This window comes from Urocitellus parryii, chromosome 12 (genome assembly GCF_045843805.1).
Source record: "Urocitellus parryii isolate mUroPar1 chromosome 12, mUroPar1.hap1, whole genome shotgun sequence".
Lineage (NCBI taxonomy): Eukaryota > Metazoa > Chordata > Mammalia > Rodentia > Sciuridae > Urocitellus > Urocitellus parryii.
Window position 1 is genome coordinate 93,119,793 of NC_135542.1, and position 56,072 is coordinate 93,175,864.

At 39.9% G+C, this 56,072-nt stretch overlaps 3 protein-coding genes across 3 annotated transcripts; 1 reads left to right on the plus strand and 2 right to left on the minus strand.

The window, feature by feature from the left end:
* Window positions 1-1,688: 1,688 nt before the first annotated feature.
* On the minus strand, window positions 1,689-12,229 carry Bola3 (bolA family member 3). Its single transcript, XM_026397402.2, has 4 exons — window positions 12,111-12,229; window positions 9,692-9,812; window positions 7,153-7,241; window positions 1,689-3,850 (listed from the first exon to the last, which is right to left on the minus strand). Exons 1-4 carry the CDS (start codon window positions 12,162-12,164, stop codon window positions 3,785-3,787), a joined length of 330 nt encoding a protein of 109 aa, XP_026253187.1. The 5' UTR covers window positions 12,165-12,229; the 3' UTR covers window positions 1,689-3,784.
* Window positions 12,230-14,806: 2,577 nt separating this feature from the next.
* Mob1a (MOB kinase activator 1A) lies at window positions 14,807-34,209 on the minus strand. The gene is made up of 6 exons (XM_026397400.2): window positions 33,705-34,209; window positions 29,836-30,002; window positions 26,805-26,898; window positions 25,102-25,235; window positions 20,672-20,835; window positions 14,807-18,715 (listed from the first exon to the last, which is right to left on the minus strand). The coding sequence occupies exons 1-6, from the start codon at window positions 33,716-33,718 to the stop codon at window positions 18,638-18,640; spliced, it is 651 nt and encodes a 216-aa protein (XP_026253185.1). The 5' UTR covers window positions 33,719-34,209; the 3' UTR covers window positions 14,807-18,637.
* Window positions 34,210-40,315: 6,106 nt separating this feature from the next.
* Window positions 40,316-52,361, plus strand: Mthfd2 (methylenetetrahydrofolate dehydrogenase (NADP+ dependent) 2, methenyltetrahydrofolate cyclohydrolase). Its single transcript, XM_026397442.2, has 8 exons — window positions 40,316-40,428; window positions 45,733-45,917; window positions 47,107-47,229; window positions 47,588-47,740; window positions 48,584-48,691; window positions 49,719-49,811; window positions 50,186-50,311; window positions 51,165-52,361. Exons 1-8 carry the CDS (start codon window positions 40,328-40,330, stop codon window positions 51,326-51,328), a joined length of 1,053 nt encoding a protein of 350 aa, XP_026253227.1. The 5' UTR covers window positions 40,316-40,327; the 3' UTR covers window positions 51,329-52,361.
* Window positions 52,362-56,072: the final 3,711 nt, after the last annotated feature.

The following is a 56,072-nucleotide window of genomic DNA, read 5'->3' on the forward strand; positions in this document are numbered from 1 at the left end:
ATCATCTCCCTCATCCTACTTGCTACGGCCCTTCATGGATGATTATTTCTCCATCCATTTTTTCAACTTCAGCTTCTCTCCGTATTTCCCAACTTGGATTCCTTGGTTTGTTTGCCCTGAACGTCCCATCAGCCACTAGCCTGTCTATGGATTGGCTGTCTTTGGGTCATTTACTCTTCCTTCCCAGTTTGGGTTCCCTAGAAAGGAAGTTGGGGACTATTGGCTCCTCACCATTGTCTGTGTCTGGCACCAGGTCCTCTCCCAGGTTGCAGACCAGTTGGTCCCATACACTGCTAGTTGGGTGTTAGACACCCAAGGCTGAGGGGGCACAAGAGGAATTATGGTGAGGACTGTGGACTGGGGAGCTTCCCCTAGTTTCAATCATCAAGCCATCCTCCTCAAAACTGCATTTCCCAGTGCTTGCCTGGAAAGCACAAGACCCTAAGTTCAATCTCCAGCAACACACAGACACACAGACACACACACATGCAGAACTGCATTTCCCACTGCCACTGTCCTTTAGAAGGACACTCAGACTGATTTTGTGGCACACTCCTGTAATCTTGGTGACTAGGGAGGCTGAAGCAGGAGGATCATAAGTCTGAAGCCAGACTCAGCAACTCAGCAAGATTCTGTCTAAAAATAAAAAGTTCGAAGGACTAGAGATATAGCTCAGTGGTAGAGCACCTCTGGGTTCAATCACCTGTATCAAAAAAAAAAAAAAATTAAGAGTACTCAGCTCTGAAATGTATTATATAATTTCAGCAGTTTCCACAAGTAGCATCTAATCAAAAAACTAGGAGTCGCTGTATCAGATGCAATGTTCTACTCTAGCTGCTGAGATTAAACAATTTCCTTTTTTTTAATCAATTAACAGAAAACTTGTGATTCCTCTCTGGTCTTCCCTCTTAATTTTGAAGGAAGCACAACGGGGGTAGAGAGGCTACTTTAAAGCATTCTTATTGACAGAATCAAGAGCAGAGGCCTGGAAAGTGGTAGGATGGACAGTTCACTGGCCTCAAGTCCCAGGGGGAGACACTGGGGAAATGTCTGTCTCTGGCGTCTGGACACCCCTAGGAGGGCAGGCCTGCTAACCTTTTCCTCACCCTGAGAACACCTGGTTTTCCATCCCCAACCTCTTCTTTGGGGAACAACCCTGCCCTGACACCTGCAGCTTCTTTTGGGAACTCCTCCCTTCACCCCAAACCAGAGTCCAGTCAGAGGTTGCAGTTTTACAAGACTCCTGGCCCTCAGCTCATCAGTCCAGGTGGCTCTGGATTCAGGAGCACCAATCAGAGAGGCTTTCCCTGGAACTTGAAAGGAGAATATGCCCTTTTCATGTCCTGAACATTAAGATGTTAAAATTAAGAGTTCCTGGTGGTTAAGTGATATAGTGGACACCAATCTAGAATGAGAGACAATAAAGCTGATTTGCAGACTGGGCATGGTGGCACACACCTGTGATCCCGGTAGCTCTAAATAAAATATTAAAAGGGCTGGGGATATGGCTCAGTGGTTAATCACCCCTGGGTTCAATCCCCAGTACCAAAAAAAAAAAAAAAAAAAAAAATCTGCAGATCTTGAAACAAATGATGAAGAGGAGTGTCAGTGGCATTTTTGCTTCTGATATTTAGATGTGCCCTTTAGGCAGTTTGGCCCTTCGACCCTTCCATCAATGAGATGCTTCATTAATGTGCAAATACATTCTTTATTGCTGTAAAACATAGTGCTTTAAAACAAACATTTGTATCTCACAGTTTGGTTAAGAAGTGGGGCATGGCTCAGTTGGGTGGTACTGGCTCCTGCTGCAGTCTTCTGACAGTGGCCAAAGGATCCACTTCCAAGATGGCTCTTTTCTTGGTAAAGGCCTGTTCCTGGCTGGCTGTTTGTAAGTCTATTAGGTTGGCTCTTGGTGAGAGGCCTCAGTTTCTCACCACATGGTCCTCTCCACAGGTTGCTCATGTGTCCTCACAACAGGGTACTTGGAGGAAAGTCATAGTGCCTTCTAGGACTTTGTAAAATTGCACGTCACTTACCCTGTATTCTACTCTTTAGGAGCAGATCGGTATGTGGAGCCCACCCTTAAAAGGAGGACAATTAGGTTCCATACAAGTAATTGACAGGTCTAATTTTGTGGCTTCTCCATCCTCGCTGATCATTACCACCTGGCTAGCCTCTGGGACTATGGTCTTAGATGTTTCCTGCTATCTAACCCTTTCAGAGATGGCTTGGGCCCTCGGACACAGTTTTCTTAGTTTTGCCCCATCTTCTCAGCACTGATAGAATTGAGTGACCATTCTACGTCAAAGGCAGTTTTGCCCTAGCAGGATATCAATTCCTCCCAACCCCACGGTGTAGACAAGAGAATATTTTTAAACCACAATATTGGGAGATGGTATGTGAACAGTGTTTGAAATTTGTGCTGTCCAAAAAACCTGGGGCCTAAGGTTGTTCTACCTACATCCCCTTGTTTCTTAGGGAGGCACCTGCAGAACGGACAATGACCACTGACTTCTCTGGTGGTGGGACCTATAAAATACAAAAGGGAGTTTGAGGAAGGAATAGATGTCAACTTTCCACCAGCATGGTGATCAGGGAGCTGAGGACTGAGAGAGGCAGTAGATGTGGTCACCTCTGAGGAAGTTGAACAGTAGAAAGGTAGGGATGGGAGGGCAGGAGCCACATTGCAAAGGGCCAGTAAACTCACCAGGGCTCTCAGCTACCAGCATCAGCCAATGACTGACTTCTGTGATTAGGGAAGAATCTAGTGCAAGGATATAGGAAAAGTCACAGGATTTCTGAGAATACTGGAAAGCCAGCTTCTGAAAACAGGTAGGAATAAGGCAGTCTGTGCAGCTGAAGCCCAAACTGTGCTACAGACCCAGATACTGAGGCTACTGTTGTGCGCTCAGAGACAGCAGTCTATAACACTGACTATGCAGCCACCACCCAGAACACCAGATGTTGCAGCCACAGCAGCTGGAATTCATGTCCCATATCCCTGCTTCTTAGTGTCTTTTGCTGAGAAATCCAGGGCAGGTCTGTCTGCCGAGAGTTGAGTCAAGATGGCCTGTGGCTAAGTTGCAAAGGAGCCTGATAAGGCCCAGCCCCACCCCTGCTCCTATCAGAGGAGACGGGCTAGTCCTCCCTTGAAAGGCAGACTGTGGGGGATCTTTAAACACAGGAGAGGATGCAGACTCAATCCTTAGGTCTGCTCCAGAGTATAAAAAAGGTCCAAGGTAATTCTTGGAAGAAGTTTGGAGGGAAAGGCAAGAGTAATGAAGGAAGAGCCAAAGCAAAGGACCTTTTCTTCCTTTTGATATGATTAAGGGAACTGAGCAGTTTCATAAAGGGAAAGAAACCAGAACTTTTTGTTTTTTCACAGTGCTGAGGTTGGAACCTAAGGCCTCATGCATGCTAGGGAAACGCTCTATCACTGAGCCCACACCCCTAGCTCTAAGAAAACCTCTTAATAAGACAAAAAGATGGCACTCATTCTGTTTTAGTGGCAGGACAGAACTGTCCAAAGATGACCACTCTGGACAAAGGGAACATACTCCTGAAATAAATGAACTTTAAGCATTAGTCACAACCCTCCCAAAGTGTCAGGTATCTGTGGCCTTTAATTAACATCTAAATAGATAACATCTCTTCTATAATTATAATATAGAAATGTCTATGACCAAAAATCGATAAAGTTTTTGGCAAATGCCTTGGGAAGAATGCCATCAGTGAAATTCACCCAGGGCTTCAGGCAGCAGCATCTGTGCAGTCAGGGTGGTGGTCAGTGCTTGGGGACGGAGGTAAAGATCCGCAGTCCGTGCATGCTTTTGATTTCTTCTTTTAGTGCCTGAATAAGTAAAAGAGCATCATCATTTTATGTACTTGCCATCAATTAAGAATATCTTTATATATTTGAAGTAGACTTTGCACATTTTGTCTAATAAATTTTTTCCTTTATAATTTTTTTAATCAATAATATCTAAGCTGAGCATAGTGTCACGGGCCTAGTGTCCCAGGATTTGGGAGACTGAGGCAGGAGGATCACTTGTGCTCAGGAATCCCAGATCAGCCTAGGCAACATAGTGAGACTCAATCTGAAAACAAAACAAAAACAAACAAACAAAATACCATAGCTGAAAAACCAGAAGGTATATGGTAAGGCCTCCCTTCCACACCTGTCCTTCATCTCCCATCCCAAACAGGAAACTGCTATTGTAAACAGCAGTTTATTTCACAATATTTATATTTGCAGGAGTAAAATGCATAAAAATATGAATGTATATTCCACACCACTGCCTTTCAAAACCACAAATGCTAACATTTCAAACAAACTGTTCTATACTTTGCTTTTCCCTAACCATCTACCTTGGAGACCTTTCCATAGTAAGCATAAAGTGTCATTCTTTGCCTTGGCATCATGTTCCATGATACAGATGTATTATAACTTTTCAACTTGTCCCCTAATGAACTTTAGAGCTGTTTCTGTTTGCTATTTCAAACCATGAGCAGCTATTCTTTAAAACCACACAAATGCCACAAATTCCCCTCTTTTACAGCTTCATATGGCAGCTGGTGAAGAGTGCACAGCACATGGGACCATTTGCCTTCTGCAAGCCAAGGACACTCCTGGGCCTCGCTGGCTGGATGAGGGCCCAATCACGGCTCAGCTGATGTCTTGGATTGAGAAAACTTCTGGGCTTTGCCACCTCGGGTCTCCACACTTCTCTCTCCTAACACCTTCTCCCTGCATTCTGTGTGGCTCCTTGAAGGCTCCCGACACCCCCCACAGTATCACACATATCACATGCCACAGCTCGAGGGCCTTTGAGATCACCTGGGTCACTTTACAGGAGAGGAAGGAAGCTGAGGCCCTAGGGGGAGAGGTAACCTGGCCAAAGTGCATGGTGAGAAGACATAGCTTGGAGAAACATATTCTGTTTTCTTAAGGTAGACACAATATCTTTATTTCATTTTTCTTTTTGTGGTGCTGAGGATTGAACTCAGTGTGTCACACATGCCAGGCAAGTGCTCTACCACTGAGCCCCAGCCCCAGCCCTTGGATAAGCATTTCCGAGCTCTGCTATGTCCACCACATTTTTCTGGGAGCTGGGGACTCAGAGGAGAAGGTGTGGAAGAACGATGAAGGTAAAAGTTCACAAAACAGAAAGCAACAAAATCAGATTCCAGGCCGGCAGCAATGGCCCTGGGAGGCTGCAAGCCTGGCAGCCCCATTACAGGTGTCCTTACGGGGTGCTCCTGCACACTGGTTTTCAAGTGGGTGAGAAGGGGCCCCAGGAGGAGGCAGCCCTAGAGCTGGACAGCCTGGAGTAGAACAGGCAAGAGCAGGGACAGGGGAAAAGACTGAGGCAGATCCCCCGAGGGTGGGAAATCCCAGGTTGGGAAGAACACTGAGCAAAAGGGGAAACTGGAGCAGAGGTGCCCTCAGGGGAGGGCCATCAGGCAGCAGACAGGAAAGAGGCCACAGGAGGGAGGGGGCAACAGCTATTTACCACAGCAAGGGACTTCTGGACCAAGAATTGGATCCTGTGTCACCAAGATGAACATTACTAGGTGTGAGGATGGCCAAAAAAGATCCAGAAGGAAAGCTTTACCCTGACCCAGGCCTGCCAGGGCCCCACTCGGACATCCTGTGTGCTGGATGAGGCTCCTAGCCCACTCTCACTCCACTTTTGAAGACAAAACAATGTGCTTGGGAAGCTTGACCTTGGGCAGAAGAGGCTGGTCATTCCCAGGTTCATCTCCTCCTAGATGGGTGCTAATACCTGCTTGAAGCAGGGCAACTCCAGGCCCCAGCTCAGACCCCTACAGGTCAACTGACCTGCTCTTTGAAGAGGTTTCATTTTGTCCCTCCCATGTGACTCTATCAAAGCTAATATCCTCAAACTTAATCATCTAGGCACTGCCCACCTGGTATAATTAGATACCTTCATCAGGGCCCTAACCATGTGCTGTGGCATTTGTGGCACTTGAGGAGTAGGTTACATCAGGCAACCACATAATTTTGAGAATAAAACCCAAATTCCACCAGATCAGGATAAGCTGAGCCACCCCATCTTCCCTCCCTTGTATTCTATCTGGACTCTGACCCATGGAAGAATGTTGCTGTCAGCAACAGCACAGCCACCAGCACACCTTAGGGCTGTAGGACTATGTGCTGTGAGAAATTAAAAGATGGAACCACCCACAAACGGTTCCCAGGTTCCAAGGGATAAACGGCAGGGGCATAAGTATCCAGGACACAAGGCAGAAAACACTGGTAGCTGACAGAGGGAGTCGAAGGGTGGAGGGGTTTTCATGGCCTGCCAGGGAGGGAGGGGGAGAGCATTTGAGCCAGTGCAAGAGGGGAAGGGCAGTCTAGGCAGGAGGTCTGATCTGGGCAAATATACAGATACAGAAAGAATAGATGAGTAAGCAGCAGGCTGCTGGATGGTGTGTGCAGAGAAGCAGGGTGTCTTCAAATGGCAGTGCAGAACACCTGAACGCAATGCAATGTACGAGGGGCCGCTTCAGACTCTTGGGACCATAGCTGTGCTTTTCTAAAATTAAACTAGTTCACAATGTGCAAAACCTTCCAGAATGATGTCAAAACAAAACAAAACAAAAACCACCTGCTGAAGGGGGTGAGTTACAGACACAGGCCCTAGGGCCAAAGTTGGTATAAGTTCAAATTAAACCAAGCATAAATGGACCCTAGCAAACTAGGGTTGTTTGAACATGAAGTTCCAGGGCCCAAATGTTCTGTCACTGGGTTGGGGCATCTGGAGCCATTCTCAATCATGCTGTACATGAATTCATCCACCTGTAAAGTAGGCCTAAAGGCTAAAGGGAGGCAAAAAAAAAAAAGCCCAAATCTACAAAAACACTTATCCTTTAGCACTGTGCCTGCTTACAAACACTATTCACTAGACAAGGAACTACAAAATAACAATTGGGTGGCTTGTTTCCAATTTTGAATAAAAATCCATATTTGCCCACAATCTCATTTTTCTCAGGTCTCCAGTCCTGTTTGTGCAATTGTGGAATTTGAATTATTCTTTCCTAGGACTGCCAGTGAAAACCACGATGCTCTGCCCACATCCCCCAGGTGCTGAAGGCCAGTGGCAAAGGATCACTGGTACCTCCACTGACCTGATTAACCATCTGGTGCTGCTGGACAGTTCTCTTCTCCTTAAATTCTTCTGATTCGATTTTAATTTCATACATTGCCCCGCAGCCTCCTAAAATAAACACAAGTCAAAAGTGTTTTGATTATTAAGTGTGACAGCCATGGTCCCATGTGTCCTAGAAGTACGATACAACCCAAAGAAGGTCTAAGTATTATTATTTGGCATCTAGGAATGTTGCTAAGACAGGTAGAAAAAAGATCACGGCTTCTGATCTGACCACATACACCTCCTGGCAGGCTTCTTCCAGGTTGCCTCAACCCAAATGTGCTCTTTCTTTTGGAAGGCCACTGTGCTACCCAGGATTATTACTTGTGGGCAGAAAAGATAAGGCACAAAGCACGTTAAACTTAAGGGATATAGAGTATTTTCTTTTAGTAGGACAACAAATGCCACGGCAGAGAGTGGGAAGGACTAAATTTCAGTATTCCTCATTCCAAAGGATCTGCGATCTGTATTTTTAAAAATGAAAAAAATACACTAAATTTGGTTTAAAGGCTATATTTGTGATCCCATCCAAAATAAAAGAAAGGAGCAAAGAAGCAGGAGAGAACCAGGGGCACAGTGAATATGCTGGACCTGGACCTGGAGCTACAGTGAAGCCCTAAGGCAGGTGGGCCCTGCCAGCTCTGGCCAAGCTGCACTAACACAAAGCAACGCACAGGAGAACGTCCCCTGCACTGGCAACACCAGGCCACCATCTGAGAAGTACAATCTACTCAACAGGTTTTGTTTTGCTTCTCATGTCATGTGCTCGAGGAATCCACATTTTGGTTACACTCAGGCTCCTGGACTCAATGACTGAGAATGAAAAACCCACTCAAACTCGGTTTCTCCCATTACACACTCACAACAGACCTGCCCGTGACCTCACAGGTGGGGGGATTTCTCTCCACTGGCAAGCAAGCCATCCTACAGCAGCACACATCAGCTGAATATCTCTAATCCAACTCAGTGTGACCCCACTTACCTGGATGCAAATGCCAATCACAAGCCTTAGGTTGTTTCACTGGTGCTTCAGACTGACCCATTGTAAATCAGGGTTCCCACAACCCCCTTCTAGGGTACAATTTGTGTAAACAGCTTACAGAACCCAGGGGAACATTAGGTTTACTGGTTTTATTGTAAAGGATAATACAAAGAATACAGAGGAAGAGATGCAAAGGTGAGGTATGGGAGAAGGGGCACAGAGCTCCCATAGCCTGTCCAGAGCTCTGACCTCCAGGAACCTCCATGTGTTCGGCTACCCAGAAGCTCTGAATCCTGTCCTTTGATATTTTTCTGGAGACTTCATTGCAAAGGCACAACTGCTAATATACTGGGTGGGGAAACCCAGCAAGCTATCTATTCATACCCCTCCTGGCCTCTCTGTGCAGCATTTCTTCCTTGTAAACACAGGGCAGGACTCCTTCTGAAAAGGGGGTATAATCACCAGAGAATTCCTTATGGCCAGCTCCAAGAAAAAAAGATGGGAGAAAACTAGTTTCTATGAAATGTCTTGGGAAAGAGAAATTCTAATATCTCTGGCCTGCTTTGGGGAAAGGGGCTATAAGCCAGGAATTATGGTCAAAAACCAAAATATGTACACCATAATATCACAACATCCTTTTAGAACTCCATCCAGGGCTGGGCAGCGCCAAACTGAGGGAAAAGTTTCAGCTCTGCCCTGGGCCTGGGACAGGTAAAGGCCTGGTGACATCAAGGTCTCAGCACTGCTTGGCGACCCTGCAGAGCTGTCCCCTGACATATCATTCTGACAGATCTTTAGCTTCCTAGAACTTTTTCAGAATCCATGTAAATGCTGTTGGTGAGCTCTTGTGGCAACGCAGTGGTTAAGTCTGGGTGTGGAGATACAAGCCTATCTGGCTGCCCATGTGTGTGTCTGGATAAAGGGCCTGTCTTCCCCATCTTGTGGGTGCAGAAGCTGTGTCCCCAGCATGCTCCTAACATACAGTCAGCCTGAACTTCTGAGTATCAGAGGCTGCCTGAGAAAGGGTGGGCCTGGCTTGGCTAGTAACTGAGCTTAGCAGAGAGTCCTGGTTTTGCCTTGCTTCTACTGCCTCCTCTCTTCAAAGGCCTGGAAAGATCCTTTGGCTTTTCTGAGCTTGTATCCTGAGGAAAGTAAGGCAGTTGGAGCTTTGACATTCCAGGGTGTCAGGAGAAGGTGAGAGAATCAGAGTAAGGCCTACCTCTAGTGAAATGAGAAACTCTGGACCCAAGCTCTGGAGTGACTGAGAGGGATCTCATTCATGATAGGCCAGCCTTGCAATTTTGAGTCCTCCCAGCAAGGCCCTCCCCTCACAGTTTCCCCTCTTATATTTCTGAAACTTCCACTTCCCCAAAACTCCATCAGGGAGGAGAGGCCAAGTTCCTTCTGTCACAAAGCAACACATACTGAGAGGCCACTGGTATGGCACCAAGTTCTCTCTCTAGCCCCTTGCTGTCTGCCTCTCCACAGGCTAAAATCTCATCAAAGTTCTGTGGGAATGACAAGAAAGCCTTACCTGAAATGTCAGTGACTTTGATAGCTGTAGCTCGAGGAAACTTTTCTTTGAGAATCTGAGTCACTTTGAGCTCCCCTTCAGTCTGGGATGCAAACATCCGGTGGACACAGTGCAAAGGAAACTGCCACAGAAGAGAAAAGGCTCATGGCAGAGCAAGACAGTACTGCCCCCAGGGCTATTGCCATTCCCCTACAAGACAGGCCCCTGATCCTCACTGCACAGCCATGAGTTATGTCAGAGGGAATATGTGCTATCAAGTGGCCATTTAGCTTCTAAGGACACAAAACAGAACTTTTGGGGTGGGAGCAAAGGTAAATCATAAATAATTTACTCTGACAAGGCCTGAGACCCAATCCAAAAGACGTTTACCTTTTGACAGTACTGTAAGAGAGACACTATTATGATGAGTTTTATAGTCAAGGACACTGAGACACTAAGTAATGTGCCCAAGGCTGGCTCTGTTAGTAAGATTCAGAGCCAGGCTGTAATCCCAGTGGCTCAGGAGGCTGAGGCAGGAGGACTGTGAGTTAAAAGCCAGCCTCAGAAACTTAGTGAGGTCCTAAGCAACTCAGTGAGACCTTGTCTCCAATAAAATATAAAAAAATAAGGCTGGGATTGGCCCAGTGGTTTAGTGCCCCTGAGTTCAATCCCCGGTACAAAAAAAAAAAAAAATCAGAATCAGGGGAAATGCCAGGGAACCTGCCTCAGACCTGCCCTGCCAGGTTACTGTGGCATTGCCCATCTACTGCCCTGCAGAATGGGGCCAAATCCCATTCACTTTTGAGGTCTGATTAGCAGGCTGCACCCTCCCCAAGGGAAGGTAACTTCACAACCTACTGCCAGCTCCCCTTTATACCACGTACTAACTCTCACTAGAGAGAAGAGACAGATGTTGTATTAAATGTCCTGAAGAAGGAATAATTTTGGGTTATTCACCATTGACAACAATCCCCCACCCCCACTTCACAGATGGTTACCAGAGGAAGCCAGTGCTTGAGAAGGAACATGTCTCAAACCTTAGGAGGGAAGCAGCAGAAAAACAGGTTGGCAGCCATTGGGGCTGGACCCCACACATGCTGAGCAGAGGCTGAAAATAGACCATGGCAGGCTGAGTGCCAGGCTAGAGATTTTGGTCTTCTTAGGCTATGTAACCCCAGGTGTGACCTAGGCTCTTGGTACCAAAGTAAGCAGCAGAAAACTGTGACTTGTACAGCTAGTCTAGGGAGACACCAGGAAGGAGAATCACTGGGCTGGTCCCTGATTGGCTGTGGAAGGCAGGCAAAACCCCAGGATTATTAGCAAGTGCTGGTGCTGAAGGTGCCACTTCTTCACCGTCCTTTCCTGATGGCCTAGAGTAGGGGGTCCTGTCATAGAATCTCAGCTGTGCAAATGGGACTCTCTCACCAATTGCTCTTAAAGGCCAAGAAAGCAACTGTCCTGAAATAGCAGCCTGCAGTGAAGCCCGGTGCTGGTTCTCAGAAGCCCTGATGGATATTTTGAGCAGATTAGGGGCAATGCCCACTGGGCACAGGCAAAGAAAGTCTGGCAGGCAGTTGAAATGCAGGTCGGGAGAAGAATCTGGAATTAGGTCTGTGTGCTATGTGGAGAAAGCAAAAAGTGGATGTTTGAGGTTGGGTGAGATTGCAGGGGCAGGGGTGGAGGTGCTTTGGGAGACAGAATATTGGTGGAGGGAAAGGCAGAGGGTAACCAGATGGCAAGCAGAATGGGCAACCAGTAAGTGGAAGAGGGTGGTTAGCGCTGCAGAATCCTTGGGAAGAAGCCATCTATCACCTTAGCACACCTGTGGGCAACGCCTTAAAAGGACTGACGAAGTCCCCAGTGGACCACTACCCAAGCTGACAGTAGCCGGCTGGTAGAACACCTCTGCATGCACCAGGGAGGCAGGATCAATCCCAAAGGGAAGAGAAGTAGATAGTCAAGAAGGGGCAGAAAGGATTGGAAGGGCACGAGTGGAGTGCCCTCTACAGGGCTTTCTGCCCGGGGCTGCGGAGTTTGGAGGGTCAAGGTCAGAGGCTCGGCCGAAGTTCCCAGGGCCCAGACCACCCTTCTTCGCAGCGCCTGGCACCCACGCCTGGGTCCCGGACGAGGCAACTGCCCTCCGCTTCGCGAATCAACATTTCTCTTCCGGGTGTACACAACTGTTTATGTGTCCGTCCCCCTGAACTCCGACCTCCACCCAGTGCCGAAGCTGCAGCAGATCGCGCCAGGCAGGGCCTCACACTCCTCCGCGCGCCCATGGCCGTGGAGTGAACGGATGAACGAACAAAATGAGAGAAAGAGAGCTCAGCCTCCGGCACTGCCCGCGCCCCCGGGAGCCCTTCTTAGAGCCCCGACGGCGGCCGGCCATGTCCCCCCGAAGCTCCGCCCGGGGAGAACAGCCCCGACCCGGCCCGCTCACCCCGCGGCTCCCGCGGAGCAGAGGCGCTGCCGCGGCGGGGCTCCACGCGGCCATGCCCGGCTGCCGCGGCCCGCAGCCCGAGATCGCCGTTCCTCCCGAGAGATGCAGAGCCAGGGCCGAAACCTGTCGCTGTGGGCGAGGCTGCCCCCTGCCGCCCGGAGGCCGCGAGTCTGCCCGACCCCGCCCCGGCCGCGGGGAGTCGGTGCCCAGAACTTCGGCGCCCGCCCAGCTCGGGCCCCGATTCTGTCTCGCCAGCACCGCGCTCCTCTGGCCTCTGCTGTCCTGGTCCAAGACAGAGGCTTGGCCAGGTCAAAATCCCCTTCCTCCGCAGCCAGCAACACCAGCTCTGGGAGCGCGGTACGTCCTTTCCTCACCGTGGTGCCCTGGTGGAACTTATCCTATCCCGCTCCCCATCGCTGCAGCCGGGCAGGCTTCTGACCTGAGGAGCTCGGGTTTCTCTCCAGGATCTCTCTCATGGAAGGATGTAAACAAGGGACGCATTTTCTGATTTGCATTTTAGAAAGATCACCTTGGCTTCTGTGAGGAAGGGTGGAATGTAAGGGGCTGAAATTGGAGACAAGGACAGAAGGTCCCAGGCTACTGCAGTGTCCAGGTGAGAAATGAGGGGCCTGCCACTAATAATGTGGCAAGAGGGATGGGTGGAGTGAACTGAGACATTTGGGAGGTGAGTGGAATAAATAGTCTGACTTGATATTGCGGATGAGGTAGGAAAGGTCTGGGTTTAAGATGCTGCTAGACACTGCCCAGCAGAGGCACAGGTTGGACCCACACACCATAGGAGTCCTGTAAGCTGAGGCAATGGGTCAGCAAGCCTGCCTGGATATGGAGCACTGTCAGACAAGTCAAAGCCAAAATACAACCAAGTCCTTTCCGGAGCTGTAATTGCAGCATGTGATCAGTGCTGCCCTGAAGGATTCATCAGCTTTTCTACCACTGCACTCTGGCCTATATAATCAATATCTCTAGTGTTGTACCTGTATGGATTGGACCAATATTTGCTCTTTATAAATATACTCATTCATTCTGATATTGAGTGACTCCTATGTACCAGCCCTCATCATTTCTCCTTTGGGCTACTGTTAGTGGACACACTTTCTGCTTGGTTCCTAAAAAGTTATGGTTAGTATGATTGGGGATAATTTGTTAATTTTTCAATTTTCTTCATTGATGTCAATGATACTTTAAAACTGTCAAAACAACTTTTTCAAGCAATGTAGTGGTGAACCACTGTTATTCAAACCACATGTTCAGATGAGGCCCATCCAATTCCAGCTCTAGGAGTGAACACAAGATCCAACTCAGGATAACTAGATGGGGATTGGCTTAGGGTTGATCACATGATCTGAACCAGACCAATGTGAGGTGACCTTACTTAGAACTAAAGAAATGCTCTTTTCAAATGGGTTAGCTAAGCTGATAGAAAGCCTGGAGCTGCTTGCGGGCAACCATCTGGGCAGAACTATTTTACAAATAAAGCAGACACAGAAGAAAGCAGAGCTAAGAGGAGACAGATGTTTGTGCTTGTGCAACTGGGAGCCAGCATTGCTGGAAATAAGTACTGAATCTGTCACTTGTAACCAAGCGACTCCGATTAAATCAAACTCACAAATTTGTATTTGCAGAATTCCTCCTTTATTGAAAGTGTGACTCCAACTTTCAACAATTACCCATATTATTCTATGACCTTTGAATAATTGGCTCTGCCCTACCCTGCTTCCTCCCCATACCCTCACTTTAGAGGATTATCAGACATCTGTGGCAGGGGACACTGACATCTAGTGGCCAGTGATAATGGCACAGGCTGTAGTGTCCCTAGGTAGAGGGGACATTATCAGAGTATTTACTGAGAAGATCCAAGGCATGGTTTGGACATGGTTTCTGTATGTGAAGTTTTGAATTCTGACTCTGGCATGCCCCAAGATTATTTGGATTTCACTCTTTTTATAAAGTATGAAATAGTTTTGAAACACTTAGCCATTAGAAACCCTTATGAACATCATTTTGTGTTTGCTTATAAGCCTACCGAAATGTTAGAAAAAAAAATCCCAAACTGATTACCCATATCTTATAAAAAATTATTATTAACCCCCATGTAGCCACATCAGTCACTTTTTAACTCTACTCAAAAAAAAGGTTAAAAACAATTCTAGCACTGCTGTAGACCTCACATACCATATTTCTCCAACAATAATAAAAAATAGCTGCTTGGAGTAGAGAGTGTTTTAAAGATATACACTGAATACTCAATTTCAAGGTAAGAAAATCAGTGATTCCAGTCACACTTTCCAATCTTATACCCAGGAATATACAAAAGAGGTGCAGAGCTTGATTAGGTTGGTAGGGAGGAGACTACTTTTTGTCTGGTGTGGATTTCAGTCACTATATGCACTAGCAATCTGTTTCTTGGGGTTAGGATTGGTCCTGGTAAATAAGATACTTAGTTTTACTTAGCAACTCTTCTGTAAGTGCTAAGGAAATAGTTTAGCTATTAAATGATATGCAATGGTAGTCACTTTCAAAATTTAAGATATACTCAATATCCACAGAACCTTCAAAAATCAAGTTTTCATATTTAAGTAGAAAGCCAGTGTGTTGAGACATACTTTATATCAGTCATTTCTTGCTTTCAATATATTTTATTCTGATGAAGTTACAAAAGTAGATACAAAATACTTTTTTAAAAAAGTACAGTTAACCGACTTAGAAAAATAGATAAAGCCCCTAAAGGTTTAAAAATACAACATAAATTTTTATGTAAAGAACATTTTAAAATATTTTAGATGGTAACCAAGACTAACTTATGCAAACTACTTTCAATGTAGAACAAACACAGAATATTGCTCTATAATAAGTCTATAGCACACTGGTAATCCATCTGGATTTACAGAACACTTGTTTGGAACAGAGTCTAATAATGAAAAGAAAACCCAAGTGAATTTCAGTGCAGATACTTCAATAAAATAACTGCTACCACATGTAATATCATCCCCCTCTTACAGCCTGACATGTTAAAATTGAATGCAAAAACAGGAAGACCAAAAGACTATTTTCCCTCTTTGCCAGAATTCTATAATAGTAGAAACCAAGTCCACTTAGTGAACTAATCTTGGAGGGAAATACTGTGTCTGTTGAAGGTGCTCAGTCTGGTGTCCAGATCAACATTTTTCTGGCCAGAGTTCCATACTGACAAAGATAGCTTCCTGTCATGAGGCAGAAGAAGCTCCAGCATCATAACTGGGTCTGCTTAGAAACACATTTCTAGGACTTACACTCTTTGGGCCTGATCTGTTTGTACTTCTGAGGTAAGGACATCACATTTCAGAAGCTCTACTTATGGTGTGTCTTGCTGCTCAGACAGAAGCTAACAGTATAATCATGGAACCTCCACAAGGTTTTCAAGAGTTACTGTCACTTTGCAAGTTATTATCACCATGAGGATTGTTCCCCTTGCTTCTGCACTACTAGAAAAACTCTGTCTTTGTTATTAAAGTCACGGTGAATACATATCTGCATTTTCAAGTAAGCAGCCACATAAGCTAGAGCTCTGAAAGTCTAAGATGAAAGAAATACCTGTTAGCTGGCAGCCCATAAAGACACTTTATTCATGCAAATCTGAAGAATAAAGGATACAACTGGCTTTCAATATAAAAACTATAGTACAAGGCAGTTTGAATATTTAAACAAAAATCTATACATCATTGTCCAAGTTTTTTTTTTAAAGGCCTGAAAATTAAAGCACCACAGGATTAGCTGCATAATTTAGCAAGCACTCTCCACCCCATGACTGTAATCATGTTATGAGAAGCAGAGATGTGACTCTGAGGAGACGACTTCCTCTTAGGAAGGGAAGAAAAGAGAGTACTGAAGAACAGGGAAACCCTGAATATGAATAGGTAAATCAAAAGTGAGACCAAGACACAATGATTTCTTCAAACACTTTTCAAAGAGTTGCTCTTTAGCCATGTCAGGAAGGCACCATTCACTTCCCATCCTTTCCCCTTCCTCTAATTCTCCTGCTGTAAGAAGTTGACAAAGAATGTAATGTTTAGGTGGCACTGTTGGTTGAGCCAAACTGGTTTGGGAATCTAGTAACGTTTTCATTAAAAAGTAAAAGAAAATAAAATAAAAAACTACATTCTAAATCTCAAATTACCAACAATTTTAAAATTTACAACCCATTAATAAGCTGCCTTTGCTACTGTCCTACCATGTGACCATCTTTGGTTTGTTTTGGGGCTTACTCATGAAAACAGAATTTCTGTCACTAAAAATAGTGGAGAGAAGTGAAAAACCTTTTGAGAATATTTGAAATATTAGAAATTATGATGAAAGTATAATCTAATTGAGAAACAATTTCATTCCTTGTAGACTTAAAAAATTAAAGCCACTGGACACCATTGTGCTTGCCTGTAATCCCATTACTTGAGAGGCTGAGGTTGAAGAATTGGAAGTCCCAGGCCAGAGTTGCCAACTTGTGAGACCCTGTCTTGAAATAAACTTTAAAAAAGGGCTTGGGATGTAGCTCAGTTGTATAGCGCTTGCCTAGCATGTGCAAGGCCCTGGATTCAATCCTTGGTAACACAAGAAATAAAATTAAAAGTCCACAGGGTTGGAGGTTGAGAGGTAATTACATTCTAGGTGTCATTCAGGAACCCACTCTTTTTTTGGGGGAGGAGTGAGGTAAGGGGGTTCCAGGGATTGAACTCAGGGGCACTCAATCACTGAGCCACATTCCTATCCCTATTTTGTATTTTATTAGAGGCAGGGTTTCACTGAGTTGCTTAGTGCCTCACTAAATTGCTGAGGCTGGCTCTGAACTTGTGATCCTCCTGCCTCAGCCTCCTGAGCCGCTGGGATTAGAGGTGTGCGCCACAGCACCCAGCCAAGGAACCCACTCTCATTTCCAATAATTAGAGAAAATGTGCAGAATGACTGACATTTGGACCTCTCAATTCATTTAAAATATGAACTATAGAATGTTTTATAGAGGGCTTTTCTCTTTTTTTTTTTGTGATTACACTACTCTTGAATTCCTTAAACAATGATGGTTTCAGCCTAAATTAAATGAAATAATGTCCTTTAAAATTCTGTGTATTGTTTAAGAATTTATTGAAATTGAGCTATTAAAAAACCTCATCAAATCAAAGACATCAAGGAGTCTGGTTAGTACTCTGCAAAATCCAAAGCTCTGCAACACAAAATGATGATGAATGAAAGCTTTGACAGTCTTCAAAGAATCAAATAAAAAACAGGCATTTTCTTCACTAAATGTGAAGATTCTTTTATCCCAGTAGAAAGAGAAGAATTTCAAGTTTTGATACAAACAGGATAAAACCCCTATGGGTACTCAATCCACTTTTGAGTAATTAACTGAATGATATAAAGTTATTTTCTTTTTTTTTTTAACCTATTTTCCCATTATGTTGACTTTATACATACACTCTGTGTCAAGTATAGGTAGCAGACCAAACCTTTAGCTGTGTTATAAAATGTATGCACCTTCATGGTTTTTTTTATTGTGGTTTTAAATTTTGTCCTTATTGGGATAAAGTTTGTGCATTTCTATACTACTCTTAAAAGTACAGAAGTAACATTTTTAAGAAATAAAATAATAAAATACTCTGAGTACTTTCTACCACTCTCTGACCCAGAACTGCAAGGCCTCTGAAAAACAACATAAATGAACAGTGGCTTTGAGACCTAAGTTTGCCAAATTTTTTTGGAAACTTTTTCTTTATCCAAAGCTATATATTAATTGATTTGAAAGAAGCATTTCAAAATAAAAACCTAAAAGACCATCATTAGAATGTAAAAAAAATTATCTCTGATACACACACATTCCTAATAATTTAGATAGATTTGAATACAATCCCAAATAAAGATTACAAAATAAAGTCACTTTAAAAATAACTTTGGTTACTCCCCATTCCACATATGCCATAAGAGATTTAAACTGTGAATGTGGATTTTGAAAAAAATATATATTCTTATCTATAAAAACACTAGCATTCAAACTTGAAACTAAAGATTATCCAAAGTGACACAAAAGTTCTAAATGTTAAGGAAACTTAAAAATAACTTTCCTTTTTGTAAAATAAAAGCAGAATAAAACTGATCTGATTGTGTTATTAGGAAATTTCTTCTGGAAACTAATTAATAAATCATTGGTAAAAACTGTGTGTTATGTTGTCAACAGAAACTGATTCAATCATTTTGCTGAGCAAAAAAGAAAACTACAGGCTAGTAATTACATGTTACAACCAAGTATGACTCTGACAATAATGGGAATGGTCCCACAGTCCCTCTGATTTTGCTGTGTCCTTAAGGTCTCATTCTGAAACTATCAGGCCCACCTACCTTTGGGACAATTTTACCTGTAGACACAGAAAGCAGGTATCTTTTTATCTTGTTTTCTTTAAGTTTGTATCACTAGTCTATAACAGATAACAATGAAATATCTCTAGCAGTAGATGAAGCAAGAGGGTAACTTTGTTTTGAAGAAACATTTATCTGTCTTTCGAGCCAAGCTTCTCAATTAATTCCTGAAGAGGTGCCAACTCACGCCTATCAATCAGATTAAACTCCTAAAAAGAGAAGAAAAATAAAATTTAAAAATGGTCCTAAATAAAAACTCTTTTAATTTCTTATTTTTAGAGAAAGGATTCACAACCCTAGTTTTCTGAAATTCAAAAGAATTATCTAATGAGCTCTGTAAACATTTTAAAGCAATTATTTTTATTCTTTTTAAAAATACTAGTGTTTCTTGAAAAAAACCCTAAAAGCCCCACAAATGTGATATTGTGATATATACTGGTCTTCCTCATGGCTGTTTTCCTGACATACAGCTCCTAACATCCTTGAAGTCTTCAGAGTGGCAAGAGTGTCTGTTCTGGGCACTAATGAGATGACTGGTAGCTGGGAGCCCTTGAAGAGTACCATGATGAGGCTGCTCACCAGAAAGATCAAGGCATGATTACTGTGTTTTGGGACTTTCATCCCACCCAACCATGGAGAGAAAAGAGCTGCTGAAGGATGAGTTAATCACTAACGGATGATGATGTAACTAATCACAGCCAAGTAATGCACTCCCCATGAAAACCCAAAAAGACAAAATTCAGAGAGCTTCTAGATAATAGATGAACACATGGAGGTTTCTGGAGGATGTTATGCCTGGAAAGGGTATGGTATTGAAGCTCATATCCCTTCTCCCAGGCCTCACACTTTGCATCTCTTCTCTCTGGCTATTCATCTGTATCCCTCAAAATATCCTTCATAATAAAATGGTAAAGGTGTTTCCCTGAGTTCTGTGAACAACTCCTACAAATTAATCAAACTTAAGGAGAGTGTCCTGGGAACCCTGATTTATAGCTGCTCTATCAGAAATGATACCCATTACTTTTTTTTTGGGGGGGGTGGGACAACCCACTACTTTTGACTGATGTCTGAAGTTGGGGGCAGGACTTGTGGGACTAAGCTCTGAAGTTGTGGGATCTCACACTATCTCCAGATAGTTAGTGTCAGAATTTAGTTGAGTTAGATTAGAGGACACTCAGCTGGTGTCTGCTGTAAAATGGACTGCCTGCTTAGTGTATATGGGGGAAAACCCATACATTAGATCTGTTGTGAGAGTAAAGTAGGAGTTATTCCCCGCCCCCTTATTCTTTGCTAGAGGACTTATTATTAAATAACTGATTATAGCGATCATAGGCATGATCCTCCCTATGTTACATGTGTTTGTGTATAAACGATATTTATATACATATGTGTTTGTATGTATATATGTGTGTGTGTGTGTATATATATATGTATATATGTATATATATATATAAAATACATATTTGAATTTACATAGAAATTACCTGAAAACTACAAACTGAACCTTTGATAGTGGCCACCTCTGGGGTAGAAGACTTTTTACTTTTACACCCAAACATTCACATGTAACAATCTTGGAAGAAAAGAAAGACTATAGTATGTTTTCCTTTGTGTTACACAGAGAACCAGAGTACACAATATCAACTGAAATGCTATTAGGCTTTCCTTCCATAAAATGATATCTAGACAGACATATTTATATTTTACATACAAAATTATACAGCTCTAAGTTAGGCTAGAAGGAGTCCAATTCTTTGATCTTTTTTCAAACAATGTGAATTATTTTTGTTTTTTAAAATTTTTATTAATTTATTTTTTATGTGGTGCTAAGGCTAGAACCCAGTGCCTCACTGAGCTACAACCTGAGCCCCTTTTTTGATTTTTAAAAGTAATCATTCTAATTAAGTGCTCTACATGTCCCTCAATGATACACCCTAACCACAGACCTGGGGAAGCCAGAGGCAGAAGGCCCAATGGAAGTAATACCTTTTGATGCTGCTATGTAGACTAATAAAAACAATATGGGGAAAAAAATAAAACAGAAGAGAAAATCTGCTTGTGCTTAGCTGCTCTACAATCTATAAATAAGATACACTGGTCTATTAAGGTTACCAATCCAAACAAGTCCAAGTTGTATGACCCAGAAATCAATATGGTTCACTTACCTGAACAAAGAAAATAAAGTGCTTAAAGGAGGTGTTGAGGTGGGCCTCCTCTTGCAGCTGCATCACAGAATCAAAGTGCTGATGATAAATATGGGCATAAACCCTGAACAGACGCTTTAGAATGGTCTTTGCCACAGACATAAAGTTTTTGGGAAATGGGACACCTATAATCCAAAATACACATATATCAGTTTTTTATCTAATTGAATAGCAACAAGTTTTGACAGTGCCATAAGCACCTGCAACATACATATACACTTACAAGCACACACAAGCTTATTTCTATATATTGAAAAGACAAAGTGAAAAACTCCCAAATCTAAGTATATTCCTCACAAACACTCTTTTCTGATTGCCTCAGAACAGCAGGCACAGGCATCAAATTATACAAGACGTTGCTGAATCAAAATTCAAATAAATATTTTTTTTTGGGAGGGGGGTTGGGGTACCAGGGATTGAACTCAGGGGCACTTGACCACTGAGCCCATATCCCCAGCCCTATTTTTTATATTTTATTTAGAGACAGGGTCTCACTGAGTTGCTTAGTGCCTCAGTATTTGCTGAGAAGCTGGCTTTGAACTCATGATCCTCCTGTCTCAACCTCCCAAGCTACTGGGATTATAGGTGTGCATCACCATGCCCAGCTCAAATAAGCAATTTTACTGTTAGAGTTTAATATCAAAGTTTCTTCCTAAGATTAAATCCAACAGTATTTTAATTATAAATAGAGTATTGTTTTGTGATTTATAACTCTTAAGAAAAAGAACATGTATACTTTTTCTCTCTCAACTGGGACTGGAACTTTCCTACCCAAAGAGAAGTACAGGTACATTTTGAGTCATTAACATCCACATGTAAAAAGTATTTTATATTCAGCCAGGTACGGTGGCACACACCTGTAGTCCCAGCAGCTTTCGAGACTGAGACAGGAGAATCGAAATTTCAAAACCAGCCTCAGCAAAAAGGCGGCGCTAAACAATTCAGTGAGACCCTGAGTTCAATCCGCTATACCCCCACCCCCCAAAAAGGTATTTTATCTTCTGAATTACTTTGGAAAAGCCAGTTTTCATTTTCCTGTAGCCTAAAAGGTGGGTATGAACCCTGAAAAAAGGAAAGAGAACCTCCCTATTTTTCAAAGAAAATAAACACCAATTTAAAGAGGTGGTTGTGTGTGTGTGGGGGGTCTCTCTCTCTCTCTCAACAGTGGAGATAGAAATGTAACCAGTTGCAACCCTAACAATTCTTTTTTTTTTTTTTTTTTTGGTACTGGCATTGAGCCCAGGGGTGCTTAACCACGGAGCCACATTCCCACTCCTTTTTATATTTAACTGCAGACAGGGTCTTACTAAGTTGCTTAGGGTCTTGCTACATTACTTAGACTGACTTTGAACTTGTGATCCTCTTGTCCCAGCCTCCTGGGCCACTGGGATTACAGGTGTGCATCACAGTGTCTAGCTCATTCCTACAAATTTTGGTTGACAAAATATTAAAATCTCTTAGAAAAACAGAGGCAGGAGAAAGAATACAATTAACATTGGCTACAGAGAATAAACACTAAGAAGGCATCTGCTTCCAAAACAACCAAGATGAGTTAGCCTTAAATGTCTGTTCCACAATACTATTCTTAAAATACCTCCTTTTTCCAACCCTTTAGAAAGCAAAGGCTTATTTAAACACTCTTTCCCTGCATTCTTTCTTTTCTTCTTACTCCTTAACTGCTTGAAATCAAGTATATTTTGCAGATTTTTGTGGTTATTCCGCTCCCTCCCAAGTCTTGTCAAACTTGACTTTTCAAATATTACACCAGAGCTTATGTAAATGTTTCTGTGGGCAGGATCTTGTATTCAGGTATTAAAAAGGCAGATTTTAAAAATCAAATACCAGGGCTGGGATTGTGGCTCAGTGGTAGAATGCTTGCCTAGCATGTGCGAGGTCTGGGTTCAATTCTTGGCACCACATAAAATAAATAAAATAAAGGTATTGTGTCCAACTACAACTAAAAAATAAAATATAAAAAATAAAAAATAAAAAAAAATCAAATACCCATTCATTCAAAATGCACAAATGGGAATTTTAATATTAATAACTTTAATATATTACTAAATATTATTAATAAACAGTTCTAATAAGAATAAATAATGAATAAAAGTAAGTCATAACATAAGGGGAGATTCTAGACCATCAGAATGAATTAATTATCAAAGAATGGGAATCTCAGAAAAAAGAATAAAGTAAAAAATGTTTTCTGTCTATAAGAGGGAAACCTTAGTGATTAAAAAAGTAATTTGTTTTGATCTAAGTACTTTCCAAGTGGAATTTAACATATTTGAGCAAAGGCAGTATACAATAAAGAATCTGTGAGAAAGGAAGTAACAGAATGGAAAAAGTGACCACAGCAAACAGACCAAGTATAACAACTTGATATAAATTTTTCTCCTGAAAAAGCCTCTACTTAGATTGCAAAAAGGAATTCAACAATATGTTGCTCACAGATACTCAAATTGAAAATGACAAGGACTAATCTCCTCCTTGAATAATGATGCGAAAATCTTCATCAAAATACTAACAAATAAGAAAAACTCTTCTAGCAGAAAAAAAAAAGAAGGGGTTGCAGGTATAGCTCACTGGCAGTGTGTGCTTTAGCATGCAAAAGGTTAGCATAAATAAATAAATAAATAAATAAGGAGAAAGTCTTATAGTCATCAATAGTAGATACAAGAGAAATTTCTGATTAAAAAAAAAAAACTTACACCATTCCAGATTTTAAAACATTTTTATAATAGAAGTGAATCGATATTTCATTTATATGATTTAAAAAAAATCCATACCCCTTTAACAAGAAATTCCTGTTTACTGAGGAAATTCTACAGGTATTTCAATAAGTATAAGGAAACAAAATAAGGATGCTTTGCCATTGTCACTATAATTCAGCATTTTTCTGGAAGTCAGTGCAATTAGATAAGCATAAAACAAGAAGAATACATAGCAGAAAAGAAGAGGCCAAATTAACATCATCTTCATATGAGGTTATATACTTAAAAAACTCAAGAGAACTGACCAAAAACTAATGGATACAAAGTTTGATGTTATAAAATTTATAGAAAAATCAACAGCTTTCTTACATATCAAATAATAATCAGAAACCAGATATCAATAAAAAGTATAAAATGCCTAGGAATAAATTTAAGAAACTTGAAGGATTAAATAAACTATAGAACTTTATAAGCAGATAAAAGACAAAAGTGAATAAAGAATGTTATCTTGTTGTTCTTGGCTAAGAAGACTCAGTATTATAAAGAGAACAAGAATCCTTGTATTTATCTGTAAAAATTGGATGTAATCATAAGTAAAATCTAAGACAGTTTTTTACCTTAAGAAAATGATTCTAAGTTCTTTGGAAGAACAAATATCGCAGAATAGCTGGGAATATTCTGAAAAAAAAAAAAAAAAGAGAAGGGAAGGGACACTAGTCCTAGAAGACGCTAAAAGATACATGACAAGGTGAATTAAAACAGTGGAATTTCCATAGCAAGAGATAAAAAGACCCTAAAAAATATGGCAGTTTGTTGTGCACATGAGATAATCAAGAGAAAAAAGACATGCTGTATATTCAAAAGTGATATTGGGACAAAGTGGCTAGCTATTGTGTTTGGAAAAAAATGAAGGCAGCATTCAGAAGAAAAAAATCCTGACCTAAGACTTACATGGAAAAACAAAAAAACTAGATGAAAACATAAGCATTTTTTTTCTTTTTTTAAAGAATTTGTTAAGGAATATCAATGGCAATTTTTTTAAATATTTATTTTTTAGAGCTGGGATTGTGGCTCAGTAGTACAGCACCCGGGTTCGATCCTTAGCACCACAGAAAAATAAAGGCATTATGTTGTGCCCATCTACACCTAAAAATATAATAAATAGTTTTTTAAAAAATATTTATTTTTTAGCTTTAGGTGCACACAATATCCTTATTTTATTTTTATGTGGTGCTGAGGATTGAACCCAGTGCCTCACTCATGCCAGGCGAGTGCATACTACTTGAGCCATATCCCCAGCCCCAACATAAGTGTTTTTTATAACCTGGAAGTAAGGAAAGCTTTTTCATCACTACTGAAATCCAAATCATAAAGGAAATGATTAATAGGTCAAAATAAATATAGGTGATCAATAAACAAAACAATGTTCAATCTCATCAATAGTTTTAAAATGCACATTAAAACAAATTCAAAAAAATTTGGTAAAGATTTTAAAATGGGTAAATAAACGTGATGAAGAAACAGACACAAACATAATGGAGGTACAATGATACAGTGAGAAAAACTTTTTGGAGAAAAAGATAGTAGTCTCTATTAAATTATTTTAAGGTAAAAAAGTGTTAAAAAGATTACATTTATCATTCAGAAAGAAAAATAAGTTTTACAATATTAACTCACCAATCTTAGAAGGAAAAAGAGTTTCATCATCAAGCTGATCCTGAACCCAAGTCATCAGATAGTCAATGTATTTTGGTGCAGAACATTTGATTGGCTTTTTAATATTAGTACCATCTGCCCAATGATATTCATATCTGGAAAGAAAAGTGTTTTACCCATAGTTTTCAAAACCATTAACAAATGTGTAACTTACAATCAAAGCAGGTCCACATTTTATCAATACACTATATGTAACTTTTAACAAATTACCTAAAGTTCTATTGAAGATTATTTTAAGTTCCCTATAGAATATTCTAAAATGTGACAACTGTAACTGGAAGAAAAAAGGGAGACAATGTGGCAGCTAATGGATGTTTTATAGGACAGCTTTGGGAACTGCATTCCTGTCTAAGGAGAACAGTGCTAAGGACTGAGCAAGGAGATGGTGGATCCACTACATTCTAAGATCCTTGGCCATAAATTATTATCACCAATGGAACCAAGATTATAAAATCCTGTTTCTTGGAGAATGTTAGAGAAATACCTTTTGGGCATGTATATTTTCTCCCTTCACCTTTGCTAAGCTAGAACAATTAACAAGATTTATGCAAAACTGTATAAAGTATTTAAGCTACAGAGAAGTTTAAAATTATTATTTTGTATTTGGTACCAGGGACTGAACTCAGGAACACTTAACCATTGAGTCACTTCTCCAGACCTTTTTATTTTTTGAGACAGGGTCTTGCTAAGTTGCTTAGGGCTTCCCTAAGTTGCTGAATCTGGCTTTAAACTCACAATCCTCCTGCCTCAACCTCCAGAGTTGCTGGGATTACAGATGTGTGCCACCATGTTGGCTCTATTTTAACTTCTTTTAAAGTTTAAGGAATAAAACTTATAACATAAAATAACAATATCCCTTCCAAAATACAGCAATAAAAATAGGACTGGAAAACACTAAGGAAATACAACAAAAATATTAATCTCATCACACCCTCACTTACAATGTAAGTAAGAAAGAGTACTACTCTAAAATATTTCTTGAAAATTATTACAGTCAAAATAGTTTTCAACCTAGCATCTTTTTTATTAAATTGTATTCATTTTGTTAATACTAAATAAGCAAAGTAAAAAAAATCAAATATTAAAAAGTCAACCAAAGGGCTGGGGTTATGGCTCGGTGATAGAGCGCTTGCCTAGCATGCGTGAGGCACTGGGTTCAAATCTCAGCACTACATATAAATAAATGAATAAAATAAAGGCCCATATAAAGGTCCTAAAAAATATTTTTTAAAAAGTCAACTAAAAACTCTTTAAGAAATTTATTTAAAAACTAGCAAGAGGAATGGTAAATGTTAATCTGTTAATCAAATTGAAAAAACAAAACAGAACCTTTGTATTTTTGTGATGCAAAGATAAACTTATGTCAAATTTCTATACTTTTATTCAGACTCACTATGATATATATAAATCAAACACTGAGAAATCACATATCAAAATATTTAATAATAACAGTTACACACTGGTAAAGTACCAGTGCAATCCCCAGCATCACAAAAACAAAGCAACCGTAGCTATAGTAAGTGAGTATTCAAGAACTAATAAAATTGAATTACCTTTACATAAGCAAACAAGGATAAACAAAAAGTCTTTATTATTTAACTTATATATCAATTTGTGAGAAAGCAAGATAATGCAAACACCTATATAATAGGCTGTATATGCACCTGGGACCTGCAGACATGACTGGACAGCTTGCTTCAGTGCAGAATTCTGTAATAGTTCCATACAACATGTTAATCTGATTGAAGAAATCCACAGCTGCGGAGAGAATGGCAGAACTGTGTTAAATATCTGTATAAACACAACAAAAATGTCAGACCTATCAGTTGAGGGCCAAGTGGATGATTTTTTTGAGATGGTGGTCTCTGTATTGCTCAGATTGGTGCCAAACTCCCTGGCTCAAATGATCCTCCTGCCTCAGCCTCCTGAATAACTAGGACTATAAGCACCTGCCACCATATCTGACTCTAAGTTAACTTTTAATATACTAAACTTCTAACCAGAATTTAGAAAAGCAAAATACTAGAGATAAAACTTTAACTTAATTGTTAATATTACACATCATTAGAATAGATAATTTGGTTATATCCAAGGGAATGAAAAATCCATAGCTTATTAATAGGACCAAGACAGTATGATTTGTTAGGAAAGAGGAAAAAAAAAAGGTGCTATGAAATATATTGTGAGTAGATATATTAGCTATATCAACAAACACTTAAAATATCTAATTCAGCATAAATATTTGAAGCCTCCAGCATATTGAGAACATAAAAATCCCTAACCCTGGGGTCTCCATCTAACAGAAGGGACAAAATTAAAAGAAATGAACAATATAAAAATACAAAAAGGTAAGGCCCGAAGGTCAAGAGTAAGTCCAAGTATTACTGGGAAAAAAAGTCTATCTAAAAGGAACTAATTAAAAAATAAATAAATAAATAAAAAGAAAACTTTTATCTACAGAGAAACTTGCACAGTATTTTTTACAGCAGAATTATTCATAACTGCCTAAACGTGGAAGTAACTGGTATATTCTTCAGTAGGTGACTGATAAATCTAGAAAATGGAAGATTCAGGGCTAAAAATATTAGTGCTAAAAACCAAAAGACATGAAGAAACTTAAATAAATATTACTAAGTAGAAGAAGCCATTCTGAAGAGGCTTCACACTGTAGAATTCTAACTATATGACATTCTGGAAAAGGTTAAACTGTGAAGAGAGTAAAAAATGATAAGGAGACAGAAAAAAAAAAAAAAAAGATCAGTGACTGCCAGAAGATTTGTGGAAGGAGAGATTAATAGGCAAAGCATAGAAAATTTTCAAGGCAGTGAAACCACTTTTTGATGATACTATAATGTTATATATCATTATAAATTTATCCAAACCTGTAAAACTGTACTCTAAACTAGGAAGTTGGAGCCAGGCATGGCGGTACTCGCCTGTAATCCCAGCAGCTCTAGAAGGTGAGACAGGAGAAGAGAATCCCAAGTTCAAAGTCAGCCTCAGCAATGGCAAGGTTCTAAGCAACTCAGTGAGACCCTGACTCTAAATAAAATACAAAATAGGGCTGGGGATGTGGCTCAGTGGTCAAGTAACCATGAGTTCAATCCCCAGTACCACCACCAACAACAACAAAATAAACTAGGAAGTTGGATGATTAAAAAAAGGACTAGATTCTATGGATATACCACTACCTATCAAGTAGTCTACCATACAACAAATAATAACAAAAATCAAATCTGGATTTGATCAAGATCCCAAATCTGCAATAACATGGTAACTATTAGCTATACATGGCTACTTATATTAAAATTTATTTAAATTAAATTAAAATTTCAGTTCCTTAGTCACACTAGCTACATTTGAAGGTATAGAACATTCTCATCTTTACAAAAAGTTCTATTGGACAGAGCTGCTTCAGATCTAACAATGAATATGGGAGATAAAAGGAGAGACAGCACAATAGACACTTTGGGGATCCAATTAGCAGAATTAATACTCTGGAACATAAACAATATGGTTTCTTCAACAATGAAGAAAGCAGGGGAAAAGGACTGCAATGAGGAGAAACCTGGATTAAGAGATTCAAGAAACACAGAGGTTTTTCCTGGATCCTAATTTAAACCAAGCTTAAATTAAAAAAAAAAAAAAAAATTGCTGGGTGAGGTGGCACACACCTATAATCCCAGCAGCTCGGAAGGCTACGCAGGATGATCACGAGTTCAAAGCCAGCCTCAGCAACTTGGCAAGATCCTGTCTCTAAATAAAATATTAAAAGGGCTGGGGATGTGATACTCAGTGGTAAGTGCCCTGGGTTCAATCCCCAATACCAAAAAAAAAAAAAAAAAAAAAAAAAATTATATATAGGATAGTCAGTGAAATGTGAACACTGACAATTAAAACATTAAAGAATGACAGTACTATCATTATTTTTAAAAGGAGTTCTTGTCTTTAGAGATACATCTGAAGTATTTATAGATGAAATAATATGTTGGAGATTTTTTTTCAAAATACGGGGGATACAGAAGCACAAATTGGCCACAAATTGATATATGCTGAAGCTGGATAATGTATACCTGGGAATTCACTAGTTTCTTTACTTTTCTATGTTTGAAATTTTCTATTAAAAAGTTCTCAGAACTATCTCATCTCAGAAACAAGAGGCACTCTAATCTCAGCACATCAGTCCATGCCATGACATCATTCTCTTGAACTCAGAGTGACCCTTTGGCACATGGATCCGTCGATTTTCTCTCTCAATTTCCTTTGACTATTCCTAAGTCATAAATCAATTGATTGCCCATAGAAACTGCAATCAATTTTTCTGTATGTTTAGGCAAATGAGTACTACTAGGAGTGCAGGCAAAACGGCCCAGATGGATTCCTTAGAAACTCATGGTCCATGATAGAATTCATGCATGTATTAATCTTTTACTTGACCTTACTCAGCTCTTCATGGTATTCTCCTTAGGAATTACCTCAAAGCATTTCATTTTTTTTTAAAACTCACGTTACTCTACTCAATCACAAAAGCCACAATTATGTATTCTGAAGAACACAGCTTTGAATGTATTCATGCTTATGTTTCCTTACAGATACTATATTATAAAAGGTATGCCTATAAAAGAAAACTCATTAACAAGATTTTAGCAAGATCTTTCCAAAAACCAATGAAGTTAAGTATTGTTAAAAACTTACTATTAACAGCAATCCACTCATTGAGGTCTTCTCCCTCTGGCAACATAACAGCCTGTCTTAGATTCCCACTTCCTAGAGTTGCTTCTGCGTGTTTTAAGAGTTCATACTGGTGAGAGCCTTCAGGAATATTCTTCTTTGGCTTGAATGTTTTAGAAGAACGGCTACTGCTATTGGATCAAAAGTAAAAATGTATGAGTTTTTAATACTAAAAGCAGAATGGCACAATTTTAGGCATATAAATCACTGTGTAAAATGAGAAAAAAAATTCCTAAGGCAAGTATGATGGCAATGCTATAACCCTGGCCACTCAGGAGGCTAAGGTAAGAGTATCGCAAGATTCAGGTCAGCCTCAGCAACTTAGCAAGGCCCTAAGCAACTAGTGAGACCCTGTCTCTAAATGAAATATAAAGAAGGACTAGACATGTGGCTCAGTGGTTAAGCACCCTGGGTTCAATTCTCAGTACCAAAAAAGAAGAAATTCCTTGGAAAAAGACAGGATGGAAGGGATTTGATGACCACAATAAAAAGAATGTTTTAGGGATGGGATGTAGCTTAATGGTAGACTGCCTGCCTAACATGCACAGGCCCTGATTTTAATCACTAGCACCTCCTCAAAAAAAAAGGTTTATATTTTTTCACTCATGAAAACAGAATAGCACAATTTTACAAATAAGGCAATTTTGTTGGAATGAAAACCTACTATAAAGGATACTTTAACCAAAGAAAATACTTGGATTCTAGTCCTTGATCTGCCACTAGCTCTGTGACTACCTGAGAATCCTAACCTTTTGACCTAATTTCCACCTGCAGAAATAGTGAAGAGAGGGAGTTAGCTCTGAAGTTCTCCGTTTCAGAATCCAGTTTTCTACATTGAAATATTTGAGATGCTATCAAAGGAAACCATAGAAAAAGAAACAAACAATCTGAAGCTATAGCAGGAAAAATAAATGAGACAGATGTAACTTGTTATAGGGGAAGTTTTTACTCCGACTTTATACCATCCACAAGGTCCTCTTAAAATGAAACAAAACCTAGAAATCTTAAAGAAAAAAATTGACTGATTTTAAATCAGAACAATTAAAACTTCCATAAAAGAGCAAAAAGACAGGTAACAACAACAACAAAGTACTTGCAACATATTTACACAAGATTAACTGAATAAAGGACTTCTAGAATTTGTTAAAGAACCCTTTAGAAAAATGGGCTAAGGAGACAAAAAAGGCAATTTAGAAGTACAATGATCAATAAACATGTGAAGAAACATTGTTCAATTTAAGTAAGATACATTTTTTCCTAGTCTGAGTGTCAAAAGTTAAAATGATTATATTAATAAGTATGGAGAAATGAGTATCTTAACATTCTATCACTGGAAGTGCAAAATGAATAACATTTTAGTAGGGTTATATGGCAGTACCTTCTAACACTTTTTGAAAAGCTCCCCAAATCAATCCATTCCACTTTTAGGTAACTCTGCTAGATGTGGATAAGGATTTGTAGATAAGGATTTCCAAGATGATGATGATGATGATAATGATTATTTTGGTACTGGGAATTGAACCCAGGGACGCTTAACCTCTGAACCACATCCCCAGCCCTTTTTATATTTTATTGTGAGATAGGGTCTTGCTAGTGGCTTAGGGCTTTGCTAAATTGTTGCAGCTAGCTTTGAACTCACAATCCTCCTGCCTCAGCCTCCCAAGCCCCTGGGATTACAGGTGTGCACCACTGTGCCCAGCTCCAAGATTATTTTTAATAGTGAAAAACATGGAGGGGATTTAGGGGTACACACCTGGTTCAATCCCTAGTGTCCAAAAAAAAGGTGAAAAACCTGAAAATGATCCTAAAGTTTACCAGTAAATGAATAAACTAACTATAGTACATCCACATCAAGGAATACTGTACTGTAGTAAAGAAGACCACAGAATACATATGTCATACATATGTTCACATGAAAGATTCAAAACATGGCTAACACATTACAGAACCAAATTTATAGCAGAAGCCCAATCTGTTAATGCATAGAGTATCAAAGCAATACATGTTAAAACTGGTAATTATTTCTAGGAAGGGTAAGGAAATAAACAGTAGACTTTCACTTTACCTGAAGATTCTGAATTTTAAACAAGAGTGTAAGAAGTAAAAAAGCCAGGCATGGGGGCACACAAACCCAGGTTAGCCTGGCAACTTAGTGAGACCTTGTCTCAAAATAAAATAAAAAGGGCTGGGGATGTAGCTCAATGGTAGAGCATTTGTCTAGCATGTGCAAAATCCTGTGTTCAATACCTCATACCACCACCACCAAAAAGAAAAAGAAGAAAAAAAGAATTGTGAAAACAGTAAAAATCAAATATAGATAAAGATTTTATTAATATGATAAAGAACTACATTTAAGAGGGAGTATTAAATTAGAAGGACCAGCCCTTTACACACAGAAATAAGCTGTTAATGACCAAATCTAGAAAACTAACATGAAATAATTTCTCAAGATTCAATATAATCTTCGTCTAACTCAAGACTGTTGCACTTCAAATTATACCACCAAGACAGTGAAAATGATCCACAGGATAGAAGAAAATACTTGCAAATCACAGATGTGGTAAGAAGTTTTTATCCAAAATTTATAAAGAACTCTTACACCTTAAAAACGACAGACAATCGGATAAAGGGTATGAATAGACTTTACACAAAAAAGAAACTCAATATTATTAGTCATTAGAGGAATGCAAATAAAATCAGGAGATCCCACTTTATACTCAGATGGCTATAATCAAAATGACAACTAACTAGTGCTAGAGAGGGTGTGGGGAAATTGAAACCTTCTCACAGTGCTGATGGGAATGTAAAATGCTGTATATTTAGCAGTTCCTCAAGAAAATAAACCCAGAAGTAACATATAAACCAGCAATTCCACTCCTGGGTATATACCCAAGACGGGGTAGCCACACAAAAACATGTTCATAGCAGCATTAATGAATAGCCAAAATGTGTAAATAACACAAGTGTCCATCAACAAGCAAAATACAATAGAAAGAATCTAAAATTTCTCACATTAAAGAAGGGGTAAACTCTGGTTATGAAACACTGTATTTCAATAAAATTTAAAATGCCAAACAAGTGGATCATGTTCATCACTAAAATGATTATTTAAGCATACAGCTGAGCAATACTGTATGAGAGAGAATCACCTAAGAATAAGATGCTATAGAGCAAGGCTTCTCAAATCTCAATGTGCATAAAAAATCAGAGAACTTAAAAATTGTCCATTTAAGCCTCGTTTGGGCCCAAGCTTTCTTTCTAAAATGAGATTCTACTGAGGCCAAGAGTATTTAAAAAGTCATAAAATCAGTAAGTGGGCAGAATCGAAAGTGGACAGGAGAGTCTGGCTGCAAGGCCCACATCTTACTTCCAGCTTTCTCCAACTATGATACTACACATTTTCCTGTGGCAGCATTTTTCCATGGGGGTAATTTAATACTGACAATAACAAAACCAGACATATGATAGAGTAAAAAGCTAAGTCAGCAAGAATCATCACTAGAGTTCGAGACTGCAGAGAAACTGGGAACCCCGGGCAAGGCCAGGCCTTCAGAACGCCTCCCAGCCCTCGGGGGTGCTCGGGCGGAAAAGTTTGAAGGCTCTGCCGGCCTCGGGGCCTTTCAGCGCCCCAACCTCAAGCTCAGCTTCCTTTGCCTCGACCTTCATCTCCGTCAGGCCCTCCCTACTGTCGGGCACCCCCGTGGACTCGAGGAGGGGCAGAGTGGACGCCAGTCACCCGACCCTGATCCTGGGCCGGGTCATCATCTCGGGACCCTGTTGGCCGTCCCCGACCTCCGCCCTCAGCCTGGCGCCCTCCGCCGGGCCCTACTTACAAGAGGAAGCTCATCTTCGGTCCTAGGAGAGCAGGGGAGGGGCCGCTGGCCCCCGCCCCGTCAGGATTCGGAACTGGCGCGGGAACCGAGAGGAAGAGAACGGTCCTCTGATCGCGGACAGCGGAAGGAGGGCAGCAGGGTCTCCGAGCTCGGGTTTTACAGGGGGCAGGCCTGAGTGAACCGCGGCGCCTGGCTCCCCCGCCTCCCCCACCTCACAGATCCGAAATGCGGAACCAGCAAAATCTCGCGAGCCAAGCCTTCGCCCCGCCCCTCAGAAAGGGACTTGACATCCCTTTCATCCCGCCCCTCTCTTATAGGTAAGCCAATCAGCGTTCTGGATGTCGGGACTTCCCTCTCCTGGAGGCGTGGCGAGGGAACGCGGTGGTCCGGAAGAGGGGCTGGCTTTGCACTTGCTGGAGCTTGGTGTTGCTGTGTTTCATTCTTATTACCCAGGTAGCCGAAGCGCTGTTATGAGCAATATACACCCCTGCAATTGTTTAAAAAATTTAAACTAATTTTTTAATAGAGATACATTTACATAGAATAAAATTCTCCCCTTCAAAATGTACATCTCATTGTGGTTTTTTTTTGGGGGGTGTATGTATTCAGATTTGTGCAACCATCATCACTTTATCTAGTTCTAAGAGCGTTTTCATTCCTTACCACTCCCTGTCGCTCCCAACTCCTGACAACCAATAGTCTACTTTTTAAAATTTTTTATTTTATTTATTTATTTATTTATTTTTAGTTGTAGTTGGACACACTACCCTTGTTTTATTTATTTACTTTTTATGTGGTGCTTAGTATCAAACCCAGCGCCTCGCGCATGCTAAGCGAGCGCTCTACCGCTGAGCTACAACCCCAGCCCCTCTACTTTCTATTTCTATGAATTTTCTTATTCTGGACATTTCATATAAATAGAATCATTCAGTAAGTAATCTTTTGTGACTGGCTTCAGCCTAATATTTTAAGATTCACGCCTCTAGCATATTTGAGGACTTCATTTCTTTTACAAAATGAATAAAATTCCATTGTGGAACACAGCAAATTTTGTTTATCCATTCATCTATTGATGGACAAATTTGGGTTGTTTTTTAATTTTTCAATCATTATGATTAATGCTATGAACATCCAGGTACAGGTTTTTAATGTGGGTGAAGGATTCAATAACACCAAGTGACCACTAACACACACCATAGTGGAATGAAGAACACAAGGAAAAGGGAAATTGTGGGAGGCTAGAGAAATACCTCAGCAAATGGTTGTGCAGGAGGTCTGGTGTAAATAAGATTGTCCCATGTACCTGCTACCATGATTTTCATGTTGATTTTATTTCATTGAAATATCACCTGTTATGTTGAATTAATTTTTTTATTGTGTTGAATTTTGTAGTTTATAACTTACAACGTGATTTGATATACCTGAATAGAAGCTGTATACCTAAGGATGCAGACTCATACTTTTTTTCATAACTTATATACCCTAAGTAATACAATTATCATAAAAACATCATGAGAAAAAAGGATTCAAGAATGTTTTTTCACCTTTTGATGGGATTGTTTTTTAAGCCAAAAAATTATTAAATCAATGAAAGATCAGCAATTTATTAGATAAAGCTTTTAATATTGTTAGATTTATAGAGGAAAAGAGATAATCTTCAGGATTAGGTGAAAATCCCAGGTCAATATTTGACTGATATCAGTATAGTCCCCTTAGGAATAAAAAAAATAAGATTTCCTGGTGAGAGAAGCAAGTGGAGAAAGAGAAATTGCTGATTGCTAATTGCTTCAGGGCAATTTGTTTTCCACTAGACAGGGGCTATCCAAAGACTGGAGAAGTTTGTTTTTTTTCTTAATTCCCTCCTTATCTCAGCTGAACAGAGAGATCACTGCACACCATCTGCTTATAGCAGATGCTGAAAACAAAAGCTAAATGGCAAATTATAAAGACACCAGTCCCTCCTCTCTTGAACCTCTCCCCCCCTCCCCCCCATTCATCCCCTTTCCAGCTTCCTTGGACAGGATTTGCAATCTTGCATTTTCATTCTGTGTAAGTGTGCTGTCTCATCATTTGCAAACCTCCAGCTTTACACTATCAACTAAATCCACTTTGGTCACAGAGGGTTCCTGCTTCTCCTAGCCAGTTGGTGCTTTCAGAATTCATGTTTTAGCCTCAGTCACAGGTAAGTATAAAAGGACAGTAAAACTGCTAAGATGTCCCTGCCCATTATGTTGGGACTCAGGTTGTAGTCTATGAAAGAGAAATCCAATTTATCAGACACCAAAAACTCACTCGAGCAAAAAAGCCACATGAAGGTTTCCACTCTGAAAATGGTTAAGCCTGAAGTCAGACTGTGGTGTTAGCCATATTCATTGCTAAAAAAATGTTTGGCCTCTGTCTTCCTGTTACATTCAGTTGGAGAATACAGATATTAATCAAATGATTATACCAGTAGATGATATGTAATTACAGTTGTAGAAACTGAAAAGCGGGGTTGGGGATGTGGCTCGAGCGGTAGCGCCCTCGCCTGGCATGCGTGCTGCCCAGGTTGGATCCTCAGCACCACATACAAACAAAGATGTTGTGTCCGCCGAGAACTAAAAAATAAATATTAAAAAAAAATTCTCTCTCTCTGTCTCTCACTCTCTCTTTAAAAAAAAAAAGGAATCTCTCTAGTCAAATTCTTAAAAAAAAAAAAAAAAAGAAACTGAAAAGCATTGAATGCATTAAGAATATTAAAATAATGTGACAGGAAGGACCAAAGAGAGACTGGGGAGTTTGAATGCCATTTAAACTAAGTCCCCAGAGGATGAGTTAGCTGATCCAAAGAAGAAGTGGGGTTCTGTTCAGAATCAACAAAGTATGCAAAGGCTTTGAAGCAGTCAGGAGTTTGCTGTGATCAAGGAACTGAAAGAAGCCAGTATGATGAGTATGTCTGTCAAGGGGGAACCTGAAGTGAAATGAAAGCAGTCACCAAGAATCTTAGCCTGTTTGAAGCCAGGTGGCCACCCTTGAAAGGTGTTCAGAAGGACAATGCTGTATACTCTTTTAAAAGCCAAAACAGATAAGAGGTTATCGTATTTGTCTGAGTGGAGATGTAGTTGACCAGGAATAGGTCAGTGGGGAGAGCTGTAGATGAAATTGAGAGATATTTTGGAGAGAAATTATACAAGTCCCAGTGAAGAACTAGATGTGGCAGTCTAGAGATCAAACTTTTAGGTCAGATAGTCTGGGGATGCAGCCTTGAGGGGATGAGTAACAGTGCTTCTAGGAATCAGGGAGGAATGTGACCACTTTATAAAAGGACATGATGTGCTCTGTTGGGTCTGAGGGAAGAAAGCAGGCAGGAAGACTGATTGGGATTGGGTATAGAAGAGCCTGAACACCTCATCCCACAGAACTTGATCTAAAAATTGTCGTATAAAGTCTTTTTTTTTAATTTCACAAATCATATTTCAATATAATACTGTGGGAACATAGAAACAAGTCTTTTTTGTTAAGCATGTTAAACACCTATAATGATGTTCACATATAATTTCACTCTTGAGAGTTCACAGTTTTGACAAAGAGAATTCTCAAAATTTTAAGAGGGCTGGGCTTTTTGAAACTGGACATGCCTATTTCCTTTCCTTCTTTACAGTTATAAGCCCAAGTAGCCAACCATAAGGTACTTCCATATGGAGTTTTCTGGGGACAGTTTCTGGGAATCATTGTACCTAGTCATGTAACCTGTAGGCCATGCTCCAGACTATACGACCTCCCACATCCATTGTCTTGTCTTCTCAGCACCATATTCTTTTTCTTAGTCTTTTTTCTTGTTCACTGTATGTCTGCCTATGCTAAGCCCCAGGAGGTCAGAAACATCACTTTTTTTAAAGTTTGAAATAATTTCAGACATAGAAAGGTGTCAGGAAAAGTTCAAAGGCATATTGGCATACTCTTCCTTCAGATTCCCCAACTGTTACTATCTTACATTTGCCATTTGTTTGATCAGTTTCTCTTTATGTATACACATTGCTATGGACTGAATTGTGTCCCCACTAAAATTCAGTGTTGAAACTTTATCGTGTGTGTGTGTGTGTGTGTGTGTGTGTGTGTGTGTGTGTGCTGGCCATTGAACCCAGGTCCTTGTACATACAAGGCAAGCATTCTATGAACTGAGCTATATCCCCAGCCCCAAAACCTTATCCTTAGAGTGTGACTATATGTGGAGATAGAGCCTTAAACAATTAAATTAAAATGAGGGCATTAGTTTGGGCTCTAATACAATCTGACTATAAGTGTCTAATACAATCTGACTATAAGTGCCCTTATAAGAAGAGGATATTTAAAAAAAATATATATACATATATATATTTTATACACACATACACACACACACATATATATGCATATTTACTTATTTAATTATTTTTGGGTACTGGGAATTGAACTCAGAAGTGCTTTACCTCTGAGCCACATATCTAGCTCTTTTTATTTTTTATTCTGAGACAAGGTCTCACTAAGTTGCTTAGGAGGCTGGCCTTGAACTTGCAGTCCTCCTGCTTCAACCTCCTGAGCACCTGGGATTACAGGTGTGTACCACTGCAACTGGTATGTGTGTGTGTGTGTGTGTGTGTGTGTGTGTGTGTATTTAAATATACACACACAAAAGTATGAAGAGGGAGAGGGAGAGGGAGAAAGATAGAAAAAGGAGCACCCTAACAAACATACTTATATACATACCCTTATTTTAATTACATATCCTTATTTTTTCTGGACCATTTGAAAGTAAGTTGTCCTTTTATCTCTAAAGGCAAGTAGTGTGCATTCTCCTACATGTCACAATATGATTAGCTAAATCAGGAAATTAACATTGTTACAGTGCTAGTAACTAATTATAGACTTTATTCACATTTTGACAATTGTCCTATAATGCCATTTATAGCAAAAGAGAAAAAAGAAGAGAAACAAAAATATTAGAGGGTCCAGAACCCATTCCAGACTCACATATCGCATTTAGTTGTCATAACTAAACTCTTTTAATCTAAAACATTTCCTCATTCTTTGTTTTTCATGGTCTTGGCATTTTTGAATAGTACAAATGTTTTATCTTGTAGAGTGTCTCAATTTGGGCTTGTCTGATATTTCTTCATGATTAGATTAAAACCTTATAGCATGTTACCAATTTCAGAAATATGTTTTTTCCCCCACATTTAGGAATATGTTTTATTTTTGTTTTTGTTTTGGTACCAGAGATTGAACTCAGGGGTTCTTAACCACTGAGCTACATCCCCAACCCTTTTTATTTTTTATATTTGACACAGGGTCTTGCTAAGTTGCTTAGGGCCTCCCTAAGTTGCTGAGGCTGGCTTTGAACTTGCTATCTTCCTGCCTCAGCCTCTGGAACTGCTGGGCTTACAGGTGTGCACCATCTTGCCTGGCTAGGACAATTTTTTGTTCTTGAACAGTTTTTACATTGCAGGTCTGTTATCTTTCTTCTCAATGTAAAAATGAGAAATCTGTAACACTTTATAGGAGACTTATAGTTTTCCTAAATCACTGCATTTAATTTTCAGACTTGTTTAAAGCTATGAAGTGATGTGTCCTCAGTGCATCATATTGAGAAATTCATAATATGTTTGTTTCATGTGGCGATGTTAAATTTGATCACTTGGTTTTTGTTATTAATAAGTATTTTGCTGGAGAGAGAATTTGAGACTGTGCAAAAATGTTGCCAGATAAAATACAGGAAAACCAGTTGAATTTTAATTCCAGAAAAATAATAAGTGCTTTTTAAAATACGAATTTGACCTCCTCAAATTATTTATCTAAAATTCTAAATTAATTGCACGTCTAGGGCCTGGGGATGTGGCTCAAACGGTAGTGCGCTCGCCTGGCATGCGTGCGGCCCAGGTTCCATCCTCAGCACCACATACAAACAAAGATGTTGTCTCCGCCTAGAACTGAAAAATAAATATTAAAAAATTCTCTCTCTCTCTCTCTCTCTCTCTCTCTCTCTCTCTCTCTCTTAAAAAAAAATTGCACGTCTAGTATTTTTATTTGCTACATCTGGCGAACCTATATGTAAGTATCTCATTCCACATCCAACTTTTCATCCAGTTGCTTCGACGTTCATTGAGGATTCCGAATCAGTTTTTACTATGACTTAACCAAATACTGATTTTCCAACTCCATTTTTATTTCTTTGTTGATTATCTGCCTTTTTATCCACACTTTACTACAATCCACTCCACTAGTGACCCGGCACACAGTAGGCCCTCAGACATTTGTTCAATGAATGAATGAATGAACTCTAATTCCTATCGGCCCGGCGTGGGTGACAATAGCTGCGTCAGGCAGGGGCTTGACTTCCTCAGCCAATCAGGCCATTCTACTCAGACTTATTAGCCTTCTAGAGCCAGGTTGCCGGCTCTTCTTGCTCCAATCATAAGCCGGGCTCTATCCTGCACCGCTTACGTTTAATGGAGACAACCGATTGGCTCTCTCGGCTCCAGGACAGCCGGCAGAGTGGAGCAGAGACCAATGGGTGTCGGTGGGAGGCGGGACCTACCAAGAGGTGGAGGTATAACCGCAAGGCCCGCGCGCGCGTTTCTCTCCCGGCACAGGCACCAGCCCTGGCGATGGCTGCAACTTCTCTGTTTTCTGCGTTGGCCACCCGGCTGCTCCGGCCCGCGCAAAGCTGCCACCTCCTCCATCATCCCTTTCACCTCGCCGCAGTTCGGTAAGTGAATCTGGAAGCGGGACAGCACGGAAAGCCGGGGAAAACGGAGAACAGGGGCCGCCCGGCTTCCGGTGGGGTGCTGAGGTACGTCTTTCTGAGCAAGCCCCGGCGGTGGTGGCCGCCTGGAGGGGTGTGGCGGGGCGACGTGGCACCGAGTGATGCCGCAGCCGACAGTGCGGAGCGAAGGTTCAGGGGACTCTGGGGTGCCCCTTTTTACATGGGAAGGAGGTTATCGGCCAGAACCTGCCAACGCGGGCTGTGATGCTGAGAGTCGTCTTGGGAAACCTTGGGCGAGCGCCTGGAAGGGTTCCGAAAGAGCCGCCTTCTGTTAGCGGTCCTTTCCCGAGACCCTAGCGGTGGATGGGGTTGGTGCAGTCTGATGAAATCCCGGAGCCCGCTTGCTAGAGAGGTACCCACGCTTCGCTCCTCCTCCGGGGTGTGGGTGTGGCTCGCTCTGCGCTCCTAGTGCGGCTTCGCGGCTGTGAATGAATGTACTGAGGTCTTCAGGGCTTTGACTGCAATCCACTCCACGAAGTGACCCGTGCCAACCTGGGTAACTTGAGGTGATAAATACCCGGAGGTTTCCAGGGACTGGGGAAGGAGGAGTGGGGAGTTATTGTTGCATGGATAGTTTTTACAAGATGAGTTCTGAAGATGAATAGCAGTGATGGTTGCCCTTCTATTAAATATGAATGTATTTAATACAGCTGAACTGTAAACTTAAAAGTGATCAATATGGCAAAGGTTATTTGTGTATTTTACAACAATAAAAAAAAATTGGAGGAAAAAAATACCAGGAGGAAGACAGGGAAAACTCTGGTTGAATTTCCTTAGGGAGGTAGGTAATTGGTTTTTCTTGATCTTTTTGATCCTCAAAGTTCCATTCCTAAACCTAGCTTGAAGAGTCTTTTGGGGGACTATGATTTCTCTTCCCACATTTCTGCACCCTCTTTCCTGTCAATCTTTAGATCTTTTGCAGCTAGAGTCCTGTATCTTTAAAAGTAACTTTTATTTTTTCCCCCAACATATATTCACTGTTCCAGACACTCTGCTAAGCTGTGCAGATTTAGCGGGGATAAACCACTGTTCTTTCATTAGTGGAACTATCAAGGAGTAGGATAGGTGTGTAATCTCCACTTAGTGTAAAAATGCTGTTAAAGATCTTTCCAAGGGGCTGGGGTTGTGCCTTAGCGGTAGAGCGCTTGCCTAGCACTTGCAAGGCACTGAGTTCGATCCTCAGCACCACATAAAAATAAAAATAAAGGTATTGTGTCCAACTACAACGTAAAACACACACACATACACACACACAAGGTATTTCCAAGGCACTGCTGGTTATGGCTCGTGATGTAGAATCTGTGTAGTATGAGTGAGTTTTTGAAGGAGAATGTGGAAGGGGACAATCAAGACTTTTTGGTCTGATTCTGATCAGCCTTTTGGTCTCCTCTTTCATTACTGTCTGTTTTTTTCCCTCTTCCTAAGTGCTGACCACATGTGCTTGTAGGACAGAGCCTTCATAGGCTTTTCTGATTGAAAAGATATTTATAAAGATCTTAGAACTAAAGCAGTTTGCTTAAACACTGATGACAAATGTTCTGATTTTACTGCTTGCCTTTCTGAATTACTAGTGGGCTCCACATGTTTGAAGGCAATGCATGTGCTCTGTACTGCACATTTGTTATTAACAGAGCCCATGTTTTGCTGTTTGAGAGTTTCAGGAACACAAACCCTGTGGTTAGATGAGTACTATAGCCTAGGAGATAGTGGGGGAGAGGGGTAAATGAACTCTGAGGCAGGAGTCTGCATTTGAGTCTTGTTTCTACTATCTTCAGTATCCTCTTCTGTGCAAGAGGGTTATTATAATAACCCCAGGGTAACTGAGAGTGATGTATGTAAAAGTTTTAACAAAGTACCTACTATTAAATAAATGTTAGTTCCATTCCCTTTTGTATCTTTCTTCACTCATTACTGGTACTATTAGTAAGAAGAAATAGACCTCTCCCCAAAATAAGTTGATTTTGAGCTGTAAAATGCCCCTGATGGTTGATGTTTGATGGAAAATGACTAAGCCATTGGGTTAAAGAGAAAGTGAAGATGGTGCTGACTTGAATTTTAATTTCAAATTTACTGGAACAGACTTCTTGACTTCTTCTATTCTATTGATTCATTGTTTGAATGGAAAAAATTTCTAAACACATTTGCAAAAGCACTTAATTCCTAAATAAGTGTTAGCTAAAAGCATTATAATGTTTGGATTCCTTATGGGACTGGGCTGATTCTTCCCATTCCCCTGTTTATTGAGGATAGCATTGACTTATCTGCCCCTGGGCAAAAGAGATGATAGGAAGTTAGTTAATGTGTTTCACATTTTGCAAGAGTTGTGAGAAGCAGAGGAGGGCTAAAATGCAGTTATATTATGAAAGATCTTCATTACATTGTGGCTTTATTTTTAGTTCATGTTGCTCTTCTGACTTTTTTTTTTTTTTTTTTTTTAAGCAAATTGGCATAACACCCAGAACCTGCTTTTGGAAGCAAAGATTGGGGCTTGGAACACTGGCTTCTCCCAGAACCCTGTGTCCTTAACTTTAGTATATCATTTTTAGTCCAAGTGAGCTGCTACCATTTTTGTAAGTTACTGCTTTTCAAAGAGATTTTTTATGAAGGGCAAGCTAAGTGCTTCCCACTGAGTATATGTGTGTGCATTTGTGCATGTGAATAATTCCTTATGACTATGCGAAAATATATTCACTGTATATTAAGGATATATGTGTATATACAACCAAGAGAAGAGTGTAAGAAATTACTGTTATTGAACATACATACCTGACATTTTTATATACATTACTTCATTCAATACTATCTTAAGTTGTTTTCTTTCTTTCTTTTTAATATTTTTTAGTTGTAAATGGATCTTTTAGGGCCTCATACAAGCCAGGCAAGTGCTCTACCACTGAGCCACAATTCCAGCCCCTATCTTATGTTCTTTTTAAGTAGTATTTGATACTATAGCATTCTAGGGTTGGGGATGTATTTCTGGTCAAGGAAAGGTATTCCAGATACTTACTAATCATTCCTGATCTATATCAGGAATGTTGCCAGGGGTATTTATATCAGCAAAGCTCTTAATGAAGTTCTATTCAACTCTAGATGATTTGTGAATATTAAGAATGTTTTCAATATAAATTAAATGCTGTTATATATTTTGTACCATACTAGTATCATTACATTAAATCTGGGTAGAGATCTTGGTACCTTTTTTTTTGTTCTTGTTGTCATATATGAGATCTTAATACCTCACAAGATAGAGTACAGATTAATATAAATTTTAGCTACAAATTTTCTCTATTACTATAAGACATTGAGATTTGGTTTAGAGTAGGTATTTATTCACAATGCAAATAAAAAGCAGGCATTAAAAAGATGTTCACAATGCAAATAAAAAACAGGCATTAAAAAGATTAAAAGATGTTAAAGATTTGAAGTTCTGTCTTAAGTACCATTGACCTTGAGAATTACCCTATCTGACCATGCAAGATGCTGTGTCCCTGAGAATTAAACATGTATTTATAAGGGGAATTGATGTTTCATTGTTCTTAAGGTTGGAGCAATGCTCATATGACACTGAGGGCAGAAGCCTAAAGAGAAGACTTGTTTTTGTGGGATCTTTTTGCTTAAGGACAAGATTCTTTTCTTTAAGTAATGGCACTTTACTGTAAGGACCTGTGGAAATAAGAAAACTAAGACTCTTTGCATTTGGGGCTTCATAGAGATCAGGAAGAGCTGCATAACCCATTCTTGTTGGAAAGAGATAGTCTTGTTAAGAAGTCTGAACATAGTTTTAGAAATTGGAGGTTCCTCTAGATCCTGAGTTTTCAACTTGCCCCACTGCTAGTAGAGTTTGTTTTTTTTTAATTAGTTTATTTTTGGTACTAGGAATTGAATCCAGGTGTGCTTTATCACCGAACTGCATCCCCAGCCCATTTTTCTTTTTTGAGACAAGGTCTTTCTAAGTTGCTAAGGCTGGCCTTGAACTTTTAATCCTCCTGCCTGAGTCTCCTGAGTTGCCACCATGCCCAGCTCCAGCAGTTTTCTGATCCTTTGTCCGAATTGACTCTCATTGATGTGACTGCTGTTCTCTCATCTCTGCTTCTTTTTCTATCTTCTGCTGTTTCCGTCCTCAACAGGTCCTCTTTGGTTCTAGTTTGAAGTCCCTGGGGGAGGAGCTCTTGCTGGTCCAGTTAACTGCTACTGCTCCTGTTGAGCTAAGCTATTGCACTAACTGGACTGCTCACCAACCTAGGAATTGACACCCCTGGTGTCAGATGCTCACTGTTGGTTTGTCAACTGTGGATGAGCTGTGGGGTTCTGGGCTAGAGTATATTGCCACCTATGAGAAGGAACCTACCCCTCTTACTGGGAAAGTATAGAATGGGCAGTGGTAGGCATTTTAAGGTTTGACCTAGCCAGCAATGCATTTATTGGTCTAACTACATTATTTAATTTATATATAGTCAGCCTTCTATATCTGTGGGTTCAACCAACTGCAGATGGGAAGTATTTTGGGGGAAAAAAATGAATGTACAGACTTTTTTTCCTTGTCATTATTCCCTAAACAATACTGTGTAACAACTATTTATATATATTTGCATTGTATTAGATATTATAAATGATCTAGGGGTGATTTAAACTATAGAGGAGGCAGGCACGGTGGCAAACATCTGTAATCCCAGTGATTTGGGAAGCCAAGGCAGGAAGATTGCAAGTTAAAGTCCAGCCTGGGCAACTTAGAGAGACCTTGTCTCAAAAAATTAAAAAGGCTGGGAATATAGCTTAGTGGTAAGGTGCCCCCGCCCCATCTCCAGTCCTGCTCCCCACCCCCCACCCCCCACTAAAAAAGTATAGGGACAGATGTGCATAGGTTGTATAAGGGACTTGAGTCCATGGGTAGGAAAGGGATCCTAGAATCGATGCCTTACAGATACAAGGGACAGCTGTATTTAAAATTTAAAAGCACAGTAAAAAATTAAAGGGCAATAGAGTAATTGGGAAACAATATGAAACATGACTGGTTATTAGCAACAGTGGCAAAACATGAACTTGATTGGTCTCTTAAACTCCCAAAGCTTCAGATTAACTGTTTCAGTCAACTGTATCCCCCCTAAACATGTAGCTGGACACATGTTCACCACCTCATACTAGGCACCAGGCAATTTAATCTAAGCTTTAAGAGTGTGGAGTTTAATAACAACTTACTTTTACAGAAATCTAAGCTATTTGGTTTTGTGACTCTGTTGCCTTCTGCAGAAATGAAGCTGTTGTCATTTCTGGAAGAAAACTGGCCCAACAGATCAAGCAAGAAGTGCGGCAGGAGGTGGAAGAGTGGGTAGCCTCTGGCAACAAGCGGCCACATCTGAGTGTGATTCTGGTTGGTGAGAATCCTGCAAGTCATTCCTATGTCCTCAACAAAACCAGGGCAGCTGCAGATGTGGGTACGTATCACTATCAGACCTTTCTGCCGTTCAGTTGAAGTTTATCTGAGGCAGACGCCATTATAATTTATGATTCCTTTTTCTGATTAGAAAACTCAGGCAGAGGAGGCTAATATGACTGAATTGTATCCAAAATGTTGTGAAGAAATTAGATCCAATTTACTGGGGAGGCTTATTGACTGGGACAGAAGGAACTTGATTGGCATTCTTGGTGTCTTCTGGAATATGAGCTAAATTCTTGGCATTAACATTCTACAGGTGATCTTGATCTTGATATTTGCTTTTCTTGAGGAATAATGAGAGTCTCTGACTTGGGTGTAGCAGTTTTAAAGCAGCAGGGTAACGGGGAAAGATTGAGCAATACAACATTAAGTCATCTTAGTGATGTGGTTGAACAGTCACCGATTTGAAGGAAATGACTCCAACTTCTGAGAAATAGCTTTTGACTTCTTCACTGATTGATTGCAAAACTAATCATGCAATTAGAAGTGATTTGGGTCCAGGTGGTAGGAGGTTTGTGGGTCTTGCAGTACCACAGATTACTGCGTGACTTCGGACAAGAGGTGGTGGGTTCAGATACACCTGTGCCCACTCACTTGTGGGTCAGTGGTCTGAGCAAAAGGTGCCCTTTCCTCTGGCCTTCCAATGTGGCTGGATGGAGTTACTAGCCTCTGAACCCTTGGTGTACTCTGTGATCACTGAAAATTGAGACCTCCTGCCATTTTAGCTGAAAACCTGAGTTATATTCCAAGCTCCCCCCGCCCACAACCCCCCATCACTTTTTTTTTTTTTTTTAATTTAGAAACAGGGTCTCACTAAAGTTGCTTAGGGCCTCATAAGTTGCTGAGGCTGGCTTTGAACTTGCAATCCTCCCGCCTCAACCTCTCAAGCTGCTGGGATTACAGGCATGCACCACCACTCCTGTCACTAAGCTAGCTTTTTAATCTGCCTGCTTTAGTCTCCTTGTCTCTAAAATGAGAGTAATGAAAACTGCACAGAATAATGTATGAAAGTGTCAAGCTAGTCTTCTGTAGCCTATATATGTGCAAAATTAAACCTCTTAGGTTCCTTGTGAGCTGGTTCAGCTGCCAGGGTGGATCCAATGATTAAAAACCCCTGCGGTAGCAGAGTGTGGCTGGCAACATAGCAGTGCTCACTAAGTAAATAACTCATCATTTTCTTACAATAGGAATCAACAGTGAGACAATTGTGAAACCAGCTTCAATTTCAGAGGAAGAGCTGTTGAATTTAATCAATAAACTAAATAATGATGAAAATGTAGATGGTCTGCTTGTTCAACTCCCTCTCCCAGGTGAGTTTTACATTCTAGTTAATGGAGTCTGAGCTGTGGAGAGGCTTGGCTACCTTGTACACCTGGCCCTTCATGTGAATTTGACTTAAAGGCAAGGTAAAAAGATTATTGGGACAGATCTACTTAGAATACCCACTTGTCTCCATATTGAAATCTTTGTACAAACCACAGTGGAGGGAAGCAATGGAAAAAAAGGGGTGTTGGCTTCCATACTGGCATTTGACATCTGTGAAGATGAAGTGCATCAGGGAGGCAAGTCAGAAAGGGGATGGATTTGCATAACAAATCAGATAAGATGGAGTCAAGCACCCCCAACTACAGAATAGTGATTTAAAGCTGGGCTTTGGTTCCTTTACAGAACACATCGATGAGAGAAAGATCTGCAATGCTGTTTCTCCAGACAAGGATGTTGATGGCTTTCATGTAATTAATGTAGGGCGAATGTGTTTGGACCAGTATTCCATGTTACCTGCTACCCCATGGGGCGTGTGGGAAATAATTAAGCGAACTGGTAGGTATATCCCAGAATCTTATGTCTTGTTAGAATTATCAAGGAAGTATGGGTAAAGCGTTGTCAATGTTTGGATTAGGGAGGCTCAAGTGATAAACTTATTTTAAAAAATTAAAAAATATACACACACACACACATATAATATGATAAAATTATAAAGATGAACTTTCTATACAAATATTCCAAAATCTGAAAATCTCTGACATCTGAAACACTTCTGGTCCCAAGTATTTCAGATAAGGAATATTCAACCTATACTTACAAATGGCAAAAAATTCCTACAGTTCCAATGAGTGGAGCCCTAGTCCACATCTTTTATTCCTACTCTGCTGTGCTTACCTCTTTTGACACTTGTCTGTGAATATTTGGAGACTTTAATTCAGAAACCTCAGGAAAGGAACTTAAGATTTAATAGTGGTGGTGGTGGTCTACATTCTTATAACATTTTCTAATTTATAGGGCATATTCTCTTATTTCCTTTTTTCTTCTCTGGTACTAGTAATTGAACCCAGAAGCACTTTACCACTGAGTCACATCCCCAGCCCTTAAAATTTTTTATTTTGAGACAGTGAGTTACTGAGGCTGGCCTCGAATTTGTAATCCTCCTGCCTCAGCCTCTCAAGTCACTGGATTACTGGCATGTGCCATTGCACCTGGCTATCCTGTTTTCTTTTAACCCTTTCTATGTGAGCAAGTATTAACTCTGACTGACTAATGAGGCAATAAACTTAGTGATTTCCTTCACTATTAAAATTGGATTCATGTCCCAGGTCATCTGGTTTTTTTTGCACATTTTAGATGGATTGACACTCCTTTTAATGCAAAAATATTTTTTTTTCATAGGTATTCCAACCCTAGGGAAGAATGTGGTTGTGGCTGGAAGATCAAAAAATGTTGGAATGCCCATTGCAATGTTACTACACACAGATGGGGCTCATGAAAGACCTGGAGGTAAGGAAATTGCTTTCAGAGCAGTGTTCTCTTCTCCCTTTTTGGAGAACCTTCAGAGACAACAGAAGTATATTTGTTGTAATTCTGTTAACATTTACTCAGTGAGTAACTTTTGTATAGAAACTACTCAGTATCATCAAGGAGTTTCAATTCATTTATTATGGAATTAACCTCAGAAATCAATTTGAGTTTTGAGTAAAGCATTTTGTAGGCAATTAGAAATTTTCAGGTGTGGCTTTGATGGTTGGAGCTAAGAAGCACTTCTTATTTGAAGTTAATATAGTGTTCTGTATCATTTGGTAGAAAAATATCTCAGACAACTGCAAAGGGTTGATTTGATATGACTGCCATGTGTCATGTCATGTTATGTTATTTTATCTAAGGAAAAGCCTCATAAATCATTTATCATATTTAATTGTTGCAATAACAACCTTACATTATTATATCAGAAATAGTAGCAAACTATGTTTCCAGCTATCTTTTTTCATTAACTTAAAAAAAAAAAAAAAAAAAAGCAGCTGGATGTGGTGGTATATTCCTGTAATCACAGTGACTCAGGAGACTGAGGCAGGAGGACCACGAGTTCAAAGCCAGCCTCTGCAATTTAGCGAGGTCCTGGGCAACTTAATGAACTCCTGTCTCAAAATAAAAAGGGGAATGTAGCTCAGTGTTTAAGCGCCCCTGAGTTCAATCCCTGGCAATCAATCAATCAATCAATAAATAAATAACACTTGTGACCTCGTGACAATTATATCTTAGACAAGATAAAATTCTTGGAAAGCTGGGAAGTACAATAAGGAATAAAGTTAATTATGTATGATTCCAAAGGGTAGAGCCAAGACCAATGGGTAAAAGCTACATTGAGTATTAATTTTAAAAAGCAAATGACAATTAGATGTTCAGAAAATAGGGCACAAGCATTAAGTCAGTTATTTTTCAGAGATTAGTTTCTACAATGACTTGATTAGTTGAGATGTAATTAGCTTCGATTCAGTAATCAAAACATCTATTTTTTTTTTTCCCTTAGGTGATGCCACTGTTACAATATCTCATCGATACACTCCCAAAGAACAATTGAAGAAGCACACAATTCTTGCAGATATTGTCATATCTGCTGCAGGTAAGAACTCAAGGGAGAGGGCTAGAAGGACTTCTCTTCAGGAGAGTGAAGTTGTACCTCGTCTCTTAGGATCCACGTGCCTCATTGCCATTCATCCTTCCCCTCATAATAATTTTTTGAGCTGCCTTCAAAGATGAGGGTGGAGTTATGGTTGGGATACTGGTTTTTGGCACTCCATTATAGACTGGATAGGTGAAAATAAATAAAAATAGTTCCATTTACTATATGAATTTAAATGGTCCCTTGATTCTTTAATATTATTATAAAATGTGTTAATTAGCTCTTTTAAGTCTCTAGAAATTGAAAGGCAAGAATCTGACAGGTGGAAGCTTCTTTTTAGTACTAAGTTGATCATTCCTATCTCCATTGGCCAGGCATTCCAAATCTCATCACAGCAGATATGATCAAGGAAGGAGCAGCAGTCATTGATGTGGGAATTAACAGAATTCAGGATCCTATAACTGCTAAACCCAAGTTGGTTGGAGATGTAGACTTTGAAGGTAAATGATGTAATTTTAAAAATATATAAAAACAACAAATTAGCTGGGCATGGTGGCGCATACCTGTAATCCCAGCAGCTCAGGGGGCTGAGGCAGGAAGATCAAAAGTTTAAAGCCTGGGGCTGGGGTTGTGGCTCAGTGGTAGAGCGCTCGCCTAGCATGCATGAGGCACCGGGTTCGATCCTCAGCACCACATAAATATAGATATTTTATTTTGTCCACCTAAAACTAAAAAATTATGAATACTTTAAAAAAAAAAAAAGTTCAAAGCCAGCCTCAGTATCTTAGTGAGGCCCTAAGAAACTCAGCGAGACCCTGTCTCTAAATATGAAAAAGGGCTGAGGATGTGTGATTGAGTGATTGAATGCCCCTGAGTTCAATCCTTGGTAACCAAATTAAAAAAAAATAAATAAAATCGTGGCGTATGGCTGGAAAACTACAGGTTATTAGATGTACAAAATTCCTTTGGTACTTTGGGCAAATTATACTCAAGATTTAAAAAATGTTGTAGGCGGGTGTTGAGGTAATGCTTATTGTCAGTTATACCCTTCCCTACCTCCCCTACAGTTAACCTACCAAGATATTTCTTTTTAAATTTATTTAACATGGAAGACAAGTATGACCAGAAAACTATAGGTTATTAGATATTCATTGAACAACTGCATGTTATGTGCATGTTATTTCACTAGTGTGTTCAAAATCATTTACTCTTCAGTGATGTAGGTATAATTTTCTTTTAATGAGTTTTGAGGCTAATGAAGGTGGTTATGTTTATTATTGCTTTTTCTTTGTATGCACCTTTCATAATATGTTTTTTGCCATAACTGAAACAGCCTGTCTTGTTTCCATGTAGGAGTCAGGAAGAAAGCCGGTTATATCACTCCTGTCCCTGGGGGTGTTGGTCCCATGACGGTGGCAATGCTAATGAAGAATACCATTATTGCTGCAAAAAAAGTGCTGAGGCCTGAAGAGCGGGAAGTGCTGAAGTCTAAAGAACTTGGAGTAGCCACCAATTAACTGTTGTGTCTACTCTGCCATGAATAGCACTTCAAGCCAGTCCACGAGGTGATCAAGCAGGTCATTAGAAATGCAATACTTTTAATTTATTTTACTGAAATGGTTTAAAATGATGCTTTGTATTTATTGAAAGCTTAAAATGGGTGGGTTTTGTGAACACATGGCTCTGCAGTACCTCACCAGGGAACACTCCAGTGTCATGCTGGATCATATGATCTAGCCAAGAGAAGCCATTAATCTAGTGATTAACATAAGAGACTTGTCACATCGAGAATGGATGCTTAACTTTGTCAAGCCACTCCAGTTAAAACTTTGCCTTTTCTAGGATTGCATTTCCCAAGTGCTTTTCCAATAAGAGTTGATACTCATTTTAGGTTCCAAGCCTTTTGAGTTCAACTGGTCAAACCAAAGGAAAAAAAAATGTTAGAGAAAATTAGGGGAAAGGAAGAAATGGTAATAGAGTGGAGGGAAAAAAAAGTCACCATAATTTTTATACATATTGATCAATAACCAAATTTATCCAAGGAGAACTGAATTGGCTAGAAAAAAGAAACTACATTACTAGCTGTCTTTTTTTTATTTTTTGGCTTCGTTGTTAGGAAATGTCTTGGGTTGTTCCATTTGCTATTGCTTTGTGTTCCTTGGCCTTCAGTGAGTTCTCCCCATTGTGGTTTTCTAGGATTGAAAGGCTTGTTTTATAAATTATTCATGTGTATTGCCATATTTGGCTATATCCTTTTTGCTAAATCCATTTTGCTATATCCTTAAACTTTATTATTCAGTTTTTGTATTTTAGTGGGTATCTGTATGGTTCTTTGTTATGTCTTGAAACCTATTTTTGAAAAACAACACTTGGGCTTGATAATCACTGGGCAGCTGGTGTAAATATGCAACTTTTCCACCAAAGAACTGTCACAGCTGCCTGCTTTTCTGTCAGCTTTCCTGAAAGATTTTAAAGAGCTTGAATTAATATTGAATTTAGACTTTCTGATGAAAGTTTTTTTGGTGTGTGTGTTTTTGTTTTTTAAAGAAAGGTGGGTTTTTTTTTGTTGTTTGTTTTTTGTTTTTTTAAATAAAACACATTTGTCTGGTGTGGAATGAATTTCTGAAATACTGTCTCCTACTACTGTCTTAATTGTAATCTAACCAGAGTGAACTTTTCTCATTGGATATAATCTAGTTATTTCTATATTTGGTAACACCCAACCTCTAACCTTAAACAAATTGGTTTAAAGAACTGTGAAGAAACCAGCCTAGTCCTTAATCCCAGCAGGTAATGTCAAACTAGGAACTTAATCTGTAAATTTCATTGAAATGGTTCTGAGTGTTTTCTAAACCAGGCATTCAATTTACACATCACTACAAAGGATTTTCTCCTTTCTGGGTTCTCAACACACACATTCATAGTAAAAGTAAATTTATTTCCCCATCACCACCTCTGCCCACCCTGTGTGTGTCTGTGCATGTGTGTGTGTGTGCACGTGCATGCCTATGCATGTGTTTAAAGTATCAGTTTGATTAGGGATGGTGTGGTGCACATCCTGACACTTGAGATAGGCCCCTGCGTATTATGAATCACAGCTATGTATCTGCACTTTCATGCAAGTAGCTCCTGCTCTAGGCAGTTTGAAGCCAAAAGGGAGAGAACTCTGGGGAGTTGATCTTCTCCTTCCTTGTGCTCTTCTAGCTTGCTTTATTCTTTTGCTAGTTTGATGGCGATATTTTTGTAAGTGAGGTATAGCTTATGTCTATATGTCTTGCCTGCTGACTTACCTAAATTATTAAACATGGAGTCAGATGAGCAGACAGGATTAATTTTTATTGAATTTTAGTTACATTAAAAGTGGAAAAAATTACTGCATGGAGAAGTAATAACATGTCAACCTGTTAAAGACTTAAAATGTTCATGTATATACAAAATATAAAGGATATATAAGGTAAAAATTACATGGATCAATTTACAACAAAAAGCTAACATCATACTTTTCCAGTTTGTTTTATTAATCAAGCACATTTACTCCTGAATCCATAACATTTCTACAATTTAATGGGGACAGTACTATTTCAAATCAGCCAGACTTTAAAACTTAAATGTTAAGGGTAGATTGGTAGCTCTCCCAGGATTGGTACAAATGAAGATAAAGGCTTTGTACTTAAATAGGATGGTTCTGGATTAGTGAACAGCTAAATAATTTTGCTATCAGGTAGAGGTTTAGAGCTTTACCTCTTGGCAGTATTCCTTGGAAGAGAGCTCTGAGGTTAAATTTAAGGAAGATTCAAATCCATAGTTGTTTTGGAGAAGAAAATGTCAGATGCATGTGGTTATCTGGCAATAGCAGGTATTATATAAACAGTTGGTGCTCACTCATTCAATGTGTATTGAACCTAAAATGTCCAATCTTTTTAAGTTTAACGTGGAAAGGGTCTGCTTCATTAATAATTGGTGTTAATCTACCCAAATTGCTTCTAATCATTCTTTTAAAGGACTGGTTTGACTAACATTGCCAAGTTATAATTTTCCAAAGTGTTAGCTGCCTAACATGTAATGTTCATGTAAATAGAAATCTGACTTTGGGGATCAGTCATTGAAAACTTGTAGGAAGGATCTATTCCAAATAAAGAAATTGGAATCCAGGTTTGAAAAAACAAAAACAAAAACAAAAAACTTTGTGGATCTCATGTGATTTGAGGTTCACTTTAACAGTGACTATTTCATTTTAAAACACTTTATCCACTCTGATGCATTGGTTCCTTCATTAACAGACTTTTGGAACTGGCTTTTCAATCTAGAAAAGCCCCAGTCACACTTCTAGACCAAGGCCCACAATGCAAATTCAAACTTAGCTGAATGAGATTCAGAGAAAAGGTAGGACCTTTCCAGCATCACTCTGCATGGAGAAGTAATAACATGTCAACCTGTTAAAGCCAACCAAAATTGCATAAAAATATGCAATTTTGCAAAACAATATTCCAGCCTTGTCCTATTGATGAAAGAGTATGTTAAAAGTTCTTTAAAACCACCTAGATTTCAATCTAACCTTTAAAAATTTTAATACTTGTCTTAAATATAAAATTGACTATTGCCCATTTATCTTATGGTTTTAAGAGGCAAGCATTTTTTTTCATTTCAAAAGAAATGTTATGATTTCTATGCTGAACTGCATTTTAAAATAAGGTATAATGTTTACATTTAGATATTTTAATAACTACAAAGGGATGAAGAGAGCTTTGCATCTAAGTAGGACTTTCCACTGAAGGATGGCCAGTTTTCTATAGGGCAGAAGGACCCACTCCGGTACATAACGAGACAGGCACAGAGAAGTTAAGACTCAATTAAAACTAAACCAGGCCCTTGCCCAGGCGGGGAGAAGCTGCATCATCCTAAAGGGTGGTCTCACCGTGGGCCTCTCTTCCATATTCTTCGTCTGTGAAGTCATAGTCAGACTCCATCTCTATCTTCACCTGTGGCACCATGAAGACTGGGCTCCTGGGGTAGCTGAAAGCAGGTGAAGTTGGACAGGAGATTTTGAAGTGCAAGGTGATGCTGAACAAGAAAGAGGAGGAGGGAAGAATGATTAGCCAATTTGGGGTGTTTTGAACCCTATTCTCCAGAGCAGGGCTCTAATGCAAACAGTTCTCTTTGCTTATGAATTCTCAACACACCAAGGGAACAAAGCATCCTGTCTGCTGGGCTTTTAGCCACAGCCGTTGAACTGATCTCATGCCTTTTCAACCCATTCTTCAAATTGCTACCAAGTCGAACTTTCTAAATCACAAATTTGACTGGTTCCCTATTATTTAAAGAATACAATCCAAGCTCTTAAGCAAGACAGGACCACCTATGCTTGAACTCCTGCCTACTTTCCTAGTTTGCCACTCTGTCCCCTCTTTGTGTTGTATGTTTTCAAATGGTGCTTCAGACATGTTCCCACTGCCTAAGATGCTCTGTCCCGCACTGTACTTCTATCAGGGTCCTATTTATCTGTGGTAGATTCTCCTGATAAGGCTAATAACCTTCCTTAGATCACTGGCCTTCTCTCCTGTGTACCCATTCTTGTTCTTGCACATGGTATTCCCCTTCTGTTTACATGTCCCTCTACAACCCCAGGGACCAACTATCATGCCTGGTAGATCTTTGATGCTCAATCTTTATTTAACTGAGTCATGTTGCTAAGCATTTTTTCTTTACCAAAGCAAAATCCTGCTATTTAGTAATCTTTGCTTCCATCTAATTCCATAGACTTGGTAAGGCACCAGTGTGATTGGGAAATATCATCCACTATTTCTGACCCCTTCCCATAGCTCTGTATAATTTATCAGGTATTTGGAAATGCCCTTTCCTGGTCCAAATTCTCCATTGCCTAAAATTGGGGCAATTAAGAGATTTGATTTGGTGTAGACTATTTTTTAAATGAAGATAAATCAGAATAGACAAATTGTTATTCTGTGACTATCCATACATAAAGATCAGTGTCAGTAAGGGCTTAGGAGCCCAGATTGGAGTTATGGGATATGAAGGAACATATTTTGAGATGTGACACTTCTGAGATATAGTGTCTTTGAGCCTGAAGCTCAGAGGTTTGAACTGGTGAAAAGTATCTCCATTTTGACATTGTGAAGCAGCTTTGCCCCCAAATTCAGGAGATCCTATATGCTTCCTGAAAAACTCTTACTGAGTGCCATCTAAGGATGGAAAATTACCTGCCTCTATAATTGGGATACCTCTACCCTTACGAATTGGATC

Excerpts from the sequence above, each read along its gene's own strand:
- Bola3 (XM_026397402.2), bottom strand. The coding sequence starts at position 12,164 with ATGGCCGCGTGGAGCCCCGCCGCGGCAGCGCCTCTGCTCCGCGGGAGC. Across the intron at positions 9,813-12,110 it reads TGCTCCGCGGGAGCCGCGGG|TTTCCTTTGCACTGTGTCCA; the intron begins GTGAGCGGGCCG and ends CTTCTGTGGCAG. Across the intron at positions 7,242-9,691 it reads CAAAGTCACTGACATTTCAG|GAGGCTGCGGGGCAATGTAT; the intron begins GTAAGGCTTTCT and ends TGTTTATTTTAG.
- Mob1a (XM_026397400.2), bottom strand. Across the intron at positions 26,899-29,835 it reads TGAGTGGATTGCTGTTAATA|CTGTGGATTTCTTCAATCAG; the intron begins GTAAGTTTTTAA and ends TTCTCTCCGCAG. Across the intron at positions 20,836-25,101 it reads TCTTTTTCCTTCTAAGATTG|GTGTCCCATTTCCCAAAAAC; the intron begins GTGAGTTAATAT and ends TTTGGATTATAG.
- Mthfd2 (XM_026397442.2), top strand. The coding sequence starts at position 40,328 with ATGGCTGCAACTTCTCTGTTTTCTGCGTTGGCCACCCGGCTGCTCCGG. Across the intron at positions 47,741-48,583 it reads GGAAATAATTAAGCGAACTG|GTATTCCAACCCTAGGGAAG; the intron begins GTAGGTATATCC and ends TTTTTTTCATAG. Across the intron at positions 49,812-50,185 it reads TATTGTCATATCTGCTGCAG|GCATTCCAAATCTCATCACA; the intron begins GTAAGAACTCAA and ends TCCATTGGCCAG.